The sequence below is a fragment of the Equus caballus genome, chromosome 7 (assembly GCF_041296265.1).
Source record: "Equus caballus isolate H_3958 breed thoroughbred chromosome 7, TB-T2T, whole genome shotgun sequence".
NCBI classification, from domain to species: Eukaryota; Metazoa; Chordata; class Mammalia; order Perissodactyla; family Equidae; genus Equus; species Equus caballus.
In genome coordinates this window covers 100,208,492-100,279,445 of record NC_091690.1, presented here as the reverse complement: position 1 = coordinate 100,279,445, position 70,954 = coordinate 100,208,492, and the positions used below count along the sequence as shown (strand labels likewise).

The following is a 70,954-nucleotide window of genomic DNA, read 5'->3' as shown; positions in this document are numbered from 1 at the left end:
GCTTCAGAATCTCACCTCTGAACTGATGTTGTTTTGATCCCACCCTGACACTCTCTTCTCCTTGGAGTACGTGGTCTGGTGCCTCCGAGAAGAATTTCCCTACTTTCTGGTCTTGGTTACCGTGTGGTGCCTGTTCCTTTCTTAAACCTCGAGCATGAGGCACGCTTTCCAGGATGCAGGACTTGGTAACCTTCATCAGTTTTTAGCATCAGCACTCTGTTGTTGTTATTGTTGTTGGAAATAGTGTATTATCTTCTATCGACGACTCTATGGTTTCTGCTTGTCACATGACTAGTCGTGTACGACCAGAACTGGAGGAAGTTTTCTCTGCATAGTCTTTGTTTCTCACTCTTCTTTGTCCTACTTGATGCTCCTGTCTCCCCTAAACCCTCACTTTTTTTGTTTTGGAATTATCAAACTACATATATTAATTTTTGAGAACTACAGATTCGGGACGAATTGTGCACTTTCCTCCGTCGTTCTCTCCATGTGTACTGTGTGAGAACGGTTCTGTGCGCACTCAGGTGGTTAGTATTATTCTGAGGTTCACATTAGCTTCATACTCACAAACACCTGGGAAAAGCAAGGAGCTCAATAACATCAGGTCTTTTCGCCCATTTTCTTAATGCTGTATTCATAAGAAGCTTTTAGATGAAATGCAGCTATACAGTGGTGAAAAAGCCTCCAGTCTTTGGAGAAATAATTACTTTGTGAAATCTGCAGACTTTTAATTACTGAGTTGAAATAAAATAAAAACAAGGCCAGATATTTTAGATGTTTTTATGACTTTTCAAAAACATTTTGGATTGAGCTGTGCTATATAAATTAAAATTTTAAATCAAAGTAAAATTAGAAATGAAATTTTTAGGAAAATTTCAAATGTTTAGGCAAAAAGTCAAACTATATACCATTTTGCAAGTTTGAAATTTTTAAAAGACCTACGCTTACTCAAAATGGACTGGAATCATTGCTTTGGAATTCTAAGGTTCACTTCAGAGGAATCTGCGATTTTTCACTGCATAAGAAAAATGAAGGCCAGCAAAGTGTTGATAACATGCTTCTTATTACAAAATACAAATTGTATCAAACCATCTTTTTTAAAAGGTATATATATATATATATATATTTCTTTGCTGAGGAAGATTGGCCCTGAGCTAACATCTGTGCCAATCTTCCTCTATTTTGTATGTGGGTCGCCTCCATAGCGTAGCCACCTCTGAGTGGTGGAAGTCCACGTCTGGGAACTGAACCTGGGCTGCTGAAGCCAAGCGCATGGAACTTAACCACTAAGCCATGGGGCCGACCCTTAAACCATCTTTTACTATGGTATTTGCCTACACTGTACAGGAGAGTCACTGACCAACCCCATCTCTTGTGGTCTCGGCGGCTGTCCACTTGGTGTCTGTACATGACACGAGGCTGTCGGATAGCCACACCCTGGTGTGGAGGGATTAGGAATGGCTGGTGTTTTGCTATCTATGATTTGGATCAGATGCTTAAAGAGGGTTCATCCATTCTACCCAGGGGCAGTTTTTATGGCCTTGAAGTTTGTGCATTCGGGAGAATCTATTTATGAAAAAGAATACAGAAATAGATGCAGGACCTTGAAGGGGGCCCAGTGAGTGAGGGTCCTGCAGCTCGGACTTCAGCAGTGTCACGTGAGCCCACACCTTCTCCCGACCGACCGGATGAGCACGACACCTGGAAGGAGCTGAGTCCTGAGACTGATGGGGAGTGGGTTTCAGAGCTGGTGAGTGTTGATGGTCCCTCATCTCCAGCGTCTGAGCAGTTGTCAGAAAACTGGGTGTTGCAAAAGATGAATTTGAGAATGCACACCAAGATGTGTTCTGATTATAATTTGTGTTTCATTACACTGTGCAAAATGTCAATGCTAGAATCACTTTTAAGCTAATAAAAATGCCAAGAACTGCTACATAATTTGTTTTCTATGTGCAATTTATCATACTTCTGTAGAGCATTTTAGTTCTATATGTGGTCTTTTAAAGTAACTTGTAAACTGTGTGTAACATAATGGGGCATCTCACAGGAGATGCTGATTTCGGGGCTCATTGTGATTTCTAACCTGCTGGAAATGCTTTTTAGAGGGTGGAGCATAATTGCTCCCAAGAGTTCATGTATTAGCATAAGTATCGGAAGGATGATTTTTAAAATTTCTGTCCAAATTCTGGTTTGGCTATTTTAATCTTCATGCTTAAATCGGTATGTCAACTATCATCAGTCTTTGGACTATTTTAATAGTGTAAGTCGTATATTTTCCTTTTCAGACATCCCTTGAATACAGTCTTATGTGGATTCTAGAGTCTGAAGATTCAGGTTTATTTTGAGCATCCTCACAGGACTTAGGAATGACATTCATTTTTCTCTTTTATATGTTTTCTTGGTGGAACACTTTGCCAAATGCCCTGGAACAGTTACTGTGGCCCTCGGGGCAGCACAGGCCCCGTGAAACTGCAGGACAGGCTGCCCTCGTCTCTCTCCTTTGGCATGTCTCCCTTTGGCCCTTCTCTTGCCTGGATTCCATGGAACAGCAGCTTGTTCCAAACCCCTGCTCTCCTGTGTTGCTCGCGGGCTGCCTGCTTACAGCCATTGGAATGTACAATTAATGCTGAAGCACATGTAGATAATGTGAGAACCCTCATAAAAGCACTAAACACAGCAAATAACATTTCAGGCTGGATTTCATCCCAAATGCCTGGCGTCTGAAGCAGGAAGGTGCAGAACCAGGAAGATGGCCTGGTAGCTGTGGAGGATTGGAGCTGCATGTGAAATATGTACACACAACCACCACGGTCGAATGCGGACATTCATCACGGCTGCAAGCAGAGTGCGTAAATATCACAGATTCAAAGCTAAAAAGGGTTGGGATAGAAAGATAAGCCTTTTAGGTTTAATGTAGCAATGAAACGGTTCTTCTGGCCTAAGGATGGCAGACACATCCAGATTGCCTGGAAAGAGTGAAGCCTTCACGAAGCTGGGACCCGGGGTCTCAGATGGGACTTTAACCCAGGGAGCTGAGCTACCATCTTGACCTTGGCCTGGCCATTTACATCTCGAGGCATCAATTTCCTCTTTAAATAAAAATACTGACTTGTGTTGCCAAGTAGCTTCTACCAAGCGCCCTGGGACGATCTTTCCTGATGAATCAGAATCCACCAGGGAGTGTGTCCTGGTGGGGAGATGCTGTGGCTGCCTTTCTACCTAGCAAGTTCATCTTAAATACAGTAACAGCTGAGAGTTAAGTGCTCACTAGGGAGGCGGACTGAGGATTGGAAAGGGCCAGTCACTTGCCCAAGGTCACACAGCCACGCAGAGCCTGGGCTGGAACCTGTCTAGCCCTGATTCAAGGCTGCATGGGAGTTGCCTTCCTCCTTCAGCTTTCTGGAGGCTGCCATCACAGGAGGGTGGCTTGGTCAGGACCTGGAGCCCCCTCGAGGCGCTTCATCCTCTCCCTCCCTTCTTCAGGTTCTGAGGTTGAGATCAGAAGGTTAGAAAGAGCAGGAACAGTTTTATGTGCTCAGAGGAGAGGGCAGAGTTCCTCCAGGCGAATGCAAGCAGCTTGTTTTCCTAGAGATCCAGGGGACTTAAGAAAGCGCGAGGCAGTGCTAGGGGCTGATACATAAGAAATAGATGGCAGGCTTTCTTTTCCTTTTTTTGTACATTTATAAGCAGTGTGCAGAGCCAAGAGCTGATGATTTATTAATTGCATTTTCCAGATGGAGTGGCAGCCTGAGGGGCAGTTTTCTACCTAAAACAGACACCGAAAATGCAGACATGCTCAGGATCTAGTAACTGACCTCAATGTTTCCATCTTTGCAGCTGAGCTTGAAAAGACTGACAAGCTGGAGGCAATGGTTCCTTTTCTGAGAGGTTGGTTTTATATTATGGAGAAAATAGTTCTTTATGAACAATCTCCAGCCTCAAAACTTTAATTTTTACAGAATTCAGTCACAAAGCTGAATTACATTAACATCTTACTATTGCATTTATATTGCAGTTAATGTTTTTTTTTTTGCAGGGAAAGATTTGCCCTGAGTTATCTGTTGCCAGTCTTCCTCTTTTTTTGCCTCCCCAAAGCCCTGGTACCTAGTTGTATATTCTAGTGGTAAGTCCTTCTAGTTCTTCGGTGTGAGCCACCACCACAGCATGGCTACTGTCAGATGGGTGGTATGGTTCTCCTCCTGGGAACTGAACCCAGGCCACCAAAGTGGAGTGTGTTGAACTTAACTACTAGGCCATCAGGGCTGGCTCATGGTTAATTTTTAACAGAGCTCAGTGAGAGTGAGATGAGGATGGTATCCTTCATTTTGATAGAGAAATTGAAATTCTGCCTGATATTGGGGCCTTACATCCACAGAGGGCCATCTGTGTGCAGACAGATTTTTCTAACCTGTAAGTTGGACCAAATTTCAGCACCCTGTGTCTTTACACCCAAAGTAAATGGAGCTATTTTGCAAAGCTTATGTGTGTGTGTGTTTGTTTTGCATCCTTTCCAATCTCCTAATAAAGCTTCTGAACTCGAGAAAACAAAGTGCTGGCCTCCAAAGGTTGCTGGGAGGTGTCATTTCTGCTTGCTCAACCTGAAGATGGCTAACACTCCAACACATCACATTGTGTGTTTCTGCTCATGGCATTAGGATGTTAGTCTGCAGCACAATATACACTCATTACCTCGTTTTCAGTTTTCGTGGTATGTATTGTAATAGCAGAAGGGGATTTGCTGATGACTAAGAAGGAAAACAGAGGGAGAAAAGTTCTTATTACATAAAATGATTCTTTGCTTGCATAAAGAGGATTCTCTGGGGCTTAACTGGGAAAATCCAGACAGGAGGTAAACGTCCTAGATGTTTACAGGTTAAACATTCTGTAAGTGGCTTGGAAACCAGCCCTTCCTGGCTTCTTGACATGGCCAACTGCTGGAGTGTCAAATTGTTGGAGCGACTCCGTTTTCCCTGGGCAGCGACACTCACGACAGACGATGCTCACCCTGGTCGGAGCATCGTGGTGGGACTTGGCCCAGCTTGCTGATGAGATATCAAAAATAGCTTTAACGTAATTATGTTTTGCACTTGTAATATTTCACAGGCAATAATACAGTAGAAAATTGCACTTTTTTTGGTCACCTGGTTATTTAAAACTTTTTTGTTTTTGATGGAGCTACGATGAAGCTGATGTATTTGGTGGGTGGTTGTTTCTTAAATGTGTGCTCCGTTCCAAATGCGTAAGTGCAGGCACTGGTCCAGCGTTTGATGGGGTTCGATGACTACGAGGAGGATGCGGGCGCTGTTCAGTGGGAGCCGTGAAAGGCAGCTTCTTAACCATAGTAGCCGAGAGCTGGGAAGTAATAAGAGCCTCCTTTGTGAGGGGCATCTTGTTGTAGTAGAAATTCTGCCTGCAGAGGCCAGAGATGTGGTCTCCAGCTCCCTGCCTCAACCGTCCTGTGTGACCTCAGGCAAGTCGTTGAAACTCTGAGCTACTGCTTCAAAGAACAGTGCTGATGGACTGATCTTTTGCAGACCATCCCAGGTGTAATATCTATGATTATAGAAAGAATTCAAAATTTTCAGTTTATTTATTTTTTTACTTTGCAAAACATCTTCAGGTTCATTTTTTTTAATTCTGAGGGTTTTTTTCACCACAGTGGTAAATTTTCTTTTTTCCAAGGGAGCATCATAGCCCTTTGAATCTTGGGGCTTGTGTGTTTTGTCAATGAAAATAATCCATAACCAATGTATAAATGAAAATTTGGGAGAGTTTATTCTGAGCTAAAATCTGAGGACCATGGCCCGGGGCCTTTCTTCCCGAAGGAAGAAAGGGCACCGAAGAAGTGGGGTGCACAGAGTGGTTATATACCCCCAAACAGGATGTTTCACATATGATTGAAATGTCCCTTTTACAATAGTCGTGAGACTGCTCTGTTGGCACAGTGATTGATGGACACAGCAGGAAGGTCTTCTGTCTCAGTGAACACAGCAGGGTGGCAGGTCTGTTGTCTGGAGCTGGGTGGTCACAGGTGAGCTGGGTGATCAAAGGTGAGCACAGAAATCAGTTCCTAGCCTGAGGAAAGATGCTTATCCCTAAGGAAATGCCAATGTGGGGGGAAGTTGCACCTTTATCTCAAGGGCCTTTGTTCCTGCCATAGGAAATGTTTTAAAGCAGATATACAATGCATGCTCAATGGCCACAGTCAGGCCCTTTTGGAAAAACAAGGTCAGGCCGAATTAGGTTTACACCAAATGGCTTCCTCATATTCTCCAATATATCCTATTGCTTGCCATTTCTATTTTGTCAGTTTTCTTTGGACTGTTGAAATTTTGGGAAAGGCTTCTGGTGAAAAATGTTGCTGGTTTAATTTCACCAAAGAAACCGCCACGTTGACGTGGTGCGGTGTCTCCAGTGCTGCCACTTTCTTAAAGCACTCATGTCACAACTTCCTCCTCTGAGCTTCATTTGGCAAATCTTCATTGAGCAACTGTTACGCGCTGTGCTGGTTTCTGAGCATACAACAGCCTATTCACACAGGATGTTGTTAACTGCAGGAAACAGAGATCCACTCGTTCAAGCTAATCAAGGGAACCTCAGAGGGACCCGGGCAGGAAGTAGAGCTGGATGTTTTAGGGACTGGAACAAAGGGCTCGGAAGCTCTTAGGCCCCAGGAGCTTCTCTCTCCATCTCGCTCTCTCTTTCTCCCGAGGGCTACGTGTCTCTCGTCATGCCGCCCGCGTCCTTCACCTTTGTCTTCTTCCCATGCTCACCTGCGTGCATGCAGGACCCGCTGCTCGCCCTTGTGACGACAGGGCACACAGCCTGGCGAGTGGGGTTTCAGGGCTTGCTTGCCCCTTGCTTGGGTATCTGATGGCCCCTTGTACATGAGGGCCCTCCTTGCATGTGGCTTATCCTGGCAAACCCAAAATGGTGCCCTCAGCTCCCAGTTCCACGTGGCCTTCCAGCTAGCCTCCTCCACAGGGAAACGACCACGTCCCCATGAACCAAATTCCACTTCCTCAGAGAGAGAAGTTAGTTGGGCCAGGTGTCCATTCTTCATCCAATCCAATGTGTCTAGAGGGTTGAGAAGCAGACCCACGATAAATAGGGTTCTGGGAGGAGATGCTGTACATCTCTAGGAATTGCACCCCTGCCTGGGGCTTTCCTTAGAGGGGAGCACCGAATCAGATGCACCTGTGTGGACGCTACGTGTAACTGAGTCCTGGTCTGGCACCTAAATCGCTCGGATGCAATGGTTTTGGAAGAGCAAGACATTGCATGGAGACGGCGGTGGTGCTCCATCCAGTGTCAGAGAACTTCAGGGTCTGCTGTGAAAGGACTTCATTATATAGTGATAATGGGTCAACTCTTCCCACATTCTGATCCTATAATCTCATTTGAGACTGTGACTCCTGCCTTGGGCATGTGATGCTGTCCCCTTTCCATATACAGCAGTTCTCACCCATCACCCAGCCACAGGAAGCAGGGACACAAGTCATAGGGGAAAGACTTTGTGTTTGTTGAGGTGCAACTCTCAAAAATCTCTACACTGCACCTCAGTATCCTGTAAATGTGGGAGAAGCTCCTGTGAAAGTTGCAGGCATTCATCAGCATATCCTTCACCGCTACCACATGCAAGGTTTTAGATAATGATCTTTTCTTTTTTTCTTTGCTGAGGAAGATTCACCCGGAGCAAACATCTGTGCCAATCTTCCTCTCTTTTGTATGTGGGTTGCCGCCACAGCATGGCTACCAACAAGTGGTGTAGGTCCGTGCCTGGGAACAAAACCCGGGCCACTGAAGCAGAGCATGCTGAACTTAACCCACTAGGCCAGGGGCCTGGCACCATACATGGTGGTCTTTTTAAAGCTGCTGGAAAGTAACTGGGAAGATTCACCTAGGAAGTGTTATTTCATTAAACTGTGAGTTGTGTCAGAGCATTTTGCAAGGTATCTGATATTTTTATCTAGAAAAGAAATTTAAAAAAAGGATCAAGAAATGGTTGATTCATATAGATTTTGCCCCATAGAGAAGTGGGCCTGGCCAAGATGGCTCAGGGAGTTCATGCTTTGGCCCAATATCTCTGCTCCAAATACAGAGTAGCAAGAGATAAATTATTAACATTGAAAACCGAGAAGGTATAAAAGGCCTGGCTCAGAAATAAGATAATGCTATAGACAAGAAATGCTGCATGAAGGGGACTGAGCTGTTAGACTTGCTGACTCTGGGTCTGGAAGTCAATGGGATGGTTAGGAGGTCCACCTCTGAGGTGAGAAAGATTCACGGTACTCACTGGCCCCTCTTGCTGCTGCTGAGAGTGGGAGCCGGGATGTGGCTCCCTTGTTGTGGAAGGGCTGACAGTGCTGACCGCTGCCTGGAGCCACGGCAGCGTCTCACCTCGGCACTGTCAACACTGTGGCAGATGGTCCTCTGTGTGGGCTGCTCTGTGCATTGTAGGACGTTCAGCCACATCCCTGGCCTTTACCCACCAGATGCTAGTAACAGCTGACACCTCCCTCCAGTTGTGACAACCAACAATGTCTCCAGACATTGCCTGGTGCCTCCTGGTTGAGAACCTGTGATAGAGGTTGGAGAACACAGAGCCTCCTGAGGAGGAATTTAACCAGCTTGCCCACTGCCTCATGACTAGACCTGTTTTCACAATAATACATGGGACAGCAGCCCTGAAATACCGTGAAAAGATCTGACTTGGGGGAGCCTGCATGGAGGTAATTGCCAAGCTGTCAGACACAGGAAGTTGAGCAAGCAATGAAAGGCAAAACAAACTAATAAATGGAAGAAGAACCAATTAGATTCTTGGAAATAAAAATTATAGCCACTGAACCGAAAAAGTAACAGGATAAACTCTAGATTATATGCAGTTGAAGGAAGAATTAGTGAGTTGGAAGATGGCACTGAGGAAATAATTTAGAATGTGTCACTAACAGGAAGGGTATTTTAATAGAATGAAACGTAAAATAAAACAAAGTTAAGAGACATGGAGGATAGATAAACGACTACAACATGGGAAATAGTAGAGAAACAGTATCTGACAGGAAATTGAAGGAAGACATGAGCTCCTCAGGTTCCAAGTCAATGCCACATTCCAAGCAGTGACTATAGAGAATAATTCACAGCTAGCACATCATAGTAAAACTGTGATGCACGAGTGCAATTTCTTAGCAATTGTTAGGCCAGCAGACACTGAAGCAATATGTCCAAAGTGTTGAGGGACAGTAACCATCAACCTAGAATTTTTCTACCCAGCAAAACTATCATTCTAGAGAGGGGTCTGCACACTTCTCCTGAAAGGGCCAGATAGTAAATATTTTAGGCTTTGGGCCCTCTGGTCATTTTCACATGCTAACATCTGTGTCTCATTTGGGAGGAAGATAGAATTACTGAGTAATTCAAGACTGTGTTGTACATACACAATTAAGTGGGTAGGTCAAAATATTAAGGATAACCATTAGAAGAATAGAAATACAATCTATAGCTTTTAAACCAACAGAATAAACAAGCATTATTATAAGAAACTTTGTCAAGCTAAAAGAAGGCAGAAAAAGAAAGGAAATAAGAAGCCAAGAAAATGGATTAGCCAACAGAGAAAACCAAATAGGAAGGCAGGAACAATTCAGTAATTGCAAGAAATGTACCTAACCCATTAAATGACAAAGGTGATCAGATTGGATCAAAACAAAATGAAAAATAAAACACTACAAGGTACAGCTAGATTTTGGCCCAAAATTTTAGAGCACTGTCTATCATAAATTGCATTAGAAGGGAAGGACTATCAGATTATTCCTCCACTCTAGCTAACGTCCAGCTCCTACAAAAGGCTTCATATCGTGTGGTTAGATAAATCCATCTAGTCCTTTCCCTGAACTGATAGCTCAAATGTGAGAGAACTGGACTAGGAGACACCTAAGGTCTTTTTAGCTCCAAAGTGCCAAGACTTAGTGCTTTCCTGGGTGTGACATCGTCGTGGGCAGAGCCCTGTGCTGGCGTTCTGGAGCCCTGAGGAAGCAGTGGAGCCTACTGTCCACCTGATGGACGCTGGCCTTGTCATTGGGCCATTGAACGTCTGGACTGTGGTCTCAGTTGCCACGCTGTCCGCGGCCTACGTGGAGGAACCTTTTGCAGACGGACAGATGCTTGTCTGCTCGTAGGCAGCATGGAGACTGACCTGTAAGGCAGGAGAGGGACTTTTCACTCCTAATACATTGTGAAAGTTTGATCAGAGTGGGGACTTTCTGTCATGGGTGATTAGTATCAGCTCAGATTAATATTCACTTTCCCTAATTCAGTATGAAAAGTGCCAACATTAGAACACTTTTCTTTGAGATGGAGAGACAATGCAGAATGATGCCGCTCACGAGGTCCAGTGTCTCCTTTCTGAAAGATGAGAGGTTTCCTCCACCCCACTGTCGAGTCTTTTCCAGAAAAGCTTAGCCTCCTTTTTTAATGATAGATTTTTTCCAGCTTTATTGAGATGTAATTGACATACAACAGTGTGTAACTTTAAGGTGTTCAACGTGATGATTTGATACAAGTACATATTGCTAACTGATCACCACAATAAGGTTAGTTAACAAGGGCATCACCGCACACAGTTACAATTTTTTTTGTGGGGAGAACTTTTAAGACCTACACTCTCAGCAACTTTCAAATATACAATATTGTAAAGTATAGTCACTGTGCTGTACAGCATATCTCCAGAACTTATTCATCTGATATCTGGAAGTTTGTACCTTTGACCACCTTCCTTCTACCCACCTCCCCTGGCAACCATCAATCTGCTTTGTTTCCATGAGTTCAGTTTTTTAGATTCCACATATAAGTGAGATGATACAGGATTTGTCTTTCTCTGTCTGACTTAGCACAATGCTTTCAAGTTCCATCCATGTTGTTGCAAATGACAAGATTTCCTTCATTTTTATGGCTGAATACTATTTCATTGTGTGTATATATTGCACATTTTCTTTATCCACTTATCCCTCAATGGACATTTAGGTTGTTCCCATAGCTTGGCTATTGTGAACAATGCTGCAAGGTACAGGGAGTTCATATATCTTTTCAAGTTAAGAGTTTCCATTTTCTTCAGATAAATACCCAGAAGTGGAATTGCTGGATCATATGGTAGTTCCATTAAAAATTTTTGAGAAGCCTCCATACTTCTTTCCATAGTGGCTGCACCAATTTACAATCCCATCATTAGTGCACAAGGGTTCCCTTTTCTCTACATCCTCGCCAACACTTGTTAACTCTTATCTTTTTGATGGTAGCCATTCTAAGAAGTGTGAGGTGATAGCTCATTGTGGTTTTGATTTACATTTCCCTGACGATGATGTTGAACATCTTTTCATGTACCTGTTGGCCATTCATATGTCTTCTTTGGAAAAATGTCTATTCAGATCCTCTGCCCACTTTTTAATTGAGTTTTTTTTTTTTTTGCTATTGAGTTGTTTGAGTTTTTTATATATTTTACATACTAACTCCTTGTTAGATATGTGGTTTGCAAATACTTTCTCCCATTCCACATGCCTTTTTATTTTGTTGATTGTTTCTTTTGCTGTGCAGAAACTTTTTATTTTGATATAGTCCCACTTGTTTATTTTTGCTTTTGTTGCTTGTGATTTAGGTGTCATATCTATGAAATCATTGCCAAGACCAGTGTCAAGGAACTTTTTCCCTGTTTTCTTCCAGTTTTATGGTTTCAGGTCTTACATTTAAGTCTGTAATGCATTTTGCATTAATTTTTGTGTATGGTGTAAGATAGGGGTCCAGTTTCATTCTTTTGTATGTAAATATCTAATTTTCCCAACACCCTTTATTGAACAGACTCTCTTTTCCCCATTGAATATTCTTGGCTCCTTGTCAATATTAGTTGGAAAATGCATGGATTTATTTCGGGCTCTTGATTCTGTTCCATTGATCTATGTGTCTGTTTTTATGCCAATATCATACTGGATTCCATTGAATCTATAGATGGCTTTGGGTAGTATTGACATCATAACAATACTAACTCTTCCAATAAATAAACATAGGATATTTTTCTATTTATCTGTGTCTTCCTATATTTCTTTCATCAATGTTTTAGTGTATGGATCTTTCACCTCCTTTGTTAGATTTATCCCTAAGTATTTTACTGTTTTTGCTGCCATAGTAAATGAAATTGCTCTCATTACGTTTTTTTTTTTCCTGGTAGGTCATTGTTAGTATATAGAAACACAACTGATTTCTGTGTGTTGATTTTTGTATCTTGCAACTTTACAGAATTTGTTTATTAGTTCTAATTTATGTTGTTAATCTTTTCTGTTTTTTTCCTATTCTCTGTTTCATTTATTTCTGCTCTAATCTTTATTATTTCCTTCTTCCTGCTAACTTTCAGCTTAGTTTGAAAGTTCCTGGAGGTATAAATTTACCTTGTTTATTTGAGATCCTTCTTTTAAACTTCCCTCTTAGAATTGCTTTTGCTGCATCCAATAAATTTTGATATGTTGTGTTTTCATTTTCATTTGTTTCCAGATATTTTTAAATTTCCTCTTTAATTTCCTTTTTGATCCATTAATTGTTCAGGAGCATGTTGTTTAATTTCCATGTATTTGTGAATTTTCTCACTTTCCTCCTGTTATTGACTTCTAGTTTCACACCATTTCATACTATATTTGTGGTCATAAAAAGACATTTGATATAGTTTTTATCTTCTTAAGTTTGTTGAGACTTGTTTTGTGGCCTAATATATGATCTGTCCTAGAAAATGTTCCATGCATGCTTGAGAAGAATGTGTATTCAGCTGCCATTAGATGGAACATTCTGTATATGTTGTTAGGTCCATTTGGTCTACAATGTTGTTGAAATCTGCTGTTTCCTTGTGGATTCTCTGTGTGGACGATGAATCCATTGTTGAGAGTGGGCTATTCAAGTCCTCAACTATTATCATATTGCTGTTTATCTCGCCTTTTAGTTCTGCTAGTATTTGCTTTATATATTTAGGTGCTCTGATGTTGGGTGCATAAATATTTACAATTGTTATATACTCTTGACAGATAGATAGATAGATTCACCATTTTTAGCTTAAAGTCCATTTCATCTGACTAAAGTACAGCTCCCCCTGCTTTCTTTTGGTCACCGTTTGCTTGAACTCTCTCTTTCCACCCCTTCACTCTCAGTTTGTGTGTTTCCTTAAAGCTAAAGTGAGTCTCTTGTGGGCAGCGTATCATTGGGTCTTTTGTGCTTTTTTACCCAGTCAGCCATTTCATGTTTTTGATTAGAGAATTTAATCCAGTTACCTTTAAAGTAATTATCGATAGGCAAGAACATACTATTGCCATTTTGTTAGTTGTTTTCTGACTGCTTTGTAGGTCTTTTGTTCCTTGCTTTCTCTCTTCCTGTCTTCCTTTGTGATTTTATGCTTGTTTTGTGGTAGTATGCTTTGATCTCTTTGTCATAATGGGGCTTACATAAATTATATTTATAACATCCTATTTTAAGCTGATAACAACTTAACTTCAATAGCATACAGAAACTTTGTACTTTTACTTCTTCCTTCCTCATATTTTAGGTTATTGATGTTACATTTACATCTTTTTTATACTGTGTATCCAATAACAATTTATTGTAGTTGTTGTTTTTAATATGTTTAATATGGTTTTTAAAATACATTTGTTTTCTTAACTTTTAAAGAATAATTGTAAATAAATGATGCACCACCATTATGATATTAGAGAATCTGACTTTTGACTATATATTTACTATTACCAATGAGTTTTACACAGTCATATGTGTTATGATGTTAATTAGCATCCTTTTACTTCAGCTTGAAGAACACTCATTAGTGTTTCTTGTAAGGCAGGCCTAGTAGTGATGAAGTCCCTCAGCTTTTGTTTGTTCAGAAAAGTCCTTATCCCTCCTTCATTTCTGAAGGACAACTTTGCTGTGTATAGTATTCTTGATTGATGGCTTTTAGTATTTTGAATATGTCATCCCACTTTCTCCTGGTCTGCAGAGTTCCTGTTGAGACAACTGTCATAGTCTAATGGGGGCTCCTTTATATGTCATGAGTTGCTCTTCACTCACTGTTTTCAAAATTCTCTCCTTGTCTTTGACTTTTGGCAATTTAATTATAACAGGTCTCTGTGTAGCTCTTTTTGAGTTTAACCTATTTGGTGTTGCTTAGGCCTCACGAATCTGGATGTCCATTTCTCTTCCCAAGTTTTGGAAGTTTTCAGCCATTATTGCTTTGAATATACTTTCTGTTTCTTTTTCATTCTCCCCCTCTGCAACTCCCATATTGTTTCATTTGATGCTGTCCTGTAAATCCTATAGACTTTCTTCATTCTTTTTCATTCTTTTTTCTCTTTGCTCCTCTCAGTGGATAATTTCACATGGCCTATCTTCTGGTTTGCTGATTCTTTCTTCTGCTTGATCAAGTTTGATGTTGAGTCTCTCTATCATATTCTTCAGTTTAGTCATTGTTTTCTTCAGCTCTAGAATTTCTGTGGGTTTTTTTATTTTTGTGGTTTCTATTTCTTTGTTGAACTTTTTGTTCATGCATTGCTTTCCTAATTTTGTTTGTCTGTCCGTCTACGTTCTTCTAGTTCACTGAATTCAAGAGATTATTCTGAATTCTTTGTCAGATAGTTCATAGTTCTCCATTTCTTTAGGGTCTGTTTTTGGAGCTCTAGTAGTTTCCTTTGGAGGTGTAAAGTTTACCTGATTTTTCATTTTCTTTGATTCCTGGCATTGGTTTCTGCACATTTGCTTAAGGGATCTCCTCTTGCAGACTTTCAAGGTTCTCTTCATCAGGGAAAGACCTTCACCAGTCAGCTCAGCTTGGTGTGCTGGATGGCTCAGCTGGTAGCACCCATGAGCAGGCAGGGCTTGCTATCCGGGTCTCTAGTTGGGTGAGGCCACTGTCTGTGCTCTGAAGTCAGAGGAGGGTGCCACTGGGTGGGCTCTGCACTTGGGTGGTGGTCTGCTGGCTGGGCTCTGCTTTCAACCAGGGCTTTTGGGTGGCCTCCCTGATTGGGTGGGGCTGATGACTGTGCTTCACAGTCAGGTAGGGCCACTAGCAAGGCTTTGCAATCACCTCTGGTTGGGTCAGTTCTCAGGCTGTGTTCCCAGCCAGGATGGTGTCACTGGTTGGACCCCAAGATTGAGCAAGGCTGTGGGCCGAGCTCCACAATCTCTCCTGGTCAGATGGGGTCTCAGGCTGTACTTCCTGCCTGGGTGGTGCTGCTGGCTGGACTTCATGTGTCCATGGGGCCACAGGCAGGGCTTTGTGAGTGAGCGCATTCTCAGGCTATGTTCTGTGATGAAGCAGGGCTGTGGGCTATGCCCCGAAGTTGGATGGGGCTGCTGGCTGTGCTCCACTATTGGGCAAGATTTCTGGCAAGGCTCTCTGGTCAGATGGGGTTTCCAGCTGTATCCTGTGGTTAAATGGGGCTAGAGACTGTTCTCCACAATTGGGCAGGGTCACCAGCTGGGCTCCCTGCTTGAGTGTGGCCACAGTCTATCTTCAGCAATTGGGCCAGGCTGTAGGCTGGCTCTAAGGCTGTCCAGGGTCACCGTTCAGGCTGCCTGGTTATGTGGGGCCAGAGGCTGTACTTAACAGTTCAGCAGGGCTTCTGGCTTGGTTCCCTGCACAAACGGGGCTGTAGGATTGCTCTGCAGCTGTCCAGCCTCTCTGGCCAGGCTTCCTGGTGGGGCCAGACTGGAGGCTGTGCTCAGCACTTAGACGGGGCTGGGAATTTTCTTCCCTGCGTGGGTGGGGCTGGAGAATGGGCTCCACAGTCAGTGTGGCTCCTTGGCTGAGGTCCCAAATCAGGCAGAACTGCCGCCTGAGTTTTCTAGCCAGATGGGGCCACTGGTTTGGCTCTGTAGACGGGCTGAGCCAGTGGCTGGGATCTGTGCTCGGGCACCCCTGCAAGCCGGAAAGCAGTCCGCGAGATCTGAGCGCTGTTGCTGTAGGCCCCGCCCACCTCCTCCATCTCTGTCTGATCCCCAGTGGTCAAGCCTGCAGACTTCCCTCATGGTCCCTGCGAGGTCAGACCTGCATGGGCTTCCTGGGAAGTGTCTCCCAGTGCTGGGGGAGTTGGATGTCCACCTTGGGTCCTCTTTTTCCCACTGGAGAAACTGCAGGCTCAGGGAGGCCTCTCAGTGCTGTGCTGCACCTTCTAACGAGGTCTCTGTGTGCAGGGGGTGCTCCAGTCTCACCGCCTGGTTCTGGGACTTTCAAGCTGTGTCTTGTCTGTGGATAGTTGGTCTTCTTCTAAGGAGGACTGAAGTCGGAGACCACCTATGTCACCATCTTGCTGAACATCACTCCTTTCCAGCCTTTTTCCCTACCCTTGTAAAGCTTCCTGAAGTGGTTGAGGTATCCACCCCAAATCACAGAGGCCTGGAGGAGTTCCTCCACATTTCCGTTCACAAATAAATAATAATTATGTATTAATATTGATATAGAACCATCATATATTGAGTACTTACTGTGTGCGAGGCACTGGGCTAAATTATTTACAGCTATTGACTCATTGAATTCCCTCCAACACCCCTATTATCCCATTTATGAATGTGGAAACTGAGGCACAGAGGTGTGGCACACAGCAAGCAGCAGTGCCGGACCCCAGCTCCGCAGCTGGGACTGGGCCTCAGCCCTGTGGAGCACTCTTGCCTCCGCTGTGCAGGAGGAGACTGCAATCTTTCTTAAGGATCTTGTAGGTTCTAGACCAGGATTTCTCAACCTTGGCACTCTTGACATTTTGAGCCAGGTATTCTTTGCTGTGAGGGCTGTCCTGTGCCTTATAGGATGTTTAGCAGCATCTCTGGCCTCTCCGCACTAGCTGCCAGAAGCCCCTCACCGCCCTGACCCACCTAGGTTGTGAGAACCAAAACTGTCTCCAGAAATTACCAGTGTCCCTGGGGGGCAGAGTGTTCCCTGGTTAAGAGCCACTGCACCGGACCAAGCTCTTCCACCCTCTGCTGGAGTCTCCCAGCCTGAAGCAAGTCCCGCTCCCTTCCTGCCTCTCAACACTTGATGGGGGCTGCGGTTCGCAGAGATGGGAGTAACTCTGAGTTCTGTTTGAGCTGAGCATGGGTTTCCCAAGTCCTGAGCTTTTGCTATGATAAGGCACCCGGCTCCCACCAGCCCAGCGAGAATGCAGGACTCCCTCACATCTCCTGGCCGTTCCGCATCGTTGTCTGCCCAGCTCCTCCTCCCTGGGACCACATGACATGCCCACAGTCAGCTGTGTGTCTGGCCATAGCTGAGGGCCCAGGGTGGATGTCTTAATCCAATGGGGCCGTCAGTTCCGTCTCCCGACAGGTTGGCAGAGGGACCCGGGTGAGTCTTCCTGGTGGCTGGAGCTGTGACCTGCAAACCCAGCAGCTCTGGTGGCCGTCGTCCTGCCCTGTACCGTAACTGGTGTGGAGCGGTGGTTCTTAGAGTCAGTGCCCAGACCAGCAGCAGCGCCGGAGAACTGGCGAGAAATGCAGATTCTCAGGCCCCACCGCAGATCCGTGGATCTGGAAACTCTGGAGGGGAGACCAGCAGTCTGCACTTAGCAGGTCCTCCAGGTGATGCTGACACCACCAAGCTGCTCCAGAGGGTGGGAGAGACGAGGGAATGGGACCCAGGGGAGAGAGAGGGGACCCTGTGGACAGGACAACTTCCAGGCCTCAGTTCCTTCCTTCCCGATGCCCTGCCATGTTCCTGCCCTCGGCTTTGGTGAGATATTTCTGAGTCCTAAAAACAAAATACACCTGGACCTGGTTTTTCCCCTTAAGTTGATTGAAGTCGGTTTCTTTTGCTTGCAACTAAAAAATTCGTACTCATTCGCCTGAAATATGACTATATTAACACATGTGGAGAGGAAATTATATGGAGCAGCATCACCCCAGCTGCTCAGGAAAAGACTGGAATTTTATCAAGGGCTCTTGGAGATATGTAAAAGCTCCACAGAAAATAACCCATGGTTTTTTCTTGTTGTCAAGAGTGAGAATTTGTGTGTATGTGTGTGCGCACACGCATGTCTACCTGAAGAAGCTGACCTGCTGGACAAAACACCTTTTTTCCCTTTTCTCTCTTTGTGTTTTTTATTCTTCAGTGCTAAAGGCTTGGTGTTTTCTTGACTTTTCTCTCACTTGTTTATCCTCAGTTACCCAGAGTTAAGGTAAATCTCAGTCACTGACAAGTATTTACCGAGAGCCTGCAGCGTGTCAGGTGTTCAGAGGGCCCGTCACTCATGGTTCCCGGGTGGTCTCCCCTCAGAGAACTTGGGTTTTGTAGGAGAGAATGCAAGGATCTTACTGTTGTGTGTCACAATGCCATGCAGCAAGTCTGGAATTAGTTTGTGTACAAGGTTCAGAGGAAACCTGGAAGAAAGAGTGTGGAGGCTTCAGGGTGGGGCAGTTCTGGGAAAAGGGGACAAGGGGTGGTGGTCAGGGAAGGCTTCCTGGAAGAAGTCTCACCTGAGGGAGACTTGGGAATATGATAGGTACCCACCAGGCGAAGAGGCAAGGAGAGAGAGAACTCAATTCGTGGTTTGAAAGCATCCCAAGGGAAGAGATTTATGTTTTAATGCTCACCCGTTCTCGACTCTGACTGACTTGGCGGACTATGGTATTATATAGACATTGAACATATGGTAGAGACTTCTAATTTCTCAAAGCTCTAGAAACTGTCTGTTACAGCACTGGCAGCTCCCCTTCCCGGACGTGCTTTATTAGCTGGACCTTCAACATGATGTGCCGGAACATTGCCAGCCTTTTAAAGTCGTCCTTGGGAGGGGAATAGACTGTATGTTGGTTTATCCTCGACCAGGAGAAAAATAAAAAGTATGGAGGAGAAAAATTCCCTATTAAGTTTTATAATTATAATATGAAAATCCAGTTAATTTCTTTTATCGTGGCAAGTCATTAAAGACTGAAGTTGGTCCCAGGCTTTTGTTTCCGGAACAATCCCCAGAGGCTTGGCGCCCGTCATCAAATGGGCCTGATTGGAGTGGGGACCTCTGTCTTCAGTTACTGCTCTCTGTCATTAGCGTTACGTTATCTTGCTCTTCAGACTGATTTTTAATTGTTATGCTTGCAATTATAAATGATTTACAGGGACATTCATCACCCGACCTGTCCCGAGCCATTAAATTCACCCAGGTTGAGTGGCCGAGGTGCGCCTGAAATGAGACAGGTCGGTGGCATCGTCTGCGGGATTCTTCAGAGGCCCCACGGAAGAGAAGAGACTCCCTTCTCCCTGTCCGCTCTGTGGCTTAATGGGAAAATATTCTTAAGTGATCAGGAGGTAATTAGCCGCGACGATGAGGTGCACACTCGTTGTGCAGTATATCTCGCAGAGTTAGTCCAGCCGTGGCTTCTGGAATAGACAGGAAGATGACCCCGCACAAACCAAGCTACGGCCGTGGGGGCTCGCTTGAGCGTGTTTACCTCCTTCAGTCAAGTCCAGCAAAAGAACTGTGCTTACTTTTCCTGGGCACCTACTATGCACTAGAAACATTCTGTTTTGTGTTGTTTTGATGGAAGGAAAGGGTGCTTCCTCGGGCTGGCTCAGACGAAGGAGGCAGGTTGGAGGAACCGAAGGAGGCTCCTCCAGGCTCCTGCCCTGCCGTCCGGGAGCCATGCCGTGGTCTTCACTCTGCTCCCCTCTTCCTCACAGCACCCATTCACCTCAGAGCTCTTTTTCTTGACTGGCTTCCTCTGCTGGTCTGTTTTGTGCTTGGGCCCAAGTGGCCATCCCACGCCATTTGCCCAGGCCTTTCTCCTCAACCACCCACCACTGGCCTGGCGACAGGCTCTCCCCTTCTTGGTTACGTTCTCTGTGGAACTTCAGTGGTTCCTTATCAGCTGGCAGCTTTTCTGCCGTTGGGTTGGGAATATGTCCCTTGTCTGCTATGCCAGAAGGGACAGGATTTGTGGGCTCACCAAGTAAAGCAGGGGTGGTCATATCTGTTTGGTGCAGCTTTAAAACGGGGTGGGCCCTCCCATTCTCCAGATGAGGAAACTGAGGCTAATGGAGGTGGAGGTGTTTGTCAGAGGTCACACGGCTGGTAGGTGTAAGAGCAGGACTGCAGGATAAGGCGCTGGCTCCATTCCCCTGCTCCCGCTTGATGTGCTGTCTGCAATGTTGGTGCTGTTGCTTACACAAGAGCCAGGCTGAGTGCTAGTTGATTTGGTTGGGAGCCCAGTGACCACCTGGGCAGTGTAGACAACACCGCCTTGCTCCATTCTCTTACTGCTTTCAGTGTCTGTTTAGGGACATTGAAATGGCACATCCCACTGTCCAAAAATCAGAGTGAAAGAGCAGATATTCTTGTCACATCTTCAGCTTTGGAAATGCCCCGAAGAAAATCTGGTTGAAGGGCCATCAGAGACATTTGTAGGGCTTGACAGTGAAGCCTGGAAAGAGAGGGGACCAGAAATTAGCACTTTCCTCCTTATTGGAGGATGTGGACCCGCGCCTCTACTTACCGGCTTTGATACTGGCAGCTGGATGACTTCGTGCAGATTACTTGACCTCTGACCCTCTGTTTCCTCATCTGCAAAATGAAGATGATATCATTACAAAAGTCAGATGAGGTGCTGTGAGAAGAGCAGCCCCTCACACAGCAGTCATCCAACAACTGTTAACCCCTCACTCTCTCCCTGTCTTGTCAAGACACCAAGGGTCTGACCTCTGAGCAATGGTAGCCTTAATGTTAGCATTTGCTCTGGGTCTGAGAACCCCCTGGAAAGTTCTGCTAGTCAAGGGACTTTGTCTTTTATTGATCCAGCATCCTTTCCCTGCTCTGGTAACAGCACCCCTTACACGGTGGGCAGTGACTTTCCTCCATGTCGGCTGGGAGGATGCCAGTCCAGCATTGCCCCAGGCCTGCGCAGTCCTAGCACTGCCTGGACTGACTGGACAGAGACGGGCCCAGGACTGAAGGTGGGCCAGAGAGGATTTCCACTCAGGCGCTGGCTGGGGGACCTCGCTCCCTTCTGGGGGACTGTTGAACTGGGATGCTGCGGCCCTGAGTTGTCTCAGTTGTGTCTTGTACTTGCTGCAGGAGCAAAGAGAAACAGATTAGAGGGAAAGGAGGACTGAGCTAATTCTTGAGACCATTGCTCCAATCCTGAGGGTCCCGAGGCCACTCTTAAACTTCCTAGTGACAGGAGCCAATGAATTCCCCTTTTCCGCTTAAGCCTGTGAGTGATTTTCTATCATGTGCAGCTGGCAAGAGCCCTGAGGAAAGCAGAGACTCAGTTTCCCTAGTCAGGTGCTGGGGTGGGGCCTGGTTCTGCTCCAGTGGTAACCTCTCCCAGCCACAGCCGTTCGTCTAGCGGAGGCCACGAGGCCCCTTGGAGAAGTGATTCCACCGCAGTGATGTTCCGTTCTCTCTCACTCTTCCAGGAAGCGGGCAGGAACCCTGAGGCCTGCTGGTGCTCTTGTCCTTCCTCACGTCCCACACTGTAACACCAACACGTACGCAGCGTGCCCTGCGGTCCACTAGCACCATGCCCAGCCGTGGCCTGGCACGTCCTTCTACTCTCCGACTGGATACCACTTGAAAAGCACACTCCATTTCCCATCACAAAACCACACTTGGATTATAGCTCCTTGCACTCGCAACTTCTTCAGCACTGCAGGCCGTCGCCGATGGGATGAGATGTGCTTCCTGCAGCAGCCCTGATGCAGGAAGTCCCCACTCCCACCTCTGTGTCCAAACGTGCGTTCTCAGCCACATCTAAAGTTGGTACCTTCGCGTGTGCCCCAGCGCGGCCTCCCCCTTCTCTCCGCATAGCCTGCCTGGCCTTCACCCAGTACCAGCTCATCTGGAACTCCTCCAAGCCTCCTCTAGCCCATCTCCAAACTGAGCCTCGCTCACAACCTCTCTGTTCTTCTGAACCAAATGCACAGCCTCAAGGGACAGAGGCTTTGGAGTCAAACAGGCTTATGTTTGGATTTCAGTGCCATCGATCACTGGCTCTGTTACCCTGGACAAGCTCCAGCTTTCTCCTCTACAAAGTGGAGATGTACCAGGTTCCCAGACAAGGGTCTGAGTGAACTCATCTATTGGGGAGGGGATCCTAGGACAGGCCCTCAGAGGAGCAGGAGCAGGGGGACAGGGAAGTGAGGAAGCCAGTGCGGAGCGTGCTCCTGAGGAGGGCACTGCTGTGGGCACTGGGGCTGCCTCCCACTGTGTTCTCTCTGAGGTGGCATGGGACACGCTCGAGTTGTCCACCTGAGGGTAAGGAAGCGAGGAGAGTTGTCCTCTGACTCCTGTCTGTCCTTGGCTGACGTCTGTTAATCCTGGCATTTCCATGTACACCAAGCTCAAGCTGAGAGAAGGCCCCGGAAGGAGAGTTTCAGTAGATGCCATTGGCTCATTTGGAAACAGTGGATGCTGAGCAGACGTGGGCAGGGCCCTGAGCATCCACCACGTTCCCTGAGTGCAGGTCTGCACTCTGCTCATGCTCCGAGTGCTACGTGTGAGGTCTCTCGAACTTCGTGACTCCAGCACCCGGCTGTGGACCCGTAACTAACTCCCAAATCTCTCTCCCCAACCAAGCCCTCTTCCTTGGTTCCAGGACTCTACTTCCCGCTGCACACTGAGCTTCTCCACCTGGTGTTCCACAGGCATCTTGAAAGAAACACTTGTCACCCTTATCTTCCTTCCCCAGCCCAAACCAGACACTCCTTCTATAGTCTCATTCTTGGTGGATGACATAGCCATCTTTTCATTGTCCTGATCTAGAAATTTCAGAGTCAGCTTTTGGCAACAGGCCCATGATTAGTCTTCTGCCACCAAATTCTCCTTCTCCAACCCACCCTATGTTTAGTTGCTAGAACTGTTTTTATACAATCTGTTCATACCACTTTCCTTTAAAAATTGTCTATTATCTGTGGAAGACACCTTTTGAGGTATCTGTCTTGCCCCTGTTCACCCCTGTAACCTGTGTGCACAGCAGTGGGCCTGCAGCAGCCACCTCCTCCCTGAGACTGTCCCCTCCCCCACCGTCACAGTCAAGTGGACGAGCTGCACCAGTCAGACTCCCCCCAGATTTCAAATTGGAGCTGAAGTTCTCGAATAGAGAGGAAGCGTAACTTAAGCTGGGGATGAGAATATTTCTTTTGCCATACAGACTGAAAAGACAAAAAACTGGTCTGCAGAGAAAGAAGGAAGAAGCTGTGACGGCTATGTTGGGAAATCGCCCTCCTCTCATTCTTAGCCCATGTGGTCCAGGTGGGGCCGGTGCCACCAGAACTTTGCTCCCCTGGCTATAGCCGTTGGTTCAGGGTTGGACACATGACCCAGGCTTGGCCAATCAGAGTGCTCCGCTTCCTGGCTTCAGTGATTGTTTCAGGAGTGCCAGGACAGTCAGCCATCCCCTGAACTTCAGCTGGAGCTTTCAGACAAGAGCCTGTCTTTTGGCTGCCATGCTTAGCTCTGCAGATGATTTAAAGATGAGAGTGGCCCTCTTTGCCTCACTTGAGGACACCTTGAAAATGAAGCCAACACAGAAGAAAATAGAGTCAAATGGAGAGCGACAGGGTCCTGATGGTGTCCTTCAACCCCTGTGTCTACCTGTGCCGGAAGTTGTCTTTAATCTTAGAATTCTCACTTTCTTTTTTTGTTAACATTTCCATAACAAGATTTGCCATTTCAATCATTTTTAAGTTTTCAGTTTTGTGGCATTAAGTACATTCACATTGTTGTGCAACCATCACCATCTCCAGAACTTTCTCATCTTCCCAAACTGAAACCATTAAACAGCAACCCCTCCTCCCCACACCCAGCCCCTGGCACCACCATTCTGCCTTCCATCTCTATGAATTTGACCGCTCTAGGGGCCCCATAGAAGTGGAACCAAACAATCTTTGTCCTTTTGTGAGTGACTTATTTCACATGGCAAACATCTTCAAGATTCGTTTATGTTGTAACGTGTGTCTAGACTTCCCACTTTTGAGAGCCAATATATTCCCTATTTGGCTTGAACTATTTTGAGTAATGTTTCTGTCATGTATGACCAAAAGAATCCTGGTAAACATAAAATAGATTGGAAAGAAAAAAAACCTGGACAAAGGCAGAGGGCAGTTCTTCTCACTTTCCTCTCCCAGTTCCAGGCCTGATTGGGTGGAGCCCTCGCAGTCTCTAAAGAAGAGAACCGTCTCCCTCTCAAGCTGATTCATTTCTGTTAAGATGAAAGGGTTGTAACCAGCACTCCCCTCCTTCCCTCCAGGATAAAGCCTGAACTTCTCCAGCGTGGGGCAACGGGCCTCTGTCTTCAGGTCCTGGACTCACCTTGGATCCTAGTCTTAGTCCTCACTGAGGATCTCCCCATTTACCAGTAATCCAGCTTTCTTGTGCCTCTCTGCCTTGTGCTATCCTGTATGCCTAGAATGTCTTTCTTTTCCTAAGCAGAGAACTCCTACATAGCCTTCAAGACCCTGTCCAAGTCTTACCTTCCCTCTGTAGGCTTCTCTGACTCCTTTTTCATTCTCCCGAGCTGCTGACTCCTTGTATGGCAACCATTTGTAGGTTTCCTGGTCCTTGGATGAAGAGCTCCAAGAAGGCGTGGGTTGTATTTGCTTCTTCATAGCCTCGGGCCCAGCACAGTTGCTGAAAGTGACTTTTTGTTGAATAAATGAACATAAAAAATTACTTGATAAGCCTTGAAACTCGATATCCAAATGCAGCGAGGGCTTTAAAAATAGTTTATTATCTAAGTCGGTTAAATATGTTCCATGAAAGCTTTTTAAAAGTTATTACTTTTACTATTAACAAAAATTCAGAGTGAATCCTCAGCCCAGTACAGACATATTTGGCAAAAGTTTCTAAGCAAAGAAACTCAGATTAATGAGACGACGGTATTTGGTCAGATGTGGAGTAGCATTTTCCGTAGCCTGACTTGTACTTTGCAGGACGTGTTCTTTTTGAGGATATGCGATATGCAATGCGGGTCACTGCTTATTATGTTAGATTATTCCTTAATCCTCTTACTCCTGGGCAAACTCAACAAACGACGGGTCAGGACATCACGTGAAAATTCACCTTCGTGGCTGCCACACTGTCTCTTCCTTTTCCTTGCTCTCAGCGTCTGTCTCCCACTGATGGACTAGAGAGATTTGAGCTGGACAGTCCGGCTAAACAAGGCATTTTGTTATTATGTTGCCTTCTCCGAAGATTGCTTTAGATTTAGACTTTTTGTTCACATGGAACTTGTAAAACCCTCTCAGTCCCGACCGGCCTACCAGGGCCTTTGAAAGAACAGAGAATCCTTTGTCATCTGAAAGTGCCGTGTCTGATTTTTTTCACCCAGTGATCTCAAGGTTCGTAAGTACAGACTATTTTCCTGAAATTTCTCTGTACACCTAATTCTTTTTTCTCACAAAAGTAGTTTTTATGATTTTGATAGTATAACTTGCTCATTTTGGACAATGTGGAAAATTCAGAAAATGATAAAGAAGAAAAGGATCATCATTAATAATCCCACAGTCAGAGATGGGTTTGGTTCAGATATTGGTGTACTTCTCTCCATTGTACTATGTTTTTAAAGCAGCTTTATTGAGCCATCCCTGACATAGAATGAGCTGCACATATTTAAAGTGTGCGGTTTGATGAGTTTTGGCGTATTTGCACAGTGGTGAACCATCCCTGCTATTGAGATAATGACCGTCAGCCCCGAAGTTTCCCCGCGCCCTGGGAGCCCCTCCTCTGACTCCATGCCTAGGGGACCACCCGTCTTCTTTCTTCCACCAGAGATTAGTGTGCATTTTCTGGAATTTTATGTAAGTGGAATCATACAGTATGTAGTCTTTTTTGCCTAGCTTCTTTCACTGAAGGTAATTATTTTGTGTTTCATCCATGTTGTGGTGTGTTTGTTCCTCTTCAGTGTGAGTACCATTCTATGGGAGGGACGTACACACTGTGTGAACTTGTGGACTGACATTTGGGTTGTCTCCAGCTATTACAAATACCGGTGCTGTGAGCATCCCTGTGACGTGTGCTTTCATTTCTCCTGAGTCAGTCCCTAAGAGTGAGATGGCTGCGTCACGTGGTAGGTGTATTTTTGACATTTTTTTAGGAAACTGCCAAAGTATTTTCCCAAGCAGTTGTGTTAGTTTGCCTTCCTATCAGCAGTATATGAGAGCTCCAATCCTCCACATCCTTGTCAACACTTGGCACAGTCCATTTATTTATTTGAGGAAGATTAGCCCTGAACTAACATCCGTGCCCATCTTCCTCTACCTTATATGTGGGACATCTGCCACAGCATGGCTTGACAAGTGGTACATAGGTCTGTGCCCAGAATCTGAACAGGTGAACCCCGGACCACCGAAGCGGAACATGTGAACTTAACTGCTGCACCACTGGGCTGGCCCCAAGCACGGTCCATCTTTTTAATTTCAGCCGTTCTAGCAGGTGTGCAATGGGTATCTCATTGTTGTTTTAATTTGCATTTCCCTAATGACTAATGATATTGAAATCTTTCCATGTTCTTATTGCCTTTCGTGTATCTTCTTTTGGTGAAGTGTCTATTCAAACATTTGCACATTTTAAAATTGCATTGTGTGTCTTCTTATTATGGAGTTGTAAATGTACTTTATATATTCTGGATCCAATCCTTTGTTGGATAGGTTTGTTCAATATTTTCTCTCAGTCTGTGGCTTGGAGATTTTTTTCATTTTTGTAATAGTGGGTTTTGAGGAACAAAAGTATTAATTTTGGTTAAGTCCACTTTATTGATTTTTTTCTTGATAACTTGTACTTTTTGTGTCCTACTTAAGAAAATCTTTGCTAAACACAAAACTACTAAGATTTTCTCCTATGTTTTCTTCTGTATGTCTTTTGAGTTTTAGCTCTGAAATTTTGATTTATGGTCCATTTTTCGTTGATTTTTGTATATCATGTGATGTATGGATCCAAGTTCACTTTTTTGCGTATGGTTCTCCAGTTCCAGAACTTTGAATAATCTTGTGTCATCTGTTGGCACGTGTGCTGGGATGACTCGGTTGCTCTGGTGAGCCGTTGAATAATTGTGTGACCCTTTACAGTCTCTGACTTTGTGCATCTCGGTTCAATAATCTATAAAATGGGGGTGAGAGTTACTGGCCCCGTCTGCCTGACAGGGTTGTTACAGAGACCAACTTGAGAGAAGTAATATCGCTTGGGATTTTTTTCTCTGAGAAGTTGGAAACTTGGGAGTCAGCCTTGATTGCTCCTCCACCGTCGTCCCCACACTCAGGCACCTCTTACGTATTTCTTGAATCTGCTGTCTCCTCATGACTCCTGTCCCCCTGTCCCTGTGTGTTCTCGTCTGGGTTGTTGCCACATCCTACTAAGCGGTCTGCTGCCTCCAAGTGCTCATCAAACCTTGTTGGTCGTGTTATCGTCTGCTGACCCCGTGTCAAGTCCAACTTTAGGTCTTGGTCCAGGCCCTCCACACTCTGGTCCTGCCTCCCCTCTGGCCTCGTCTCCCACTGCTCCCTGAGTGATATTTTACCTGCTGGAACACGCTCCCTCCCCGCCCGCCAACTCTCCCCCGACCCTAGACATGCACACACGCACATGCACACGTGTACTCGCACGCACAGACATGCACACATTCACACGTGCCCTCGCACACAAACACGCACCCACAACCTTGCTGTTGCTCACCTCCACGAGTCTCCACTCAGCTGTGAGATCTGCTCTCCCTGTGTCTCCATGTCCCGGCCCCTCTGTGCCCAGAGTGTTGTCACGCAGCCCCGACCACACTGCGTTGTGGGTGCCGTTGTGTCTCACCCATCACAATGTAAGTGGCTCAAGAAAAGGACTGTTCCTTCATCCACTTTTATTTCTTGATTTCCAGCATAGAGTCTTCCCAGAGTAGAACTGAGAGTTGTCTGAAGAACTAAACATGGTGTCAGGAAAGCGATGACTATTTTTGTGAAGAACTATGGCAGTTTAGTGCAGGTGTGCCTCTTGGAAACCCTCCCTGTGAGCGCTTCCTGGTCTAGATTGAGAACCGGTGACTGCAGACACGTCCCAACCTCGTCTCCAGGATGAGGGAAGGGCAGGGGCAGGGCTGGAGCTGCCCTAAGGCCTTCCCCTTTGTCTCTACACAGGAGGCAGGAGGGCTTATCAAGGACAGTGTCTGAGGCTGAGACCAGGACAATCCTCGTATCTCCCCACGAACTGCTTGTTAAAAGGAACAAATAAAAACTACAGAGCAGAGGCATGAGACTGTGACTGTCCTTATTGCCACTGAACTGGACACTTAAAAATGGTTAAAATGGTAAATTTCATGCGGTGTGTATCATACCACAATAAAGAAATAGGCGAAGGGAAAACTACACAGTAGAAAAACTAGACAGTAAATACCTTAATCAAGTGATCAAACTAACATCGCCGGGAAAGGGCAGATGGATTCGAGGGCCTCTGGACTTGTGCCTGAGCAGGGCCCCCAGTGCCGGCATAGCGTTCCAGAGACGATGCACAGCCGCCATGAGGAGCCATGGGCAGACCGAGGGCGGCTCAGGCTGCGTCGAAGCTGGCCTGTCCTTCTCAGAAGGGTCTGCGTCCCAGGGTATAAGGCAGAGTGAAGAGCGTTCCAGATTCGAGGGTGGCAACTGAACGTCCACATGATCCTGGGTGAGACCCTCCGGGAAAAAGAAGCTTCTTTGTTCTCTTTTCCTTCATTTTTTAGATAAAACAGCTTATTGGGACAACTTGGACTATAAGCCGCAGATCAGACCTGTGTCAAATTTCCTGACTTGGATGACTGGACTGTGGTTGTGGAGGAGACTGTCGTTTTTAATAAATACACACTGAAATACTGAGGGAAGGGTGGCGTGGTGTGCACAGCTTCAAGCAGTTCAGAAGTAAAAGTTAGTGATGACAGACACATGGCAACACGTTAAAGATGATGACTCCATATAAAAGAAATACAGGAGCCCTTTGTACTATTCTTGCAGACTTTCCAGTAAGTTTGAAAGTATTTTGAAATTAAAAAAAACTTTAAATTGCTTTGGGATTGATTCAATAAATGTTTCTCATCCGTACAAGGACATACTTGGCAGTCAATAACAATAATGATAAGAAATATATTTATTGGCATGGAAACAAGTTTAAAATATATCATTGATTCAAGAGAGCAAGTTGAGGTATGATCTCCATTTTATTCAGAACAAAACAAAAATCTCCTTTTCTAAAAAACAGTCTGGAAAGACGTGTGCCAAAATGTTAATTCTGGTTATCTCTGAGTTGTGGAACAAAGGGTAATTTAAATTTTCTACTTTTTGTTTATCTATATTTTCTACTTTTTCTACAGCGTGCATGCATTAACTATGTAATAAAAATTAATTATTTAAAAATCACGAAGAAACAAGTGACAAAAAAGCTTTAAAGCCACCCATGTGCATGGGCTGATGTTGGGGACCCTCCGAGCTGGGGTACCTGCTGTCGTTAGTCACCCCTTTCTGGAGCAGAAGCTCAAAGTTCTTTCAACTTCCGACATCACGCTGTGGAGATTAAAAAAGAAAAACGCGTGTCCTCCATCCTCCGTCTCCCCAACTTCACCTTCTCTGGATACAAAGCTCTCAGGGAGTCGTTTCTGGTGTATCTGGGATTCTAGATTGTTCTCCACGGTTTTAAGTGTTTTCTGGTCAAATTAAAATAGGTGTTTAAGCTGCTGCTCAGCGTCTCCTGGAATTTTCCGTAAGTGACTGAACGATGCTGGATGTCAGGGACCTCACTGCTTCCCCCACTTCCTAAACTTCCGCTCCCACCTTCTCACAGGCCCAGGAGTGAGGGCTGGGTCCCTGGCTGCTTACTTCTGAGGGCTGGAAAGACCGAATCGTCCTCTCCAGAGGACGCTCTCTGACACCGCTCACTCGGAGAACGGCTCCAGCAGAAGCAGAAAGCGCGGCAGACTGAGTTCCTCTCAGCGTCCTCTCTAACGTCTGTTCCATTTCTGGACGTCCGAAAAAATCAGATCATCGTCTGCCATGTTTACCCTTTAAGACTGCGTTTTCCTGTTAATTGAGCATAATGTCACGGTCATCTTACTTTTATTCAAAATGTTTTAATGAATTTGTTTCTCGTCCTTCACTTTTTGGTCTTGAATTCTTCATCAGACCCTTTAACACTCAGTTTCTGAGCACAGATTTGGAGACGTCTGCTCGTTACGCATTGTGCCTCCTGAGACGTGTTGGAGCTTCTTGTCATTTTGACACTGATTTACCGGAATGAACTTCCTGGGACAACACTGTTGCAAAGAAATGCTTCTGCTCTGACACAGATCATTTGCATTAGTTTTGCTCACTTTGGAGACCCAGCTCACGCACTTGGGAAGCTGCAGTCGCAGCGAGCTGCAGCTGTCTGGGGCTGCGCGTTTTCCTGATGTGAGCTATTGCCAGCTCATTGTATTAGCTTCTCGTGTGTGGAGACAGGCAACCTGGTTTATAAAGGCCATTTTTATTTTTTATATTGTCAGCTGGCACAAGAAACCTGGCATGGGGTAAAGGCTTGTGTAGATGCTTGCCCAGCCTCACATCTTGCTGAGCGTAAGTTCTAAGAAATCTTTCTTGTTACCTAAGCCAAAATGTGCTAAAAAGCAACATGAAAGTAACCAAAGGAAAAACTCAGTATTCTTCAGGTCATGATCGTTCAAAATGTGAGGTTCTTCCCATTTTTATCTTAACTGCCTCCCATCCCTTTTGGGAGCAAATCAGCTTAAAAGTTTGCAGCTAAATTTGTTTGTCTGTGTGGTCATTTCTCTTGGGTTTGGAAGAATATTCCTCTTGAAGTACTTGAAGAACCTGGACCTAAAGTTATACTCAGAGAGAGTGGGACGCGGTCACAGGCGCAGCCGTGCAGAGCGGTGGGTAATGGGAGAAACGGCCCTGGAGCCGAGGGTGTGGGGTCACCGTGCGGAACCTGGTTTCACCAACAGCCTCGGAGAGGAGAGGGGCTGGTGAGGCTGCTGCTCTGTCTGTAAGCACTTTACTATCAAATGCTGACCTTTGAGAGGTGAAACCAGCCAGGAAGGCCCAGGGAGGGTCCTTTAAGCCCCCTCTCGAATATCTGGGAGCTGCTCCTCTGTCCAGCCACAGCGCCTCACTGGGCTCCCCCTGCTCTGTCGGGTCAGGCTCCCCTGTCGTGGTGTCTCACACAACCAGGGCCCTCTCCTGAGAGCACTTAGCCTGTTTGTACTGATGCACCATTGCAGTCTCTCGTGGATTCGGTGTCAGCGCTGCCAGAGAAGAGACCCCCTCACAGCCGCCGCATCAGCACCGGAGCCGGCGATGAGGTTAAGTTAGCAAAACTGGATGCAGTCTGGACGGATTCACCAGTTTCTGCTGACACGGTCTTAGCTCCACAAATTGGTCTGCTTGCATCATTGCCTCAAAGGGACCAGGCGAAACTTCCATTGTCCCTCTTGAGTAAATTCCTGTCTGTTAAGACGATGCAGTAAACACTAGTTAGATTCTATCGTATTTACTATGCAATTACATTGGCTCAGACTTGCCCTGCCTCAGTTGCTGGACTGCCCGCTCTTCCCTCGAAGCGTCCCTTAGTTCTTCCTTGAAGTTCCTGAGGTGTAGCTTTCACCGTGCCTCCCCGTCCCCTTCTTTCTGCTCTGCTCACCTTGTTCTCGTGTCCACTGCTCTTCAAGCCCCCTGAAGGCATAGTACGGTGGCCTTTGTCCACAGTCGTCTGTGAGGTCACCAGTGTCCACACCCCGTTTGGTCACCAGGGTCCTGACACAAGGAGTCTTCCCAAAATAAAGGAAAAGTTTGGCCCAAAGACGAATGTAAGTCTCTACCCATAGAGACCAAAACTATTTATAAAATTCAAAAAACAAACTAACAACAAAGATCTTTAAGTTCCAGAAATCAGGCAGGACATGTAAAATGTGGCTTACTTATTTAATTGTCACAGAAGTCCCGTCAGGTCTGTGGTATCACCTCCGTTTTAGAGATGAGAAACCGAGGCTCCAGGATGCTGACTCATTGAAGTCACACAGCAGCAGGGCCACGATTCAGACCCAGGCCTGATGACTTCAGCTCTTACCCTGTGTCTACACTGCAGGCCGACATCAGTGGACACGGCTAGGGGACTTGCATGCAATTAATTTCAGTTAGACCAGAATCGTTCTGTGAGGCAACAGCCAGACAGGCTTGACTGAGGATGCACATCTGTGTGAAGACTCACAGAGTGCGTCACCTAGTCTTACTCGGTTTAAGGTCTCTTCTCCCCAGGACTATGTTCTAAACCTATGCATTCCTCCTAGGAACCACAGAATCTCCTGGCCCCCAGGCAGGCCCGTGCAGCCCCCAGGCCGGGGTTCCCGCTGGCAGCTCGTGGGGCCTTCTGGAGACTCAGCGCAGTCCTGGGGTCACGCTGCCAAGCTGGCGCTTATTCTTAGTTTCGGGGAGTGTGGGGACGGATGTGCTGCCAGATCCTGCCCTGGCATTCCAGGTCGACCAGGCCAACCACATGCTGTGCCCACCCTGTGCTATTTATGGTGAGTGACAAAAATAGCCTCCCCCTCTGAAAGGTGTGTCTGTGCCGCATGCCCAGGGGCCTCCAAGCATCTGACAGGAGCTTCTCTCCAGCCCCTGGGACACAATGGGGTCCAGTCCTTGCCGGTCCCAGGGCCACTGTGCCGCTCCTGTGCACACACCTCCTGCTGCAGAGGCACTCAGGGCCCGGGGAGCACCGTGACAGGGCCCAGTGACAGGCCCAAGCAGGGAGGTGGGAGCCTGGGGAGAGGGGAGTAAGGCCAGACTGTACCCAGCTGTTAGATTTGGGTGCAAAGTCAGGGTGAGATCGTGAGCGTTGCTGGTCTGCTTCTGAGCCATGAATGCCTGAGACCAACGGGTCCCCAAGGTTGGACCAGGCTCAGGTGCGGATGTTAATGGACCTGGCCGAAGGGGCTGAATGACCATGGAGTGTAGACAGATCCTGCCTCTTTCTGGTGGCTTGCAACTCACTTCATCCTTCTGGCTATTTCCTTACTGAGGGGGCAGCGCTGGAGGAGCACCTCCCGAGCTGGCTGTGTGCGTCAGAGTCCCCGGGAGCCTGCTCCACCAGGACGCCGGGCCCCCTGCAGACTGACTCAGGGTCTGGGAGGGCGTTCCGCAGGCTCCCCAGGGGATTCTGATCCACACAGTGTAGGAGGACCCGTGCTAGATGAGCCCCGAGGGGTCTTCCGACTCGAACACCCCTTTGTTCTAAAGTTCACTCCCTGGGGGACGAGAAGGCATTTACCTCACACAGTGATCAGGCAGCATCAGAACCAGATGCTTCCTCACTCGCTTGTTGCATCCTAAGAAATCATCAGGTGGGGGCTTATTCAAAGCCAGTTTCTCGTGTGTGGGGCTGAAACCCTGGGCTACGCTCACCCCTCCTGTCTTATCCCCTAGCAGATCCCTTCCTCTCCCGGAGGTCACAGCTGGGCCAGAAAGACAAACTCAGGCAGGCCTCAGGCGAGTTTAAGCAGTCTGCATGGCCGTTTTAGAAGTCTGCATTTGTGGGGTCACACTGGGCCCTTGCTTTCCAGCTGCCTGGGCCCCCCACACCTGGGTGTCCGACACCAGCCAGCCTCAACCCGTTACGATGTCTGCTTGGACCCCAACTTCAGTCTAGGTCGGTCTCTCCCCTCCTGTCTCCAGCCCAGGCCTCTTTCTCAGCATCAGACCCAGACGCCTCTTGGAGAGACAATTCGGTTATGTACTTAATTAGAGGCCTGGCATGTAGTGGAGGCTAATAAATGCTAGTAATGATGTCATTACCACGGGGGGGGGGGAGTCTCCTCAGAGCCCCTCAGGCTCCTCGACTCCACCTCCTCCCACCGGAGCCCCTGGCTTCCCCCACCTTCCCCGCAGCCTCTCCTCTCCGTCCCCCTCCACCAGACCGCGAGTCCTCCTGGGCTCTTCTGTCTCTTTTATTCTGATTTGTCTTCAGACCTCATGCAAAATCTCTCCGGATTCCATCTACCTTTCTCCATCTCCACTGTCACGTCCCTCATCCAAGTCACCAGCATCTTTGCAGGACCGTGTAGTTGCCTAATTAGTCTCCTGCAGACATTGTTGTTTCTGTCTAACCCATTGTTCAATCAAAGCCATGATTCCCGTTTTACTCAACAGGTTTGGTCTTGCCTCTTCGCTGTGTGCAACTCACGTGTCGGCTTCCCAGTGCCCCGGCTCAAATCCAGGCTCCTCTGCAAGACCCTCCCTAGTCTGGCCCCATCCCTCTCTGGCAGCCTGTGTCCAGCCCCCAGGGCTTGTGTTGCCTCTGGGATGTGCCCTGCTGTCTCTGGGCCCCCACGTATGCCGTCCAGGTTCACTTGAGTAGTCCCTGCATTGTCCTCATTTCTCTCAGGTCTTCCCTGACACCAAAGACCAAGTCAGGCCCTGCCAAGAGCTTGCGGAGCCCCTGGCTTTCCCCACACTGCGTCCTGGCTGCATCCTCTCTAGACCCAGGCTGCTCGAGGGCAGGGGCTGTCACGTCCAGCGTGTCCACAGCCTCTCTTCCATGCCTGGCATGCGCTTGGAGCAGAGTGGTGCACAGTAAATGTCTGCCGAGGAGAGGAAGAAATTGAGATGAGACGAAGAAAGAGGAAGAGGAACCAGAAGAAACACAACCAGCCCCTTCCCCCTGCAAAGACGGGGCGAGAGGGCACATCACCCCACCCCATACTGAGAGGTCTCTCTTACTCAGGGCTGTAACCCACGTCCAGCAAAGAGCAGGTGTGCTGTGCAGGTTGTGGAGGGCCGAAGTCATTCCAAGAACTTTTTCTGAAGCAACAGCATAATGTACAGGCAGCTGAGAACTGGACATCCGCATTACTGAATTGCAGTTTTTGTGATTTTTTTTTTTTTTTTGCAGGGAAAGACTTGCCTGAGCTAACATCTGTTGCCAATCTTTCCCCCTCTCTCTTTTTGTTTTGTCCCCAAAGCCCCAGTGCGTGGTTGTATATTCTAGTTTGGGTCCTTCTAGTTCTTCTATGTGAGCTGCCACCACAGCACGGCTACTGACAGACGGGTGATGTGGTTCCACACCCAGGAACCAACCCAGGCCGCTGAAGCCGAGCCCGCCAAAGTCTAACCACTAGGCCATCAGGGCTGGCCCTCCAAGAACTTCCCGACAGAGACGAGAACCAGAGGAATGAGTAGCCAGAGAACAACTACTTTCGTAACAAGGCTTGAGGAACAACTTGACTTTTCAGAGTAAGTACATGTGTACGAACTCTGATAAAAATTAAAACCTGAAAAAAATGAAACAATGGAAAAACTTCTCACTGAGTGCCCTGTTGCCACTGCCAGCCAAATCAGATTGGGTTAAGAACTTGTAAATAGGAGGTCTATTATCCAAACACAACACCTAGAGAAAAGGTCATTCTCAAGGTCACAGAGACACTTAAGGAAACGCAGTTCATCCACTGCAGTAAAATGGAGGTTCTGGCTTCACCACCTAAGAAGCCAGAATGGGGAGAAAACGTGAACTTGGAGCCCAGAGAGCCACCACTCAGTGCATGTGTGCCTTTGGGAAATTTCAGCCTTCCCACTTTACCTTCTTTCCTGTGAAACTGGGAAAATAAGACCCACCTTGCAGGGGTGTTTTGAAGACAGAATACAAAATTCAAAGCGCCCAGCATGGCCCTGGCTACCAGGTGCTCCTGGACGGACGGCATTGCTGGAAAGAAGGCCTCCGTGTCAATTATTTAAGGGTGCACAGCTGGGCTGGGATCCAGGGAGCTCACGAGATGCTGCTCTCCCCGTGGGAAGAGGCTCTCTTTCCTGTCAGTGCCTGGAAAGAAGGATGAGGTGGCAGCGAATGAGGGGAGCAGTGGCACAGACACGCATGGGAGATGCCGAGGGAGAGCCTGGTTCTCGCTGGGTCTCGGGGTCATGTGGAAGCGCACAGCTTTTCTTCCCTCTTCCGTCTCCGGGCTGTGTTCTCGAGGAAGCCCGGGGAGGGCAGCCAGTGGCAGGGGCCCAACGGCAGGCAGAGACTTGTTAACCAGCCTGCTCATCTCCCCAGGGCTTTTTTAAAAATGAAATTCATGTTCTGACATTTTGAAAGACAACATTTTTTCTTATTTCAAAGGCAAATCATGTTCATTCTGGAAAATTCATACAAGCAAAAAGAAGAAAAAGATGAGCTCAAATTCCACTGCTAGATAATTATGGAAGCCTTTGGAGTCCATCCTTTCAAAGTTTTTTCTAGGCACTGAGTACATTAACCAGATGTCTTGTATAACAAACGGGATCAAGTGGCACGTTCTGTAGCCTGATCCTTTCCACTGAACAGCTTTCCACGTCAGGAAATGCAGGTGTCTCATGTCACGGTGGGCGACATCCGTGGTCAGAGCCACAGGTGTCATGGTGCACCCCCCCAGCTGGAGACTCGTAGCTTCTTTCGTGAGCGTAATTCAGTGGCCAGCTTTGTAGCAAACCTGTATACAATCCCCTTGTTCCCGCACAGTGAATTCTCACATTGTCTTAATTTTCTCAAGAAAACAGGACAACAAGACAATGTGATTAGAATGTTTAAATCGTAAGTGGGCCTCTTAGGCGGGAGGAGGGGAGAGGCTGTAACTCAGCTTTATGCTTTTTATTTCCAGTTCTGTTCAACCTCCAGATTTATCACAAGTGCAACCTCATTTCTAGTCAACAAACAAAAATTAAGACACAGCCACTGTCCTTAAACAGATTGCAATCTAAGAGCAGAGATAAGAGATACAATAACTATCTCTACTAAGTGAGTTTTCTCTTCCAAGTTAATACAAAAGTACCTGGCTTTTTACCATAAGACACAAGGATAAGATGGACACAATAATATTAACAATAGCTGATGTTTAGCGAAGACTGTCTATGTCTGGGAACTGTTAAAATATTAAACGGAATCTTGCATTAAATGCTCATCATCACTTAATCCGCACGTCAGCCTATGAGGTAGGTACTAGGGTTATGAACATTATATTGTTGTGTGAATCGAGGCACAGGGAAGGTCAGTTGCCCAAGGGAACTCAGCTCGTGAGTGGCAGAGCGCGGATTTGATTCGAGGCCCGTTGAAGCTGGAGCCCTCTGCCGCCGAAACACCGTGACATGGAGCAGGTGCCGTGGTCTAACCTGGGCACCGCGGTCTGCGCATGACTTGCTCACTTCCCCTGGTGGGGTCCCTGGTGACCAGGTGGTGCAGCCTCCACACGCATGGCGGCTTTCCCCAGGTCCCGTGGCCTCTCTGCTTGGAGAAGGTCGGTCCCTCCTGCGTTGTCACCACCCGGCTTCCTTCCACCTGAGCCCGCCGAGGAGCCACCTGCGGCAGATCGCTGGGACCTCAGTGACGCTCTCTCTGGCCGCCCCGAGCTGGCGCATTTTGATGTTGTCGCTTGTACCCCAGTCTTCTGTCTGTGTCCTTGTGGGTCGAGCCACCAGCAAGCCAACGGGCCTCTCGAAGACTTCCGGAGGGGCCTCAAGGCCGACAAGCCAGCTTCAGCGCGAATCCTCTGTACTTGGAACTGCGCCTGTCTGACATAAAGTTTTAGATTATTTGCTAAAGGATTTCTTTTGGTTCCTTAGCATATATTTTTACCTTTAAATGACTGTCAATTCCTAAAGGATATATGTCAGACTCAACCAGCTCGATGGACTGAGCATCTCCTTGCATCAAGCCCAGGAAAAAGTGCTTCCCACACAGTCTCCAGAGCCCACGTGCCGCCAGAGAGCCCGCCAGCGCCGCTCCTGTGAGGGACCAGGGCAGGAGCTCCGCGGAGTGGAGGGCCCAGGCCCAGGCTGACAGCCTCAGCTGGAGCGTCCTCTGACCCTCCAGTGCCCGGGCGTGCTCTCCACGCGCATCTTTCTTCAACTCTGATCTTCGCAGCACAGCACATACTTGCCGTGGGTTGGGTTCCCTCATCTGATGTGACATTAAGTGTCCTCAGCTTCTGACAGTTAACAATCGCATGACCTCTTTTCTCTTAAACATGTGGACTTACAAAAACCATCTTTCTTTCTTTAAAACAACAAACACACTTTGATGATTTTCTGATAAATCTACAACCTCCATCAGTCACTAATGCCATGGGTTGAAGTCTAAAAATAACCATGAATAATAAAATTGTTGATGCCAAAACATGTGAGGACCTTGCTTTGGTGTAATAATAAAATGGCCACCACTTACCAGCTGACCACAAAGCACTGCGCGTTCCTTAGTTCATCCTCATTCTCTCCCGGAAAAGGGGCTCCTGTTGCCGTCCTCAGAGGAGGATGCTGAGCTGGACTCAAGGAAGCCATCTGCTTCTGCCTCCACCCCAGGCCTGTGACAGAAACACCGCTTATCTCTCTGGGCCTCAGTCTCCCTCTGCTGGAAACATGACCCCCAGTGACCTTTACAGTGGGGACCCTGAATGTTTACTGAATGTTTGGGGACTCTCAATCTGCTTTTTTTGTATTTAGTTCCAAATCCCAGTCACATATAAATAGCTTAGGAATAGTGTCACCATGATTAATACACTGCTAAGTGCTACACCTTTGTCATTTAATCCATTCAGTTTCACGTCATAGTAGATCCATTGTGAAGTTTTAAAAATAGTTAACACAATAGTTCTAAAACTCAGAAGGACTATCAACCAGCAGCCTGGTTTTATAGGCATTGATCTGTCTGACCTCTGGCATATGACTCGCAGTAGGGACAACACAGAGAAATCACTAATGTCACACTCTTGAGTCCCTTAAGAACTTGCATGTGATTGTGTCCCATTATCTGCAAAACACCTGTGAAGAGAGAATCATTATCATGACTACAATGCCCACTGTGCCGTGAGAACAGGCTCTCCAGGAGGAGGTGGCCTTCATCACGACCACTGTCCCCACTGTGCCGTGAGAACAGGCTCTCCAGGAGGAGGTGGCCTTCATCACGACCACTGTCCGCACTGTGCCATGAGAACAGGCTCTCCAGGAGGAGGTGGCCTTCATCATGACCACTGTCCCCACCGTGCCGTGAGAACAGGCCCTCCAGGAGGAGGTGGCCTTCATCACGACAACTGTCCCCACTGTGCCGTGAGAACAGGCTCTCCAGGAGGAGGTGGCCGCCATCATGACAACTATCCCCACTGTGCCATGAGAACAGGCTCTCCAGGAGGAGGTGGCCTTCATCACGACAACTGTCCCCACTGTGCTGTGATAATAGGCCCTCCAGGAGGTGGTTGCCGAGACCACAGAGGTCTTTTGCAGCAGAAGTAGAACTCAGTCCAGCCACTTTGGTTGCATCTTTCCATGCACCGACTCTGCATGGCGTCCCCTGGTGCTGAGTTTCTGATCCCACCATTCTTTGCCACAAATTTTTTAAATAGTAGTAATATTGGTGGTAGTTTCACCTAGAACGTTTTATCTTGGAGCCAACATTGTGGCTGATCAGGGGCTGGGGTCCTCCATTAGGCCTGGATGTGTCTCCTGGATCTACCAGTGTTAAATAGGGGACCCCATGTTCCAGTTTTCCTGGGACAGTCTTGGCTGTCTCAGCAAGTGCTGGCTCACCCCTGATACTTGTGGGCCCCAGGTGGCAGTTAGAATGGAAAATGGTCCATGGGCCCCTCCACCATGTTTCTTGCTACCAAGGGGCCACATGGTCACGTTGTGGATGCCGCAGCTGCATGTTCACACTGAGTCCCCAGCTGCTCCTCGGATCCTTTGGGCCTGGATGGTGCACGTCTGTGGCTTTGTCTGCCCTTTGGCAGATCCACCCGCGGGCACACGCAGGCTCTGGAAGAGGCTCAGGGTTTGGGGGCCGGGAATCTGGGGTGCCACAGGGCCTTGCAGCATGATCTAGAGGCAGAGGTTGCGGCTCTGAGTGGGCAGAATGCTTTCGACCCCTCCTCCCAGGAGGAAATCCCACCTGAGGAGGAGCACAGAGGGTTCTTCTAAATCCCAAAGTAGGCAGGACAGTTGCCCTGGACTTGGGGAGGTACTCATGAAGAGGGCGTCCTGGTCTGCACTGTCATCTGGGTAGTCATCTGCTCTCTGAGCTGTGGGCTTTCCCTCATCTGTAAAGTGGGAAGAACAGTGCTGTTCCCACGGCCCCCAGCTGTGCTGCTCCCATATTCCCGCTGGCCCGCCTGAGCAGCACCTCCTGCTCCTGTGAAGGCCCAGGGGGCCCTGTGACTTGCTCTCACCAACGAAGGTGAGCATGGGCGATGTGGGGATGTACTCCTGGGCCCCCACACCACAGCCATTGTGGACAATAGCCCAGAACCACAGCAGACTCTGCAAAAGCAAAAATGAACCCACTGTGGCTTTAAACCACTGAGATGACGGGGCTGTTTGTCACTGCAGCACAACCCAGCTCATCCCCTTTCCTACAAGCACCAGCTTTGCGGTGTCGTTGTGAGGTTACATGGGAGATGGCTGTAAGTCCTCGGCATCATGCCCGGCACACAGCTGTTAGTATCTATGTGGACGACAGGAGATGCTTATGTGCTTCCACGGCACGAATACCTTGAGTGGAAAGTGACCAGTGCTCACGTCCCCCTCTCCTGTGCCTCAGCCGAGCCTGGACTCTGCTCTACCTTCCACGGGAAGACTACAGAGGTACTCGAAGCCCCGGGATGTTGGGATCCCAGCCTTGGACCCCGCAACCGACCAGAGCTGGGAGTGCAGGTGGAGTCCTGGGGACAGCTCCAAGTTCATGTAAATCTCATGAATGCAAGAGCTGATGACACAGTTGTCCCACGGCTCACATTTTTAACCCTTCATTGTGAGCCAGAGAGCGAGCTTTACGGCACTGGGGGTTCTTGGTGCGGAAGTCTAGCACTATACTCGTTCTGAGAGCACCAAATCTCAGACGCGTGGACTTGGAGGGAACCGGATTTTGTTATAAAGGTGGCAAAAGAAATCCAGAAAAACTTAAAAACAGTCCAGCCAGCCATTCACCACGTCAGTCTGAGAGGTGTTCTCGCTGAGCTGCTAACAAGTAGCCGTGTAGACGGTTTGCTGGGCACTTCTGAGCAGACACGATCCGCCTTTGTAACAAGCAGCGACTACGATCACCCGAGCGGGTGAAGACAACCTCCAGGTGTTGCTGGCTTTCTAACTACGCTTTTGTTACACTCGAATTCATTTGAAAACCTACAGTAAGAGACAAGAGGTACAACATGTGTGTTCGTGTTTTGCTTGGACAGATTTTGGCTCCTAGCAATTAATGCTTTCAGTCACATTAAGCATATAAATAATGCTTTGTGACATTACAGTATTTCCCATTACAGATCAATTTTGTAGCATTTATTCATAATCAGACTTGAAATGTTACCTAGAAACAAAATATGTTTTCCCTGAAACAGTCAGACCCTATTAGGAACCTAAGCCTTTTCACATCACCATGCTAACAGTTACGGCCCCAAGCTGAGGTTTTCTTTCCTTAAATAGTGTTAAATTCAGCCCCAGAAGCACTAGTCTCTTTGAGGGTTCTCTTCTTATGTGCAATGACTTGAAAAACTTAGGGCTCAGAATACATTTAACATCTTACTATGTGCAACTCAATAAATCAACCAGTGTTCTTTTGGGGGAAAAATAATGTTAGCACCTTTTAAAAGTGTTATGTGTATAATTAGGTTACATGATGCGATTTTCTCACTTTTAAAGGACGGGTTTTCATTGCTTAAAAATAGGTGTCAGCCTATTTCTAGGTAAGAAGAGTTCTTCTCATTCCCTAACCACGTAACCCCATGCCATGCATGAGCAAAGAAATAAAGGAACACGTCAGGTTCAAGATCTGGGGCAGCAGAACGTTGTGCTAAACAGCCAAGACGGAAGCCAGGGACACCTGGAACCGAGTTCTGGCCCCGCCGTCTAACCACTGTGGAATCTTCGCCAGATCCCTGACTTCTCATTCAGCAAAGGTTAGCTATTTTACAGGATTCTTTCTTCGTAAGGAATTTTCTCTTTGATTAAAGCTAAGAAGCTCTCGTCCACTCAGCAGATGATCGCACAGTCTTATCGTAGGAGAGGCTCTGCTGCTGTCGGTCCTGGGAAACAGCAAAGGCAGACCAGACTGCTGCTCCCACAGAGCTTATATTCTGGCTAGGGGAGGAGTCCCAACAGACAAACAAGATGACGTCAAACGGTGCAGTTGGTTGCTGCTCCCCAAGATATGTCTACCTCCTAACCTCTGAAACTTACGAATGTGACCTTACTTGGAAAAATGATCTTCACAGATGTAATTAAGGATCTCGAGATGAGAGTCTCCTGGATCATCCAGGTGGCCCCAAGCATCCTTATGAGACACACAGAGAGGAAGAAGGGGCCGTAAGATGGCAGCAGAGACTGGAGGGATGCAGACACAGTCAAGGAAGGCTTGGAGCCACCAGAAGCTGGAGAAGCAAAGGAAGGATCCTCCCCAGCAGTCTCCCGAGGGAGCACGGCCCTGATGACACCTGGATTTCAAGCTCTGGCCTCTAGAACTGAGAGTAGTTTCTGCTTTGAGCCACTTACTTTGTGGTGATCTGAATGTCAGCCCTAGGGAACCAATACAAATGGTAATCCGTACCAAGAAGAAAACAAAGCGGGGTAGGGGCTCAAATGGAGGCTCCTGTAAGGGGTGGGGTCTGGAAGGCTGCACTGAGGGGCTCTAGCCAAGTTACCCGAGGATGTGGAAGACGGCTGTTCTGAATCTGAGGGGACATTATGTGTAGAGGGTCCAATCTACGAATGAAGGTGGTGTGTTCAAGGACCAGAAAGAGTCAGTGAGGCTGCGACGTGGGAGGTGATGAAGCAGAAGGCACCAGGGCCTCAGGGCCTCGCAGGCCTGGGTATTTCTGGATTTTCTTCCAAAGGAAATCTATCTCAGAAAGATCTTACAGTTAGAATGACCTGCAGGTCCCCTAACTAGCATCTAGAAGGAAGGAAGTATATTTATTAAATATGTAAATACAAGGACATTCTGAACATTCTAATAATTGGATTTTGAAAGCCCAGAACCTCTGTAATCTTACCTGTGTAATCCCACGCACTATTTACTGCCATGTGAATGATAATGCCGCAGCACAGGTGAAGTTGCACAGCACAGGACACAGTGGGAAATCTGCAGCGGGATCCTTTATTTCCTTCACTTTCTACTTATAAGGTGGAATTTCAACCTGTAAAAGCATTCTTCCAGTCCAGCCAATGGCTTGGAACATCGCTCTGTCCTGATTCCATGTGTGCGCAGGCCCCGGGCAGGTCTGAGCAGTGGGGTCACCAGGGTGCATGCAAGGGGCTGTGGCACTCCACGAGGCCGGCTTCCCTGGGTCCCACTCCCTCGTTCCAAACAGTGATCAGCAAGGAACAGATTGTATTTCTACTCACTTTTTCAAAGTGAATCACTTGCATGTCAAGAAAATTTTCTCAAGTGTAATAGTGTTTACCATTTTCCTATAGTTCTTCAAATGCCTGACACTCATCTTTGCCCTACTTCTAAAATTCCTTTGTTTTTCACATTATCTTTCTTGATTGCTTCTTATTGTAAAAACAAAAAAAAATAAAGATGTGGATCTGTTGTGCACATTAGCAGGTCCATACAGAAAAATGCACAGAGGTTTTATATACCATTTACACTAACAGCTCAGAGTACAAAGTCAAGAAAGAAGAATCTGAAGTAATAGACTTGCTCTGAAATAAGGCTACTAGGATGACACCACTGCAGCTCGATCAGAATTTCCCCTCACCAACTACTCTACAGTGGCAGACGTAAAAAGTCTGCAGTTAAAACAGTCACTCCATATGCTGCCCCCCAACGTCTGAATAACAGTGCTTTTCCACTTTTGTTCCTCTTCAGTTTAAATTTAATGGAAAAAACTAAAAAATCATGTTTTAGCAATGTATCCCCATAGAGCCCTGCAATTTACCAAGATTTTCATGTGTTTTGAGAGAAATCTTACTGAAACAATAGAGATGACTATTTTCCAGTAAAGATTGAGTGAGAAACAATCTTAACCCCAATCTGAGGTGATAAACTCGTTTTGGGGGACACAGGTGCTGAAATGTGAGAACTGCTGCCACCTCGCGAGGGAGCGCGGGAAGCCGTGACAGTCCGCCCCGCGGCAGCGGCGGCATCAGAGCTCGTCGTGGTTCTTGGTGAGGTCCTCCCCATAGTTGGTGGCTTGGCTTCCGACAAACATGTTCCAGTTCTCGAGTATCTCCTCTTTAGTCAGCTTCTCATCCTGCAGGAGAGGAAAGGGCTGTCACGGAGGCTCCGGCACCTAGCGACGGTTCAGCACGAAGCTCACGGCCATGGTTTGCAACACTGAAAATCCTCCACTTAATAATTAAGAAGCTGCTGGATCCCTCCTGCATCTACCATTACTGCCCTGCCAAACCCCAGCCTGGAGCAGCCTTCTGCTACAAGCATTGTGCTAAAATGTATCGGTCAGTCCCCAAGGAATGCAGAAGCTGGACTCCAGTGATGTCTACAGGCGGTGCTGCCATTCCCAAAATGGGCCTCAAAGAATGCCACTCCCCTTTTATGGCCTGACTGCAAAACTTGACTGTCTTCCAAGAATTTGGAGCAGTGATCAAAACGGGAAGAGGCAGGACTTCTTTCTAAATCTCGTTAATCTGTTCATTTGGATATTTATCAATAGCTGTTGAAGAGCTGGGCGTCAGATCCAGCAGTGTGAGCTCCCCTGAGGGGGCCTGTGTTTAACGGGCTGGGCTTCCTTCTGCCTGACCCCTCACGGATGTTTGGTAAATATCTGCTGACTGAAGGAATGGAGGGATACGCTCATCCTAGGGCAACACAGGGTGTATTTCTTACACCCAGGCCCTGCCCACAGCAAACAAAGTCACGGGTTCTGCAATCCTGGGAGATGGGAGTGGATGTAAGTGTGTGGCCCACAGCAGACTTCCCACAGGCCCGGGAAAGTCTGGGCCTAATGAGCTCGCCGTGGGTCATCACCGCACTGGCTCAAGTGTAAGGTCTCTAACGCAGGGCAGGAACAAGAGAAGTCACAAGGACACACGTGGCCGCCCTGCCAGTGCTATCCCCAAAGACGCAAACAGACCGGATCTCATGGAGAACATCTCCCTTCAAGGAACGATTCCAGAAGAGCGTGCAATACCTTGTTCTTATCTGACTCGTACACCAGGTGCCTGGCCTCGGCCTGCGCGTGGTCATAGTCCTGGGGGAGGATCCAGTGGCGAATCTCATCTTTGTCCAACTTCCCGTCCTTGTTCAGATCCCGGAATTCAGTGAACTGCTCCCGTTCTGACAAAACCCAGTCTGGCTCAGGGCCATTCTCCTCGTGGGAAAACATATCCGCTGGAAGGGAAGGCGGTTCTCGGTTATGGAGACAAGTGGGAAGGTGATGGTCAGAGAAACTCGGCCTCTGGAGTTTGGGGAGGGGGAGGACCAATCAAGAGACCCAACCCAAACATCTGGTGGGCGGTTCCTGGGGACGGCCATGCAGTGACCGGTCCACTGCGAAGGCCGCTCTGAGGAGCAGAAAGAGCTGAGCTCAGGAGCCAGAAGATGAATCCTGGCCGTGGAGCTCGTTCGTTGCCTGGGACTAAGTTACTTAGCTCAGTGTGACTGAGTCTTGAGTTGCCTTGTCTGTAAATGGAGGTGATTCATAAACCACGGGGTTATTATGAAGGTCAAATGGGGCGCTGTCTGTGAAAGCCTTACACAACCCGAGCTGGCACCATGTGGTGAAAGCCAGTATCAGCACCAGCACCTTCTACCTTCGAGGGTCCAGATGCGCCCCAAGTACTCCACATGCATCTGTTCCCGTGGTTCTCCTAACAGTCCTCCGAAGCAGGTGTTATTAGAACCCCACCTTACAGATGAAAACACGGAGGCAGAGCCCCACCCAGGGCCCAGGGTGAGCGTGGGCTCGAGCTGCATAGGAATCTGCCCCCACCCACGGCTGATACCTCCGTGTATTACAACTGTTGTTTAGATCATTTCCAAAGGGCTCTCCCACATTTCATTTTATTCCACCCTTACAATTCTACACGATCATTGTCCTTGTTTTGCTAAATGGCAGGGAGAGGAAAGAAGGCAGGGTGTGCGCACTGTTGGCCGAGTCAACCCATCTTCTCGGAAAAGGGAGAGACCCTGTGGGCAGCTTCTCTCTAAGGGAAGTACAGCTTGGAAACGTCAGGTGGTGCAGGGGCAGGCGGCAAACGTAGGTAAAGGAGAGCAAGACCCTTGATTCAGCGGCAGGATGGACCCACACCTGATGTCAGCACTGTAAGAAATGGCCGTCACACTGGCACACTGGTCAACCTGAGCTTCATGCAGCCCTGCAAGCATGGGCGCTGGTACCCCTCTTTACAGATGAGGAAACCAGGGCTTATCATGGTCATATGGCTCCCAGGGCCACATGGCCAGTAGGTGGAGAAGCCCGGACTCCCGACTCCAGTGCTCTTCCAACTGTGCCACACCACCACTGCTCTTCCTCTCGTCCCTGCCTGAAGAGAAGGCTCCCCGTAAATGAAGTCACTTCTTGGACAGTCCATACCTCGGGCCTCTCTGACTGCAAGTCGCTCAGAGTTCTCTTCTCAAGCACGACGCCCCCACCTCCCACTCCGCCCAGGGTGAGGAATGGAATGCTTCTTTCAGGCAAAGCCACCCCAAGAGTTGGCCCCGACTGCACATTTCAAGGCAGAAGTCAGGAGGGCCAGGAGGAGCATGCACATCTCCTCAAAAGCACCCACTGCCTGTCTGATCCGTCGGCCTTGTCTGTCCGTCTGATTCTACCTGCATAGTCAAGGGCAGACGTCCATGGCTCTGCGGCTTCCCTCCCGCAGCAGGCAAGAGGAGGGCCTGCTGCCTGTGCTGGGGAGGGGCTGCCAGTGTCTTTATTCTACAGGGACCCCTTAATTACTGTTCCCACAGATGAACGGAGAACAGCACTCGGCCCTACAGAGAAAATACAATTTCTAACGACTGGAGAAACTCTGCTCTTCATAACTGAAGGCACTTGTTCTTGTGTGTGGGTGGCAAAGAAACACAGTCACAGACAGAGACTGATGGCCACGTGGGCGCTGGTTCTACGTGGAAAGGAAATTAACTGCCCATATTAAATACGTGTACAAAAATCATGTGTATCCCACCCTCAAATGATTTTCCAGCTTACGTCATTGAGGCTTGGGAAGAGGTGTCGTGAGCAGGCAGCCTGCAGTTGGAGCTGTGTGCCAAAGCCCCAAAGGGGCAGCCCTGAGGGTCAAATGGAAATTTCCATGTTGCCTGCTCCGGGCCTTTGCGCTCCGAGGGCTACCGGCTGCAGGGCAGGCTGGAACCAGCAGCCCAGGTGCATTAAGCTGAGCCGTCATTCAGCCGGTGCTCAGGACCTGCAAACACTCCTCTTGCTGTTAGGTGGAGCCCCACAGAACAAACTGCCAGGTATGGGACTCCCAGAGAGAGGATCAAAACCAGAGGCACGAGATGCACATCACAGGCTTCACCTCTTCAGGAGGGAAGGCCTTTCTGCGCATATAAACAGTACCGCGGACCACTGCTGCGTCCTCAGAGCCACCAGGCCCTGCTGACCCACGGCCAGGCTTTAGTCTTTCCCAGGAGTGCCTGCTCCAGCCTCACTGTGTATCTGTGGGGTCCCCAATCCCGTTGTGCAAAGGTGAAACGAGACAGCGTGATGGGGGCACCCAGCAGAGCCAGGGCCGAGGGCTGGACACCCTCTTCTTCCTCCACTGAACGAGGCCTAACAACACCCCCCCGGACACGGCACCGCTAGGGTGTTGGGACAAGCCCCTCCCCCCAGGTCACGGAGTGACACCTGCACACTTGCAGCTGTTGCTAAGAGAGAAGTCTGGGGAGAGCAGTCAGACACGCGGGTGGAGGAGTGTGGCCCAGTCGGGACAGCTGAGCAAGGCTCGGGCTGCGCTCACCAATGTACTCGTCCTGATCCACAAACCCGTCCCCGTTCTTGTCGATGTCCTCCAGAGTTTCCTGGGGAGCAAAGGAGAAAAGAGAATCCAGGATGGCTCTATGCTCTACATACATCTGAGACGCAGCCGCTGCCCCCTTTGGCTTTTATGGCTGAAGGCCCCGCTGACTCCTGGCTCCTCTCCTTTCCTCCCTGGGCATTTGTGTCTTATCTGTAAACAACAGGCAGTAGCCAGCCCTCCTCCCCGACCCCACAATTTTATGCGAAGAACACTCTCTTCAAATGAAAATATACCTTAAGTCCAGAGGCTCTGATTCTGCCTGGAAGCCCTGACAGGCCACCACCTCCACCATCCCCCCAAACCACCCCCTGGGTACCGTGAGGAACCCAGCCTGAGAACCAGTAGACTAGAGGTAATCACAAACATGGATTCCAGAGCCAACTGGACTACGAACACTGAGCTGGTATCAGAAAAATATGAAAAAGTCAGCAATTAAAGTAAATAAAAGTATATCTGACTTTTGAACATATTATGTTCTGTATTTAGTACACCTGACTTCTTAATCAGGTTTTTCGCTTGCGTGAATAATTAAATGAGTTTACTGTCCATTGTTGCAGTGACTCAAAGGCATCCTGGGTTGAAGAAAATAGCCACCCCGAGAGCCAAGAGCCAGTCCAGAGGCACGCAATCCTCTTGTGGATAATTCCCCATCTTCATCATCCTCTGCAAATTAGCTAGCACTAAATGCATGTTGGGTGGTAAAGAGAAATGATTCTTAGAGCCACTGCCCAATCCTTAGGGTCATGGGGGTCATGAGGCCGAAGCATGAGACAAGAGTGGACCCATCCACCAACTGGACAACTGGATAAATAGTCCAGGCTGATTATAAACAAAGGTTCGGCCACTTGTCTCCCAGCATGGAAGCAGCTGGAACTGGCTTGGGATATCTCCCCGGAAATAGATGATGGCATTTATTTTATTGTTGTGGAAAATGAAGACATTCGGGATCTACGAGACCCTGTGGAAAGCAAGCTCACTCAGAGGCCTCAGGAGCACAGACATCCCGTAAAGCCCAGGGTCTGAGCCATCACCCTGCGAACACCCAGCCCTAAGGGGTGTGTCCTTCCCAGCCAAGGTTTTCCTTCAAGTATCCATGTGGCTCAACAACCCAGCGCATTCCACTTCAGTCTTTTTCTAGTTCCCTCAAAGCTGAAAAATGGGATAGAGACTAGCCAGTGGCCCACTGAGCCCATCCGCTCTTTCGGGGCTCACACCTCAACTGTACTTCCTGCCTCATCAGATCAGGGGGAGCCCATGGAATGTCAAAGGAAGGGACGGTGCATTCCTGGCCAGGACAGGAAAGGGAGATGGTGCCTTCTCCTCACGCCCCTCTCCTTTCCTTTGTCTACCAGCTGGTTGTGCTAGGATGATCTTGAACCCACAGGACAGCAGAGTACAAAATGGAGTGACCTGAGGGGGCTGCCAGCACTGGAAAACCACCTGGAGAATTCACCTGATGGGGCCATCTTCACTGGCCTTGGTCTAGGCAAGAAATAAGCTCTGGTTGCATTAAATGGCTAGGATGGGGCTCTTTGTCACAGCAGCTGGCCTGCCCTGACTAGTTTACCAGGTCGACAGGTGTTCCAATACATTCCATGCCAGGGCCCTTCTCCAAGTCCCCTCAGGCTGAGGAACGTTCTCTCTCTGGAAGAAGGGACAAGACTGACATAGCTTTCGTCTCAGTCTTTTCCAGGCCAGGCTCTCCGTCTTACCAGAACCACAATTTCCTTCATGTGCTCGAACTCCTCAGGGTGCAGGAAGGCCGTGAACTCCTCCCGCGTGGCCGTCTGGTCACCGTCGCGGTCTGCAGCCTTGAACCTCCTCTCGTCGCGTGGCAGCATCTTTTTAAAGGTGTGATGGTCTGAACTATCCTGAAACTCTGCCGGGTTTCCTGCAGGGTACGTGCAGAAACGTTCAGACAGGGCTGCTAAGGAAGAGCTTTCCCTCCAGATCACTCATCCTTCACGTCCAAACGGTACACGAGCGACAACGGTCCTGACCCATCATGTTCTAGGAAACATTTTATTGCAGACAGCCTCTGGCGTCTGTCCCTTCACCCCACAGTCCAGACCCTAATGGCTCATCAGGGCACTGCTGCAGGTGGTTGAGAGCACAGGCCGAGACCATCCCAAGGTCATACTTCTCTTTGCAGAACCTGCTTTCACCTGTCACTCTTGGGTCCAGAACACGCAGAGGCTCCCCAGTACCCACGACATTTTCTCTCAATGTTGCTGCCTGGCTTTCAAGATCTCCCTTCATCTGGCTCTGAAAGTGTGCAACCTCAGCTCTCTGCAGACCTGTCTCCTTGCTGGCTCCGCCATGTGCCCAGTGGGTCTGCACCCTGGGCTCTGCACACACCCCTCCATGATGGCCCCAAACGAGCACGTCTTACATCCAAACTCTGCCCACTGCCAGATGCACTGCTGCCTCTCTGCCCTCCGGCTGACCCTCTGCCCCACCTGTCTCTCTCTCTCCAAATACATATCCATTTTTCAGGGCCCAGCTTCCAAACCACCCTCTACCAGGAAGCCTTCCTTGACTGCTCCTGCCCACTCAGTCCTTGCTACCTGAAACTTGACAGCATTTAGAAACCGTACCACAGACATGCTTCCCCTCTGCTTTGTTCTCTTGCGTGCCTCTGAGATGGTGAGCTCAGGCTGGGCAGCAACCCAAGTCATTTCCATTAGACCCTCGACTCGTGCACTACTCACCACCTATGGCTTCACTCAGCATAAGTAGAGCAGGATGTCACAAGGGCAGGGTCTACCCTTTGGGTTCTGCATCTTTGGGGAGATGCTGTGACATCTCCCTGGGGGGGGTGGATATGACAAGAGGGCAGAGTCTCCTGCGAGAAGCTCATCATGCGCCCCACCGTGCCACAGCTCCCACAGCCCCTCTTACCCAGGTAGTAGCCGTAGGTGGCTTGTTTGTACTCTTCCCAGGAAATTTTATCGTCTTTGTCCCGATCATAATCCTTCCAGACTTTGGCGACATTATCATAGATGTATCTTTTTTGTACCCGTTTGATCCAGGTTTTCAGCTCTTCAGTGGTGACAAAGCCGTCCCCATCATTGTCGATTCGATCAACAATCTTCCTGTAGTAAAAAAACCCACAAGACTATTATTAAGGCTTGTGTGATCCTGATCCAGAAAAAGATCAAACACTTGCAGAATCAAAAATGCATTAACAATTGAAATAAAATCACTGATCCGATGGTGCCGGAAAGGATCTTAACATTTATCTTTTCCAAGGATGGTATGCCTTCCCCGCCAGGGCGAATGGCAGGCACGACTAGTGGAGCATTCCCCTCCGTCCTGATAAACCCAGACGTGGCCTTGGGATTGTTTTCAACACTGGGCTCTGCGGGTGGACCCTACCAACTGATTAGGGCTGACGTGTACAACGAATGCTGGCAGTCTCCCCTGATGTGGTCCAACTCCCTCATTCTAGAGTAATGCAAACGGAGGCCAAGAGAAACCGGGTGACTTTTCCAAGACCACACAGCTGGTGTTTGGTACAACTGGAGCAAGAACCCATGTCCTCTGGCTCTGGGTCCGAGGCAAAAAATGGGAAATTCTATGTAAACCGAAAGACAAGTAAGTTCTTTGTTTGTTTTTTTTTTAAAAAAAAAAGCTCATCACCTTGGACTCCAAGACTTGAAACGGGAGGGGACTAGATCTTGTTGGACAACACATAAAATGTTGGGGATGCAAAAGCCTCGACTGCACAGGGCCTCTGCAAGATGAGCTGGGCAGCACAGGCCTGGCTCGCACAGGGACGATTCCTGTGTCCACTGCTGTCTGCTGCTCTGCTGGCCCAGGTCCCAGCGATTTCCCACTGGACCCCACTGAGGTGCCCCAAGGCCTGGTCCAGAGCAAACCTCAGGGTGGGTCCATCTCTAGGCAGAGGGTCCCAAGCTAGGGACGCCATCCCTGTAGGGAACTTCGAAAACACCCACCAGCTATTCCAGTGTTTAAGAAGTTTTAGCCGGTAGTCCATTTACCTGGGATGAGGACATACTGGCTAGTTAGGGACTTGTTTCTTCACTTTGGGCTGGAATGGTATCAACTCAGTGGTAAAACTTTCAGAAGTTCTAATTGGAAGTTACTCTTTGATTAATTAGAAATGGGAAATGAATTCATTAGTACTTATGTCTCTATCTCCCTCCTGAACCTGCACAGCCCAAACTCCTCTTTCCCTGGCAAGTGTGGACATTACTAAGAGCTTTAATGTGTCCCTTCATTTGTAATTTTAAGAGATCTCTAGACTGAAAGACTGAACCTCAAGCATCTTCAGGCTTCATTTCAGGAAATCACAGCCAGACACAGCAGAATTCTTTCAACACCGCGTAGTGTTCAGCCTACCTACTACGTGCCAAGCACTGCTCCAGTCCTGGGGACACAGCGGTGACACGCCCATTGGTTCTCCAAAGCCAGTCAAGCAACAGAATCTCAAACCAGCAGAGACCTAAGGACGCCAGGTGGTGTACAACCTTCTTTTGTGGAAAGGATAGCATCTAATCCATCCAAACAGACACCCGGGACATAGCTCAGCTCGACACACAGTAACTTAACAAAGAGTTGTCAGAAGAATAAATAAGATCGTACCCTCTTCGAAACTCTCAGAAGTAAGCTACTGGGAAAGGCAGCCAAGAGGTGGATGAAGCGAACACTGTCCTTGGAACCCCTGGATCTGTCCTCAGCCCGCTGAGGCTCGGTTTCCCTGACTGTGAACTCGAGCCCCTACTCTACCAGGCATGTTGCGAGGAACCAAGGGGAGAAGGGGCCTTGCCTCCCTCGGGACGACAACCCAGATCACAGGGGGATGGAGCACTCAACAAACAGCTGGAAAGGACAGAAGTGACAAAGCCTCCAGCAGAGCCGGGCAACGGGACGTCCCTGCCTGCCACCCCTGGGGCTGCCAACTCGCTTGCCAAGGACTGCCCCGGGGGGCAATGGTCCTCAGGGGTCAAGGGAAACAAGAACGTGGTCTGTACTGAAACCACTCAGATTTTAAACGTTGGCAAGTAACGTACACTTTTTCTAAGACCGAGTGGCACGTGTGTGACTATGTGTGGCCTAGGGTCCCCACTCTGCAGCCCTCTGGCAGAGGTGTCTTCAGAGGCCTGGAAGCCATCACGTTTTCAGGACCTGTGGTCAGGCGGTGGTGACAGGGTTGCCCGGATACGGCCATGCTCCTCCCTCAGCAGCCCTGATTTGGAGGGGCTGTTGCACCAGAAGCTGTGGATAGAGGCGGCTTCTCATGCCCCATCCCACATTGCACCCATCACCTCCAGCCCTCTGCCCCCACCCCAGACTCTAGCCCCACTTACCTGACGGGTGAGCGGTGTGTCCACCACCCATTGGTGGCTCAGGCCAGAGACCCAGACGTCACCCTGACTCCTCCCCCCTCTCCCCACCCTCGCTGAGTCCCAAGCAAGCACTGCCACGTCTCTACCCTCCTCATGTCTGGCCTCACCCCTCCTGCCGTCGGACCGGCCGTGCCTGGTTCAGGCACTCATCGCCATGGGCGCCCGGTCTCCCTCTCGTGCCTCAGCTATGTCCTCCACCCCACTGCCAGTCAGACTTTCCCCACAAGCTTTTGCGGATGATGACATTTCAGCCACGTCAGGATAACATCTAATCTCCACTTCTCAGAGGTCCCTCCTGCTCTGCCCTTGGTATCCCCTCCACTCCCACCTCCTACTTCTTCCCAACACTGTCAGACACCCCTTTACTGTCCCAACACCCCCTGTGCCCAGGACAGGTTGCAAAACCCTTGTGAGCGGGCTGTTCTTGCCAGGACTGCCTTCCCTGCTTTACACCCGGCAACTCCAAGTCATCCCCAAGCCCTGATCAGATGACACTCCAAGCCTCCAGCCCCTCTTTCCCACCTGAAGCCTGGGGGCTCCTTCTCCTGGATGTGCTCACTGCGGTCTCTACAGCTACCTTCACAGCAACTGTGCATAGTGTCTGCCTGTGTCTCTCTCCTCCACATTTGACTGTAAGTGCCCTGAGGCCCCGCACACCTGCTGGGTATCTAATGCCAGGCTGGCGCACAGCAGCCGTTCAAATGTTTGTCACATGAACACGTGAATGAAGTTAAGGTGTTTGTACAAGGATCAAAGCCAGGCCAAGTCCATCAGCACTTGCTGTCACCTCTAGGCTCACTGGTCACGACAAAGGCATGACCCTGGAATCTCTAGGACTGCAAATACAGACTTCCGTTCTGCAAACCCCAAAACCTCTCCTGCTTCTCCCAGGTGAGAATGCTGCAAAGCGCTGCCACTCAGGGTCCCAGAATAAACCAGCCTCCAAGGGCCTCAAAGCAATAGACAGACTGACCCCTCCATGGCCCCCACGGTCGAGTCCCAAACAGAAGAGAAAGTGCTTCTCTGCAAAATAAAAGGTGATTGTTTGGAGGTGACTTTGAAGTTCAAAGACCTTTTTATGAGAATGGCAGATGGTGCACCTGCACAATACGCGTAATTTAGCCTCCTACTCTGACCCACTACGTTGCCCGTGGCAGCCCATCACACAGGGATGGCTGCGCACTTTTTTATGTAGCTGGACACCCCGGGGCCTGGTGCCCAGCAGGCAGGGCTATGGGCCCCTCCCCAGCCCGCCTCCATGTGGGCCCCGCTGGCTCCATGGAAGGGTTTCCAGAGGCCTTTGCACAATGCCCCGAGTGCCTCCCAGGGCCGAGGAGAGGGTGCACTGAGGTGTACCAAAGTTTTCTTTCCCCGGTTTGGTTTCTGACTCAGCTGCCTTCCACAGTGACATTCACGATGCACCCCACGCCACCCGCCAGCTCTGCCCTCAGTTCCCTCAGTTGCCAGGGGGCTGGGCGCCTCTGCAGACACCCCTGGAGACAAGTGGTGACCAGTTTCCATTTCCACCCCCATCCCCTACCCCCGAATGCCCCTCCCTTCTCAACAACAGAAATGTTACATCCCTACTTCAGATTTACGGGGCGACTTGGCAGAAGGCAAGAACCCCAGCTGGGCCGGGGACCCAGGCCAGGAATCCAGCCTCTCCTTTGCCTTTCCTCTGGACTTTCATCCACTTAAGTTCATCCTAGAGACCTTAGCAGGGTCTCGGCCCTCCTGTCTGGGAATTCTGGGTGTGGGGAAGAGCTCATGTCGCCAGAAAGCCACCGTGGACAAATTCCTCTTTGTCCACTCCCCCTTCCTTCTGGGGCCAACGCAGGGAGGGCGCGCCCTCCGGTCCTGGCCGCCGCGGCCGCCACGTTCTCGCCTCCACGCGAGTCCGCGGGCCCCTGCGCCCCCCGCGCGGCCTCACCCCAGCCGGTCCTTGCTCTCCTCCGAGCTGAGCTGGTCGAAGGTCTTGGAGTCCTCCTTGCCCAGGAAGGCCTCGTGGTCGTACTGGAAGCTCCGGTTGTCCTCGGGCGGCCGCTCGCCCAGCTCCGAGTCGGGCCGCACCACGCGCTCCTTGCGCACCGTGGGCTTGGCCCGCAGCGCGCGCGGCCACAGCAGCAGCAGCAGCAGCAGCAGCGCCGGCAGGAGCGCGGGGCCAAGGCGCGCCATGGCCGGGCCGGGGCTCGGAGGAGGGGCCGCGGGGCCGGGGCTCGAGGAGGGGGCGCGGGGCAGCGGCTCGGGGCGCGGGCAGCAGCGGGGACGCCCGGGCCTGCACCGGGAGGGGAGGGCAGAGCGCGGGCGGCTCCGGGCGGGCGGCTCCGGGCGGGCGGCTCCGGGCGGGCGGCTCCGGGCGGGCGGCTCCGGGGCCCCTCACGCGCCCATTGGCCGCCGGCCGCGGGGGAGGCCGGCCGCGCAGCCACGTCGCCGGCCCGGGTGGGGGGCGCGCCTCGGGTTGGCGCGGCCCCTCCGCGCATCTCCGGAGGGCGGGCCGGGCGCGGGCTGGGACTGGAGGGCCCACGGGAACCGGGAAGTTCTTTGTCAAGCAACAGATGTGCGGGGTGAAGTCCCCTCCCTTCTCCCAGCTCCGCAGAACTGAAAGGACGGAGGCGCCGCCCCTCCCCGACTTCCAGCCGGGAGCCCGAGTCTCAGCCCCAGACCCGGCCCCAAGATGTGCCCCTAAACCAAATTCACCTCCACCTACCCAAACCGGGAGTCTGCTTACAAATGCAGGCGAGAGGAGGAGACCCGGGCGGGCGAGGTCGCCTGGAAACGAGGGTCGCAAACTCAAATGTCGAGGAGGGCGGAGCGAGCGACTTGAGCAGGACCAGGCACCAAGTGAGCGGTCGCGCACCCCAGCTGGCAGGCGTGCGGGCCCCAAGCTGGCAGATAGTCCCGTTTCCCAAAAAGAAAGCGGGATTTCCAATGTTTATGTTTTCATTTCCAAATGATGGCGACTCATTTTACAAAAGCACCGCATGACTCACACGAGTCTTGTCTGTACACTGATGCGGAGTATTGCCGCTCGCATAAGGGGAGCTCGGTGGAACTCCGAGCCGTGATGGAATGTTCTGTCTCTGGGCTGTCCTACAGGTAGTGGCTGTTGAGTGCACAGGACGTGCAGCTAGTGTACCTGAGGCATTGAAAATTTAATGTAAATTTAAACTTGAATAGCCACATGTCGCATACGGGACAGGGCCGGTCTAGAGCAATCATTCTTTCTGTGTCACAGCCTTTTGAGACTCATTGAAAGCCATGGACCTTCTTCCAGAAAAATGCACAAGCAGCTACTGGCTTGCATGTTGGATTAAAGTGTCAGAGGAGTCGGAGTCTTCTGAAGCTGCACTGTGAGCCTCAGATTAAGAATTTCTGTAAAGCTAAGCTGTGGTTGAGGAGAGCAGCCCATCCCCAGGGCCCAGACAGCTGTGCTCCAGAGCTTTCCCTCTGTCCTGCTCCGTCCCCCATCCCTGACAGGGTAGGAAAGGTCACTGGATTGTGCTTCTTGCAGGATGTCAGGACATTGAAAGCAGCATAGATCCAAATACTTTTCTTATGAAGACTTTTTTCAGTCAATTAAGGAATAATTACTGTGTGCCCACTGTGGCCTAAGCACTGGACTGTGTGCTGAGGACACGGGGGAACAAGACAGCCATGGTCTCTTGGAGAGCTGTAGAGTATATGAGCAGATAGTCATTCATTCATTCACTCTTCAATATGCTGAGCACATGTAGATGTCAGGCCTGTGCTGGGCACTGGTTCACTGAGCAGCCACAGACTGCAGATCAGTGTGACTATCAGGGAGGAAGGCATTCAGCATTACGGAGACAGGACCAGACTTGGGGATGGATTTGGCAAGGCTTCCTGGAGGAAGGGGTGTCTAGATGAGACCGCAGGTGAGTCGGATAAGCAAGACAGCGGAGGTGTGGGTGTGGGAGAGGAAGGAGCTGGCAGAGAGCAGTCGGGTTGGAGGTGATGTCCTTGTGACCTGCACTCCTGCATTGGCTGGCAGTGGGAGGTGAGGACATGGTCCTTGGTGCCTCGCCGCGGCCACTGACTTTGACGAGGCAGGAAGTGCTGTGCTTGAGAACAGACTTGTCCACCCTGCCAGTCCAAGGCCTGAACTTCTAGCAACAGAGACGCCTGACTCGGGTGTGTAAGAGCTCCCTATGAGGGTGCAGGGGCCCAGGTGGGTGGCTCAGGACATTTGTGCTCATCAGGCAAGCAGGATGTGAGTTGTTGAGTGAGGAGGAGGTGTGGGAGGAGGCAGAGAGAGGAGATCAGAGCTAGAGAAGAGGAGGAGGATGGGGCTGGGCATGGGAAGGTGGGCGAGAAGGAGGACACTTTGCTTCTTCCCAGCTTTGCCACGGGCAGGCGGGCCCCTGGCTTGATCCAGGCTCTCAGGAATGAGGAGGGTATGTCCTTTGCCCCTGTCCTAGTTGGCTTCCTGCCAGGCACAAGTGGATTCCCAAGATAGATTGTTCCAGGTGGTCTTGGCTCAGGTGGGAACTGCCAGAGAGTCCCGGCACTGCCGTGACTGCCGAAGAGTATGCGTCACCTCTCAGCTTGCCTGCTTTACGTCTCACTCCTCCACCGCCTGTGAGAGCCAACAAGCCCTCTCAGCCGGAGGGCGGGGAGTCAAGCTGAGGCAGCACAGGCACGGTACATCCCTGCGTGATTGCTTTCTTCCATTTCACAGCTGCTTCTGTTTCTTCCCATGTGCATGTGTGGCTAAATTTATTGCCCTCTCTTAAGTTGATCTCTGTTCTTGATGAGGCAAAGGAACCAGAAGCGAAAGGGGTGACATTCAGTGGCTGGTTGAAGTGGTGGCTGACCAGTGAGGGTATGTGGTCTGTGTGTGTGGTTGCAGGTGACAGCCTGCAGCAGAATCCAGCCGGAAGTCACTAAAACAAGAAGAAAACTTTTCATCTCACGTGACAAGACATCTCAAGTTAGACCACTTCCAGATCGGTTAGGTCAGCTGGCTCGATGTCATCATCAAGGAGCCAGCTTTTGTGGGTTTTTTTCCCCTCAGAGGCAGGGAAACGAGGACTGCTCCCTCTGTCTCTCAGGAGGAAATGTCCCAGCAGACTTCCCCACATCTCTTTGGCCAGAACTGTCACATGTCACGTGCCTACGCCTGATCAGTGATGGGCAGTGGGGGTGGACCCTGCAGGGCTGATTTAGACAAATCGGGATTACTTCCTGGGGCTGGAGGATGTGTGGCTCCCTCTGAAGCGCACGATGGGGTCTGTTGGCAGGAGGAGCACGCCGATGCCTGTGTCCGCTAGGAGGAATCAGGATTGGCTGCTTCATGTTTAAAAGCACTCTGAGCGTTCTCCCTCCTGCCTCTCCACCATTCAAAACCACACATGCTCTTCAAGGCCCATCTCAAAAGTCACCTTCCCCCAGAAGTTTTCCATTATACCTCAAATTAGAATTGATGGCTTCTTCCTAAAGATGCCCAGAGCCTTTGTACCTCACACTTAGCGCCTTTCACAGTCTGCTTTGTAGTAACCAGTTTTCCTCAGTCTCTCCTAATTCTGAAACCCTTGGGAGGGAGGACCGCATGTGATTCCTGCCTATGTGCGCAAACCCAGGGACTGGCACATGTGTTGCCTTCTCACAGGAGTTGACCCCATAGGACAAGTTTGCTGTGAGGCCAGGGACCATTATTTCGGGTTCCTCACTGTACATCCAGCACCCAGCACAGTACCTGGTGTGTAGTAGGTGCCCAACAAATATTGCGAATAAATAATAGAATAATAATAGCTACTGATTTCTGCTTCTGGTCGAGATGGAGTAAGGGAGGACTAGGTTTACTCTTCCATTGGAAACAAACAAAAACAGACAGAATATATGAAACAACTGTTTTCAAGGCACTGGACACCAGGCAGGGAAGGACATTGGAAATAAATAAGGAGAGTCCTACGATTGCCCCCCTTTTCCACCCTGACGGCTTCCGGGCCTCCATGCAGGGCGGGGACTGAGAAGACGCCCTGAGTCGAAAAGAGAAAGGTGAGTGTCCAGAGAGACAAGTCAGACATGTTTCCTGGGAGAGAGTGCCAGAAAGTGGAGAGTTGCACAGAGGGGGAACCCCAAAGATCCACAGAGGATCCCCGTGAGCATTCAGTGGAGTCCTGATCAGAGCACCTGAGGTCGAAGAACAAACCCACTGAAAGGATTGGCAGGAACAGCAAGTGCCGGAATGGTGCCTGTCCCCACCCGCTGGACTAGGAGTACTCAGAACTCATGGGGCACTGGGGAGAGCTCGCCTCAGTGGTGGGGAGTAATTAGCCCTAGACTGAGCACTGCCCCAGAAAATGCCCAGCAAGCATGAAAGCAAGACTTGCTTCCAAGTAACTGGACTTTATCCCAGAAAAAATTTTAATGCAAAAAAATATCCAGCACCCAACGAGGTAAAACTCACAATTACTAGCATCCAATCAGACACAACGAGGCATGAAAATATGACCCAGGATGAGAAGAATCCACCAATAAAAACTGGCCCAGAACTGCGAGCCAGCCTGGTAGTCTAGTAGTTAGGGTTTGGCGTGCTCACCACCACAGCCAGGGGTCATCGTCTGGTCGTGGAACCACACCACCTGCCTGTCAGTTGTTGCACTGTGGCAGCAGCTCACTTAGAGAACTGAAACTAACAGGTAGGATACTAACCATATACTGAAGCTTTAAAAAAAACAAACTGGCCCAGAATTGACACGGATGTTAGAATGCACAGAGAAGAACATTAAGACAGATTATAATTGTTTTCAATATGTCTAAAAAGTTCACAAGAGACAAGGAAGATACAAAAAAGACATGAATGGAAAGTCTAGAGATTAAAAATATGATACCTGAGATGAAAAATATGCAGCATGGGTGTAACGAAAAACTCTACTGTTTGCATTTACTTTACACACAATATCCTCTGAAAACTACAACACTTCACTTCTGACACTCTGACTACTGAATGTGTGTGGGGCTTTCCCTACACCACCCAGCAATTTCCCCACATCATCTGCACCACTGCTTGGGTGTCCTACCATTTAACTCAATTCTGACACACCTACCTGAGATGGAGTCAGATCCCACAGGTTAAGGGCTCAGTCCCAAAAGACTGCGCCCTCCTCCCACTTCAGATGCCAATCACAAGTCTGGGTTGTCACCTGTGCTTCTGACCCACTGGCTGTAGATTGAACACCTTCCTCAGGTTCAGATTTGCTAGAGCAGTTCATAGAACTCAGGAAGATGTACTGCTTGAGGGCAGACCTCAGGGAGAGCCAAATGGAAGGGATGCATAGGGCAGGGATGTGGGAAGGGGCTTGGAGCTTCCAGGGCTTCTCTGGGCTCACCACTCTCCCAGGACCTCCATGTGTTCACCAACCCAGAACTCTCCAAACCCTGTCCTTTTGGGTTTTTTGGAGGCTTCGTTACATAGACATGATAGATTAAATCATTGGCCATTGGTGATTAACCCAATTTCTAGCCTTTGTCTCCTCCCAGGAGGTTGGAAGTTGGAGGGTGGGGCTGAAAGTTCCAACCCTCTAATCATCTGTTTGGTTCCCCCAGCAACCAGCCCCATCCTTAGGGGCTTTCCAAAAGTCACCTCACTAACATAAACTCAGGTGTGGTTGAGAGGGGCTCTTTATGAAGAACAAAACACACCCTTATCACTCTAATCATTTAGGAAATTCCAAGGGTTTTAGTTGCTCTGTGCCAGGAAGGAGACAAAGGCCAAATATATATTTCTTATAGTAAATCATAATATCACAATGAGATTAGCAGAAGATTAAATATTGCAGAACAGGGGCTGGCCTCGTGGCTGAGTGGTTAAGTTCACATGCTCCTGCTCGGTGGACCAGAGTTTCGGCAGTTCAGATCCTGGGCGCAGACATGGCATTGTGCATCAAGCCATGCTGAGGCAGCTTCCCACATAGCACAACCAGAAGGACCTATAACTAGAATATACAACTATGTACCCAGGGGGGCTTGAGGAGAAGAAGAAGAAGGAGAAGAAAAGAAAAAAGAAGGTTGGCAACAGGTGTTAGCTCAGCTGCCAATATTTAGAAAAATTTGCAAGACAAAATATTAATGAACTTGAAGGCACAGCAATAGAAACTATCCTAAAGGAAACATATAAAGAAAACTGAATTTAAGAACTGAAAAGAGAGTCAGTAATATCTGGGGCCTATTATATAGGTAATTTGAGTCCGTGAAGGGGAGGTAGAAAAAATTTGAAGAAATAATAGCCAAAACTTTTCCAAACTTGATGAAAATTATAACCCACAGATCTAAGAAGCTCAACTAACCCCAAGCACAAGGAGCATGAAGAAAGCTCCGTGAAGGTACATCATAGTCAAATTGTCTAAAACCAGTGAGAAAAAGAAAATCTTAAGAGCAGCCAGAGAAAAAGTTGTGCTACATAGAGAGGAACAAAAATAAGAATGAGATTGGAGTTTTTATCAGAAACAATGCAATTGAGAAGACAGTGAGCAATATCTTTATGTACTGAAGGAAGAAAATATATTTCAAAAATGAAGGTGGGAATGAGACTTCTGGAATGGCAGTGTCAGTGGCTCTATGGACTTGCTCCTTGGAGAACAAGCGTCACTCATGAAAATAATTTAAAAACAAACATTTAAAGTCTCTGTTGATGATCCTCAGGGCATACAACAAATAATAACTTATTCAAGATAGTCTACTACAACTTGGTAAAAACAGTGAGTCTGAAGCACTGCTTCTCACCCCCTCCCGGCTCAGCATGGCAGAGACTCTGCTCCAGGTGGGTGTAGCCAAGAACTCAGGGCTCCTTCCTCCAAGGCTCCCAGTTCAGGGCTCTGGTATCCCCCCAGAAGAGGCAGGCCATTAGCATTTCTTATTTCCCCTAACTACATGTTGTGGAAGCTAAATTACAGGCAAGTGCAGCTGAAAGGTTGGGGGCTCCCTTCTTCCGTGCACCCCAACTTGTAAGGTGGATTATCTCCCTCAGCCATGGCAGACTAAGAATAAGGGGCCCTAAGTGTCCCAGCTCTGGCTTGTTTCCTTGTTTCCAGCAAAGGTTTCTTGCTGGGAGAGGAAAGTGGGAAGATCAGAGGCTACAGCCCCAACTAGCATCCTGCTCTTAAAGCAGGAGTGTCACACAGAAAGAAGCATGTCACTGTCTGTGCCCTCAGCTCCAAAGCCGTGGCTGAGGGACTTTGCCCAGGGCAGAGGCAGGCCGTGGAACAGACAGCTCCAAAGCTCTCCCCCTGGGAGTGGACTTCATTTGAGTGTGGGAAACTTCAAGCCTAAGGGCGCTCTCAAAAACAATGGAGGTTTTGGCGGAAAGAAATTAAGATACAATCTAAGTCATAAGCCAGCTAGTTTACCAGAGAGAACAAAGGAAAGAGACAGCTAAAGAAGAGCCCTCCATGGTCAGAACACACCCCAAACACTGATCTCAAAAAACTACCCCTGGAAAGGATTCTGAGTTTAATTGGATCATCCTGGGGAGTAATTTATGCCCTAAGACATTGTCTAAAACTATGGAACAATTAGCTGGCAATAAGTGGTACCTAGAGTTGGATATGACCCAGGAAATAGATGGTCAAAGAGAGCTCTGCTATAACCACCGTTGTCCCACAGTGGCTGTGTGCACATCCAAGGAGATCTCCTAAGGGGCAACACCAGAGGCTCCACAGTGAGGGGGTAGATTCCCCTAAAAGAGCCCAGCGGGTTACGAAATAAATGAACAAGCAAACGACAGTGAGAAGACCTGAAGGAGGAAGACCAGTATCCAGAATTCCTACGATATGTTATCTAAAATGTCTGGTTTTCAAAAGAATTTACAAGACATGCTAAGAAACATGAAAATATGACCCGTATACAAGGGGGAAGAAAAACAGACAACAGACTTGCCTCTGAGAGGGACTAGATGTTGAATTTAAGCAGATTAAAATTTCAATATCGTCATAAATATGTTTAAAAGACTAAAGGAAACCATGCTTACAGAAGTAAAGGAAGGTGTGATGACAATGTCTCATCAAATAGTGAGTATCAGTAAAGAGATGGGAATTATAAAAAAAGAACCAAATGAAATTTCTCAAGTTTAAAAATATAACAACCCAAATGAATAATTCACTATCAGAGATTAATAGTAGATTTCAACTGGCAAAAGAAAGAATTAGCAAATTTGAGGATAGATCATTAGAGACTGTGTAATTTAAAGAACAGAGAAAAAGAAGAAGAAAAATGAAAAGAGCCTCAGGGAAATGTGAGATAGTCCTAAGCACACCAATATATATGTAATGGGAGTACCAGAAGGAGAAGACAGAAAGGAGGAGAAAAAATATTCAAAGAAATAATGGATGAAAATTTCCCAAATATGATGAATAGCGTTAATCTAAACATTCAAGAAGCCCAACAAACTCCAAGTAGGATAAATTCAAGTAGATACACACACAAACACATCATGATGGAAAATGTTGAAAAGCAAAAACAAAGAGAAGAACTTGAAAGCAGTCAAAAAAAAACTGGCACATCACTTACAGGAGACCCTCAGTCCAAGAGCAGCTGGCTTCTCCTCAGGAACAGTGGAGGACGCAAGGCAGTGTGGTGACGTTCAAAGCGCTGCTTAAAAACTGTCAGCCAGGAACCTTACATCCGGCAAAACTATCTTTCAAAGCGAAGGTGATAGAAGGCATTCCTTGATAAACAAAAACAAAGAATTGGTTGCTAGTAGATCTGCCTTACAAGAAATATTAAAGAAAGTTCTTCAGGCCAAAAGTAAGTGACCCAGGGCAACGATTCAAATCCACACACACAACGAAAGAGCACCAGTTAAGATAATGTAATTACAAAAGATAGTATAGATGCATATTTCTGCTCCTCATAACTGATCTGAAAAGCAATTGTACAAAATAACGTGTGTAATTGTATCGTTAGGCCTATGACACAGGGATAGGTAATATATTTGGCAATAACAGCACAAAGGAGGTGGGTGGGGAAAAAGCTGTGTTGAACTAAGGAAATGACACCAGGTGGAAATCAAATCCATAGAACAAATTAAGAGAACCAGAAATGGTAAATAAAAAGGGGAATATAATAACAGCTATAAATATATGTTTGCTCTCCTTTCTTTTCTCAGCTCCTTTAAAAGATATGAAACTATATAAAGTAACAACTATAGCAAGGTATTGTTGGGTTAGTAATATATAGATGCAACATGTGTGACAACAAAAGGACAAGGCGGAAAAGGGAATAGTTACATAGGATTAGTATGTCTGCATCTCACTGGAATTAAGCTGTATATGGAGAGTAGATTCTGATGAGTTACGATGTATAGCATAAGCCCCAGTGCAAGGACTAGGGAAACAACTAAAAAGAGTATAGTGAAAGAAATCATTAAAGGAATGAAAATGTTACATTAGAAAGCATTCACCTAATGCAAAAGAAAGCAGTAAAGGAGGATTTGACAAACAAAAAGGCAGAAGGAAAATGTTGCCAGGTGAAAATTTGGCTCCACACCAATGAAATGAAAGTCACCAGAAATGGCAACTGAAAAGGTAGATACGTAAGATATTTGTCTTACTATTTAAAACCTTGAAAAATATAATTGACTGCTCAAACAAAATTAATAACAATGTATTGGGGGATTTATAACACATGCCTGAGTCGAATACATAGTAACAATTGTAGAGAGGCCCTGAGGAGGGAAATGGAAGCGCACTGTTTTAAGGTTCTTACGAGGGAAGTGGTGGTTTACCGCTCCACAGCGCGCTGTGATATGCTAATGACGGTGCGCACGGTTTAATTCCAGCAGGCTAGGAATTAACCTGCTCTGTTTTGCTAACGTTTCTGCATAGCACTCACCCCTAGTCAGGGCCTGAAACACAGCCATTCATCATGTTGCCTTGAAGCCAGGGGTCCAAGGAATTTGGGACAACTTTTACAACTTGTCAGACTTGTGTTTGAGACTCCTGGAGGACTCTGCTTTCATATAGCAAGATTCTGCCATGTGACCAGAAGGGGCGCCACTTGGGTTTCCTCGGTTCTGAGGCGTTCTCTACACATGGCAGTGGTTCCTAATCCAAGAGATAAACTGCATTTGGCTGTGGCCCTTACAGAAGGGGGCAACAGAAGACCCTGTCTGGCTTTTCCAGGCCCACGGCTGTGACACAGCCTTTGGTCTCGATGCATGTCTTCCCTTTCACATCACTGTTTATTGTCTCCTTTTCCTGAGGTTTGTAAGCGTTGCCATTTGGGTCCTGGGGGTTTTCTTTAGCAACCAACTCTTTAACTTCCACTGTTAGTTTGAAGAAGTGTACTCAAAACCCAAAATCAACACAAAATATCACAGCAAAGAGTTACAGCTTATGAGCCAACAAAGGTAATCAAATGGAATCATACGAAGTGCTCAACTAATCCAAAGGCAGGCAAGAAAAAAGAGAATAAAGGGGACCCAGACCAGATGAGACAAATAGAAAACAAACAGCAAGATGATCACATGGAATGTAATTCACTTAAACACCCCAGTTTAGAAGGAAGAGATTGTCAAATTGGGCAAAAAAACAATGCCCAGGTATATGCTCCCTACAGAAAATGCACCTTAAATATAAAGACACAAATATGTTCAAAGTAAAAGGATGTAAAAAATATACCACTAATCAAAAGAAAGTTTATATCAGACAAAGCACATTTCAGAGCAAAAAATATGGCCAAGAATAAAGAAAGTCATTTCATAATCACATAGAGTTCCAGAGAGCATACCAGTCCTAAATGTTTATGCACCTAAGAGCAGAGCTTCAAAATAAATGGAGCTAAACAAGAATTGCAGAGAGAAAGAGACAAATACACAATTATAGTCAGAATTTTTTTTTAAAGATTGGCCTTGAGCTAATGTCTGTTGCCAATCTTTTATTTTTTCCTTCTTCTGCCCAAATCCCCAGTACATAGCTGTATATTCTAGTTGTGAGTGCCTATGGTTTTGCTATGTGGGACGCCACCTCACCACGGCCTGATGAGTGGTGCTAGATCTGTGCCCAGGGTCCAAACTGCCGAAACCCTGGGCCACTGAAGTGGAACGTGCAAAGTTAACCACTTGGCCACAGAGCCAGCCCCTCTAGTCAGAAGTTTTTAAAAAATGCTCCCCAATAACTGATGGAACAAGTAGGCAGACAATCGGCAAAGGTACAGTGGACTCAAACAACGCTCCAATGCTTCACCTGGTTGAGATGTTAGAAAATTCACCCAAGAAGGGCAGAATACACATTATTTTCAAGTGCACAAAATTTACAATAGGACATCTTCTGGCCCACAAAACAAGTCTCAATAAATTTAAATGGATTCAACTGATATAAAGAATGTTCTTGGGGCAGATGGACCTGTTGCTGCCAACTGTTAGATTTCACAGTCAAAGCAAAGCTAGCCAAGCAAAAGGCCAGCCTTGGGCCGTCAAAAACCAAGTTGTGTCAGGGCTTCCAGTTTCAGCCCCAACAAGTAAACAGCTTGGAGGCTGTCACTCCTGTCCCTACAACAAGAAAAAAGATGAACAAACTGAAAATCAGTGGCTCTTCTTGGACCCAGAAAAGTGAGGTTGCAGGGCAAACCACCACCCTGAAATCTGGAGAGAGGTGAATGCAGACACTAACAGCCAAGGTCAGCTGACCTGGAGCAGAAACGGGCGGGAACACTAAACTGGTAACTTTGATGAATTGCTGGAGGCTGTGTGTGAACTAAAGGGAGAGAGAGAATTTTCTGGTTGCTGTGGTCTTGGGAGCAGGTGGTCGGACTTTTGTGGGTTTTACCCCCAGGAGCCCCACTAGGTTCTCATGGTGAAGTGCCATGAAGAAATCACCTTATGTCCGTGGCGGGTGGACGAGGAAAGTAACCATTTTGAAATATGCCCAGAGTGTTCTCCATTACAAAGGAAAGTATTCCAGTGAAGACTTTTCAGAGCCTACCTCTCCCGGGGGGAGGGCATTTTCCCGTCTCCAGCCCCCTCTAGCCTTCCTGTCTCAGCTAAGGGATAAAGCGAAGTGAAGAAGCACTTGTAAGGGGCACAGTCCAAGGGTGCAAACCCACAAAAAGACTGGAGCTGGATCTTGAGATTACAGAGCGCTCCCCATCCGCACGCTGCTGCCACATCAGAGGGCTCCCATCTAATAACAGTGGATCACAGCCGACAAAGCTGAAAGGCTCAGGGGAGATGATGACAAGGACAGCAGAGAGATTTGAAGCCCCTGGCACCTGCAGTTGGAGCAAACGTAAAGCCCAACCCAGCTGCGGCTGGATCAACACAAAGCTCACACCGAGTACCTATTCCCCTTGGTTCCCACTACCCAATACGTCACATCTGCCTTCAGTGAAAAATGAGAAGGCATGCCGAGAGGAAGAATAAATGCAGTCTGATGAGACAAAGCACTGGAACCAGACTCAGATACGATGCGGACTGCGACGTGACTACACAGGGCGTTTAAAAGAGCTGTGATCCACATGCTAAAGGCTCTGTGGAAAGCAGACAGCATGCAGGAAACCCTAAGAAAGACCCTAAAGGGATGCTAGACGTGAGAAACACTGGGCAGTCCCTGTAGAGCCGGGGCATGAGGATCAGAGGAGAGAGTACGCCCCATCCGTGTGGGCAGCTCATTCCCAAGAGGGGAGGGAGGGGGAGGGCCTGGACCACCGAGCGGGCTCCTGGGGGCAGCAGATATCGAGAGGCCAGGGGTGCGGCCTAGCGGCTGCCCTGTGGAGCAAGACTCAGCAGGGGGAAAAGGGTTCGTCGGACCTTGTGTGTTTGAGAGGTGTTGCTGTCAACAGCAGGGGGGTAGACTAAAAGGCAGGAAGATGAATTAGGGAACCATTGCCAATGTAACAAATATTACAACCTTGATATCTTAAATTGTTTTTTTTTTTTTAATCCTTGGTGCTGTGGACTGAATGTGTCCCCTTTCCCCCTAATTCATATGTTGGAGCCTCAACCCCCAAAGTGACTGTATCTGGAGACAGGGTAATTAAGGTTAGTCAGGTCATAAGGGTGGGGCCCTAATGGAACAGGACTGGTGTCTTCTAAGAAGAGAGAGAGCATTCTTTCTCTCCCCCGGCACGGAGGAGAGGCCAGGCCAGGAAGGGAGTCCTCCCCAGAACCCCCACCACAAGCGTGCTGCTCTCAAACCTTCAGCCTCCAGAACTGCAGGAAAACACATTCTGTTGTTTAAGCACCCAGCCTGTGGTCTTCTGTCACCGCAGCCCATGGAGACGCCTGGTGATTATAGCTCGCGGCTGTCCGTGGCCCTGGTTCACTGGGGTTCCTTATGGATGGAGAGGAGGATACCAGTTGAAAAGGGGAGAGCCTAAAAGTGCAAGAAAGTCCTGGATCAATAGAGCCCTTTGGAAACTAGATGAAAGCCAGGGACTCTTACCTAAAAATTTACCTAAGGACAAAAGTCTGCATTAATTTCAGAAGATTTGGGATCCCCTGGAGTGCCCAGTGGACTCCTCATGGCCCCCGGGACCTTAGCTTAAAGAACGTCTGTCCTGGGAAACCAGTGGAGTTGGGACCAAGACTGAAGAGAGACAGGGCCGGGGGGAGGGAGTGGTGATAAACCGCAAACAGGGGCTGGGGGACATTTGGAGGAGGAGGGGGAGGTGTGGGAGGAGAAGGAGGAGGAGGAGGAACGGTGGCCTCGCTGGCCTGTGAGGCGTCTGTGTCTCCATGGAGTGAGAGCAGCGCAGAGCCGAGGCGCTGGGGCGTGACCAGGACTGAGAAGGTAAAGGTCCCGCGCAAATGAGGGAAAAGGATGAGAAAATAAGATGAGAAAAAAGGAATGAGGAAAAGAAACCCAGAGTCTTAGGGACAGCCAGTGGGGGTCGGGTTACCTACGACTGTGCAGAGCCCATCAGCTGGAGCTGGCGTCGTCCAGGCTCCCTCTGGCTCGCTGTGGAGGATTTTAGTGGCAGCAGCAGAAAAACACCGATGAGGGATTTACTGCGAGCGGAGGACTGTCAAGGAGCCTGCACGCACAGGTTTGCTATAAACTAGGATTTGCTTTAAGTGAAGGTCTCACTGCCAAATGTTGGAGAAGGAAGGAGGGAGGGAGGGAGGGAGGAAGAAAAGAGGAAAGAAAAAGAAACAAAGAAGTCCTTTGCCTTGGAAGGATTAGAGAATTAGGTGTAGCTGACCTGCCCTGGGGCATGGATTTCTCCTTCTGAATGTGTGAAATTTGACCCCTGTTCTAGGAACTTAGAGGCCAGCTCTTTTGTTTGCCCCAGGTGCATAACAGAGCCCTGTGGCAGGAAGGTCCTGGGGCGCTCCCTCTGCACCCCGTTCCCCAGCCCTTGAAAGGTGGGCGGGAAGGTGGGTTCTGCTCAAGGCTGGGCTGGTGTGTGGCTGCCTCCACCACAGAGCTTCTCCTGCCCGGTCTGCCACTGGGATCAGCCAGGCTGCTGTGCCACCTGCAGCCTCAGCGAGTCCCGGAGGAGTTGACATTTCCAAGTGTCCCGTACAGGAAGCCGCAGGGGTGACCATCAATGACTTATCCACAAAAAGCACTTGAAAACACTCAGGATTGTTACTGATAAGCCGAAGGATAACAAAACAAAATTTACTCTACGACAAAGATTTTCTCCTCCCTTTTGAAAAATTATATGAGTGACACGAGAATGAAAATCGCCCAAGTCCCTCCACCCAGGGATATCCATGTCAGTGTTTGTGTGTCAGAACTGACACTTTCGTGTGCAAACAGAGAAATGCACATTCTGTGAGGGTGGTGTCATATCATGTACGTTGTTTTGCAACATGCTCCCCTCCTGCAATTTACTTCTGCTACAAATCTCTCAAGCCAGCACATGTCCACACGGCATTCTGAACGGCCGCGTGGTATGCACCGTTTTTCAATTGTTGGGTGTTTACTGCCATTGCATCTGATATCCATTGACACAGTAATGCTACGTAGTGAGCAAGCACAAAATCTCAGCGGCACACAAGAACGAATATGTGTTTAGTTTACAAGTTTGCAGGGGTTCAGCTGATCCGGGCTCAGCCTGGCTGTGCTCCCCTGGGCTGCTTCTGTCTTCACAGTCGGCTGCCGTTGGCTGAGCAATCCTCCCATGTCGACTTGCTCATACGTCTGGGGCTGGCTGGCTACTGGCGCCTCTTGAATGGCCCCAGTGGGACAACTAGGGCAATTCCACTCTGTTCCGGGGGAGTTACCCTCCAGGAGGCCAACGCGGGCATGTTCTCACAGTTATTCAGAAGAGCGAGGGCTAAGTAGAAATGTGCCAGTCCCTGCTTGTGCCATATTCGCTCTCGTCCTGCTGGCCAAAGCCGGCCCTGTGGCCAAGTGTACCGGGAGCGATGGCCCAGCACAATTACAGGGTGAACAGTGCAGATACAGGGAGCGGTGGAGAATCAGGGATGATCTTTACCATAGATGCTTACACAAATGGGCATTGTCTGATTGTTGTGTGGAACAAATTCTCAGAATAAAATTGCTGGATAAATGGTATCTTGCGTCTTTTTCTGAAGACTCTGAAGATGAGCTACCAAACTGCTCTCCTGAGAAGGGTACCAATTTACACTCCCGTGAACAGCAAACGAGAGGGCGGATTTCCCTACGACCTTGATATAGAGAAGAAACACGCAAACTGTAGATACTCTGGGGGTTTGTGCTAA

At 48.5% G+C, this 70,954-nt stretch overlaps 1 protein-coding gene and 1 long non-coding RNA gene across 3 annotated transcripts; both read right to left on the bottom strand.

The window, feature by feature from the left end:
* Positions 1 to 36,065: 36,065 nt before the first annotated feature.
* LOC138925068 (uncharacterized) lies at positions 36,066 to 38,529 on the bottom strand. Its single transcript, XR_011440761.1, has 2 exons — positions 38,175 to 38,529; positions 36,066 to 37,518 (listed from the first exon to the last, which is right to left on the bottom strand). It is a non-coding gene; the product is annotated as an uncharacterized lncRNA (long non-coding RNA).
* A 4,533-nt stretch (positions 38,530 to 43,062) lies between these two features.
* RCN1 (reticulocalbin 1) lies at positions 43,063 to 55,693 on the bottom strand. 2 transcript variants are annotated; one of them, XM_023646210.2, is made up of 6 exons: positions 55,235 to 55,693; positions 50,834 to 51,027; positions 49,645 to 49,823; positions 47,873 to 47,933; positions 45,082 to 45,281; positions 43,063 to 44,184 (listed from the first exon to the last, which is right to left on the bottom strand). In XM_023646210.2, exons 1-6 carry the CDS (start codon positions 55,477 to 55,479, stop codon positions 44,077 to 44,079), a joined length of 987 nt encoding a protein of 328 aa, XP_023501978.1. In that variant the 5' UTR covers positions 55,480 to 55,693; the 3' UTR covers positions 43,063 to 44,076. The 2 variants fall into 2 exon arrangements, with proteins under 2 accessions (XP_023501978.1, XP_023501979.1); XM_023646211.2 differs by lacking the exon at positions 55,235 to 55,693 and adding an exon at positions 52,298 to 53,624.
* Positions 55,694 to 70,954: the final 15,261 nt, after the last annotated feature.

Coding starts and splice junctions, on each gene's coding strand:
- RCN1 (XM_023646210.2), bottom strand. CDS start 55,479: ATGGCGCGCCTTGGCCCCGCGCTCCTGCCGGCGCTGCTGCTGCTGCTG. Junction 47,934..49,644: donor TGAAGGAAATTGTGGTTCTG/GTAAGACGGAGA, acceptor TTTGCTCCCCAG/GAAACTCTGGAGGACATCGA. Junction 44,185..45,081: donor ACGAGTCAGATAAGAACAAG/GTATTGCACGCT, acceptor CCTCTCCTGCAG/GATGAGAAGCTGACTAAAGA.